The sequence below is a fragment of the Nyctibius grandis genome, chromosome 9 (assembly GCF_013368605.1).
Source record: "Nyctibius grandis isolate bNycGra1 chromosome 9, bNycGra1.pri, whole genome shotgun sequence".
Classification (NCBI taxonomy): Eukaryota; Metazoa; Chordata; class Aves; order Nyctibiiformes; family Nyctibiidae; genus Nyctibius; species Nyctibius grandis.
In genome coordinates, this window is record NC_090666.1 from 40,764,263 (window position 1) to 40,836,351 (window position 72,089).

Genomic DNA, 72,089 nt, shown 5'->3' on the forward strand with positions numbered 1-72,089 from the left:
ACTTCTGAAGACACAGTTGACTGACTCTGACTGTAACCAGTGGTTCAAGCATTTAGATAACAGTGCCTTCAGACTACAATTTGAGAACCACTGTCAATCCCACTTAATACAACCATGACAAACCTGAAGCACAATTTTCTTTTTAAAGAGATTAATCTACCGATACTGGGCTGCAGAACAAGTTCTGGAACTTCTCTCTATGCTGAAATACACTCATCTTACTATACTGATACTACCACTTTCCAGAAAAAGCACTATCAAGTCAAGGGCCAGTTCTCACCATGTAATATTTCACTTACATTACTCCATTTTCCCTGTTCTCCCAGAATATGGCCTCATTCGATGAACATTTTTTTCTTGCTGATGTAAATATTTTCAAACACTGCAATAAAAATTTCATTACAAAAGTGATTGAGATGTTTTGGGTAGTTTTGCTAAAAAGAGACGGTTTGCACATTTTTTTCAAATATACACTTGAAGGGAACTGATGTGAAGTTAGTGCTATAATAAAAATGTAAATAAAATTCATTATAGTTCATAGATTTCCTGATATCATCTTTATTGACTCAATATTATTGAAATAAGTATAAATAAATATAAAATTATTTTGAGAATACATCAGTACACCTTATTTCATCATCATAAAATAATAAGGGAAAATTACTTCAGGAAAAAAGATGACATTTACAATACATGAATTTTCTTACATCTTCCACAAGTGTGATGTTACATAAAATTAAATGTATATAATTAATGTTCCCTGTTTATGAGCAGCATTGCTTTATTCTTACTGCATACAATGTCTCAATGCCGAGATATGACATAGACCCATTGGAGCCAATTTCCCTGCAGCATCACAACATTTTTATGGTTTCTTGTAACCATCTAAATCGTACTACTTGAATGATATTTGTCAATGAATCTTGTAGCTTAATTGCAAGATGTCGTATGTGCTTCATGACCTGTTTTTGAGGTCAAGTAACATTTATATCTCACAGGAGCAAATGTAAGTGTCATCATTGAAATGCAGGATTCAGTGGGTTATATGCTGGAGCTGACAGACGTCACAGATTATTTTGGATTCTCATTACATATTGCAATTTACTCTTTGCATGTAACTCACAGCTGACAAAGTGTGGCTCCAATTTACAGATTTGGGGTTTTTTTTTAAAAATTTCCTCACTATCATGGGATCACAGAGTAACTTGGGAGGTTAAGGGAGGTCTCTGCCCTGACCTCCTGCCCCAGCAGGGTCAGCTCTGGGGTCTGACCTGGTTGCTCAGGGCTTGATCCACTCGTGCCCTGCAAACCTCCAAGGGTGGAAACAGCACATCTCTGGACAAGTTGCTCCCCTGCTTGGCTGCCCTCATGGGGAAAAAGTTCCTCCTTGCATGAAGTGTGGATCTCTACCTTTCCAACTTATGCCTGTTGTCCCTCATCCTCCTGTCCCACATCAAGTGCTGAGTAAAGGGACATAATCACAGCCCTCAGCATCTGGCCACATCCCTATTCCTGCAGCCCAGGATGCTGCTGGCTCCTACATGGCTTGCTGCCCACCAGCATCTGGGCATTTTCCCTAGACCTGCTCACTAACCAGATGGTCTCCAGCAGAACTGTTCACAGGAATTGTTCCTTCCTGGGGCAGGATTTTGCATATCTCCCTGTTGATTTTCCTGTAGTTCCTACTGAACCACTCCCCCAGCCTGTCTGGGTACCTCTGAAAGGAAGCCCTGACCTTGAGTGTATCATCTGGATCCCTAGTCTGATGTCATCTGCGAACGCGTTTAGAGTGCACCCCATTGCCTCCTCCAGGGGTGAGGATTTAGTCCACTTGTTAACTACTGAGCCTCGTCATCCAGCCAGGTTTTGGTTGATTGGTTGTGTTGGTTTGTTTCCAGCTTCAGTTGAGCCCACCTGATTTCCTTCCTAGTCCATATTCTTCAAATATTGCCCCACATGCTGAACTCTGTTAGGATGACAGGTTACCAAATTTTATGACATTTCAGTGAGAAAAGAAAGCTAATTTTTAATATCTCCACAAACAGAATAGGAAACTTCTACTGCCTGGATAAATATAAGAGTCTGACTAGAAGCACTATGAAGTCCTACAGTCTCTTAGTCATTCTGTGATTTATGTCATATGGGAGAGGTGTGTTCTTGCGAGCACAAACTGAGCTCAAGTTTAGAAACTGGGGAGTTGAATTCCCCAGTTTAACATAAATTTGCCATATGCCTGGTCAAGTGAGAAACTAATCTCTGACCAGGGTTCAGGAATATAATACACAGACTTAAGAAGTTGTAGTGCCAGATGAGAAATGCCGTGTCTGTACAGCACAAAGCGCTGATCCAGTAAAACATCGTTCTGCCTCCTGAAAACTGCTCAGTGTGTGGCAATGGGTCAGCACCCCCTTAACAAGCTTTGTGCCAGAGCAGGTACCATCAGCCCTCCTCCAACCAGTATAAAACCAGCAGAAAAAAAAAAAAAAAACACCACACAAAAAAGCACAAAAAAAACCAGCAGAAATTTCTCTGAAATATACAGTTCACCAGGAGTCAACAATGTGTACATGCTGATTGAGAACAAATTGATATTGCTGGGTAACCTGGCCATGGCCACCACCACTATCCATGGTCACACCACTGCTCCACAGCCTCTGCTTCCCCAGTCATAAAAAAAATGAGTCACCAAACAAGCCACCACTGCGAGATTGGCAGTGAAGAATCAGACTACTACTTTTCTGAAGAATTGTTTTAAAGAATCTCTGACTATCAAGAATGACATTTTTCCATTGCTAAAAACTCCGTACAGCTGTAACATCTAACCCAGCCCTGCAATTGGCTCTGGGTAGAATTGAAGAATGACACCAAATCCGGGGATAAACATTTTGGTTTTCTACAGTGGATAAACAGGCATCCTTCTCTGTGCATTCCTCACTGGATCTCCCAGCCTTTGCCAACTTGATTACACAATTCTTAACTAAATATTTGCCAACTGCAGCTGCCGTACTAAGTGGTGCTGCTTGAAAATTCCTTCAGCAAAAAGAAGAAAAACTTTATTACAACACTTTTCTTTTTAGCATCTTTTCATTTTATGGAAAAAATCCATTTAAGAGTATTAGATGGCATGTTGAAATTCATAAGAACTTAAAAAAATAAATATGTCTACCAATAATTTTATATTGATTGCACTTAATTTAACAAATTATTGCACAAACTACATAGACAGCATTTTTCCTGTGAAATTATTATACTTAAATGAACTTTTGACAATGTATTAATTACAAGGACATGACCACATTTATTCCGCTGATCCGGTAATTACATGCATTAAAGAAATATTTATTCAGAAACCATGTAGTGTACTTCAAAACAGGCTTTTATTGCCAAGTTACATTTCCTGTATACAACTGCCTTTTTGCCATTTATGAGCCTTTTGCAAACTTTTACAAAGGGCAGAAAGGGGGATAGGAATGCTTAGTAAACTCTGGGCAGACAACTTTCTCTGTGTGCTTGGAAGGACTGGCAGCCTCTTACTCAGATTAGAGCTTGAGGTGGTTGAAGAGGTTGGGGTAGCTCTGTACAGATTTGTCCTACCTGGGTTTTATGCTCCAGTTAATGAGAAAAGACAAGAAATAGGTTCAATAATTTGCATTCTAGCTGGCATAAAATTAATTTTTGTTCTCTAGACACTGAATCTACACAACGCGGCGCACCTGCTATTTCAATACTAAAATTGCACAACGTTTGCCTTGCTAGGTATGCAGGTAGCCCTGATAATAAAGTCTTCTGCCATCGTAGCATGCCTGACCACTCAATATGCACAGGTGAAATGGAAAAGCATCTCATTTTTTGCCCTCAGAGAGAGATACAGAGTGGTAGCCAAATTGACCACCAGGCTTATTCTGCAGCTTGTGGCACAGCCTTGGAGCTTCACTCAACATTAAAACCTGTGAGTGACTAAAATAAGAAAGCCAAAGGCTGAAAACCATAGGGCTCATCTCCAAAACTGAATCTAATTTTTTCTTTTTAACCAGTGTACACAAGCACTCAAATTTTCAATTACCTTCTTATTTTTTTTCAAGGCCATCTAGTTCTGCTGTGTTTGACAGCCAGTGTAAAAAAGTGAAATATTCTCACTTGCCTCATAATCTTTCCATTAAGCAAAGGAGAGTATCTTCACAAAAGGAGAACGTCTGTCTAAATAATAACAACACATTTCTGTCCTTTTCTCTCAAAGGATGTTTCATAAAGCCAGGAAACATATTTATGGATTCCTCTAGTAATGAGCTGTTCTTGACTATCAGCAACAGCCAAAGGTTAGAGCCACCTGAGAAAACCACTGCATGTTGAAATAACCTAATTCTAATATATAGTTGTTCTTAACTGTTACTATATAGACATGGCTTTGGATTCTTTTTACCATATCATTATTTACATTTTAAGGAAAACTTACAATACAAGTGAGGAAAGAGTAAAATTTGGAATTCTGAAGGAACAGTCTTATTTATCATAACCATGCCAGCCAAAAGAAACAATTTGTTATGAAAGAAGGGACGTCACCCACTACAAGTGGTCTCCCACTAAGAAAATACAAAAGAAAGCACTAAGGGAAAACAGGCACAGTGGTCCAAATATTCTGAATGGAAAAACGTGGGTTTATATTCATTCATGGTTTAAATCTCTAAATTAATACACAGGGACCTTTCCTACCCACGTGAAGAGGTTTACTCATGCAACTCTGTGTGCAGAATGTTATTCTAAGGCAATAAGGACTGTTCCATTGTATTTCTGCCTTAACTATTTTAATGAATATTTTTTTCTTTGACTGACTGAGAAATCCTTTGAATTGTAATGGATCCAACAGTTAGACAGAGTTACTGTACTAAAAGCAAATGAATATTGACATAAATAATCCTCGTTTACTTTCAACTACTACATTTTGATAAACTGACCGCCACCATAGCCTGGTTACTTCACAATCTCTATAAACCAGTTTAGAGGAAAAATACAGGAACTTTTGTTTTAAAATGTAGGCTTATTTAATCATTTATTTTACTCATTACTAGCATATAAATACATATATATATTCCACAAAAATAAAATCACTAAAATAGTGGGTTATTTGCTAGAGCTGACATCGAAAGAACACTCTGATGGAAAATACATCAAGCTGATCTTAACATTACAAGCCCTTTTTCAACCCAGATTTTAATTTTTACAGTTTCCGTGATTTCTGGCAATTGATTTTCATAGTTGGATAAACTCTACTGCTGTCGTTTCATAAATAATCTTAATTTTCTGCATAACATTATAAACAGTGACATAAATGCCAAACTACTACTTTTCTCCATGCCTAATCAACAGTTTCTGAAAAAATATAATTATGCAAAATCCAACTGGAAGAAAGCTAAGGAAACCTCTGACCAAGGACTTGACCAGCTGGTTCACATCTCCTTTGCAATATGTAGTTAACCTGCAATCCTTTCCAGCAAAAGCGCTGCCTAGCCTACATACACTATATTGCTACTGGGGAAGGAACCATCTTCCACTCATTGCTGTTGCCAACCACAACCATTTGTTAGGAAACTTACTTCTGCTAGACGTTTGTCCTGAAGGCTTTCCTTTTAGAAGCATTGGCAATGAAGTAGAGTAAGTAGAAGACAGTAAAAGACAATAGAAGTAGAGACAGTAAAATTATTGTTCAACTTTTGCTTTCTCAGGAACCTGTTTTGTTTGATCAAACCCTTTCTCTTTTGGTCCAACACCTAATGAAGACAATTGTTCAAGCTATGGTACTCCACAGTTCCACTACTACTACTATTCCCTATTTCTTCCTTGATTTTACAGCTACTCCTCAAACACCATTCCCGGTAGCATTCTGGCTTTGAAGCAATATCATCCCAACACTCCACCTAAACTAACCACCTCTTCTGCACACGAGTAGAGTATCTCTGCCCAAGACTGCATGCTGCCACAAAGACATAGCTGAGTACTCACAGGCCAAGACAGTGGAGACACGATACAAGAGGAGTGCAGATGGGAGTTGAAAGAGGCTACCAAGAAGGGTAAAGTTCTCATGGAGATCTCAGTAGGAAGGCTTTCAGGAAGGGGTGTTTCTGAAGGAGTTCAGAGCAACAGAAAAAGCTCAGTGAGCAAAAAATGAATGGATATGAGACATTTACAAAAAATTTGAATGCTTTGAGAAAAAAATAAGTAGCTAAAAGAGAGGAAGTAAAAAGAAATTACCCCCTGTGGCAGGGGGGTTGGAACTAGATGATCTTTAAGGTCCCTTCCAACTGAAACCATTCTGTGTTTCTATGATTCCAAATTACTGCAATGTAGATGAAGCTAAGATTATAGACAGCCCTGGATCGACTCATGGGTTGTAAAGGGAATTGAGGGTGAGAGTACAAGGAAGAAAAGAGTAGTGATGTGCTGGTAGGGATGGAGAGTAAGGTATTTCAGTAGCTGCACTCTGGAAAGACTAAAGAAGGGGAATGAAAAGCTTGAGGGGAAAAGATTACAGCAACCAAGGGAGCTAAAGGCCATGACAGACATGGTGGAGAAAGAGCAGATATAAAGAGGAGCTAAGAGAGAAGACTAAGCTGGAAAATGAATATGTAAGAAAGAGGAAAGGATTAACATTGACAAGAAAGCTGCAATCCTGGCACTGGGGAAAGAAAAGCAGAGCAGTCTGTCATGGTAGTTTCAGGATGGGAAAGGAAAGCATTTGGGGGAAAAAGTTTTGTATTATGCTTATTTGAGTTTACCCTTATTTAAAGTGTGGAAGTTTATTATTCGTGCTGAGACTGCATAGGCTGTTCTGGCACAGGACCATGAGCAGTCCTTGGGGCAGTCACGATCTGGCAATCAGCGCTTTCCCTAAGGAAGGAGCCCCACAGACCTCCCACTGGCTGCCACAATTTTGGGCACCTTGTGGCTTTTCTGCTCTGCGTTATAAGTGAAAAGTGAGCTGGCTGAGACCTGCAAGACTACCTGCACCCAGTACTGCTCCATCTGGTGTTGCCTCCAGCATGGGAACCATCTAGTCTTTTCTGAACGTGAGATAATTATACATTATTTAAGTGAAAAATGGAGCAGATTTTCTTTTCTTTTGGTTACTGTTAACTGTATGAGAAGGTCAGTAAAAAGTAAAGAGAGCATGTTTCCTCAGAGTAATTGCCACAATAGCTGACAGCAACGGTAGACTTTTTTACTATAGCTATTAAGGCAGGCAGGGTAATGATCACTCTTACCCTTCTTAGTCATCCAAAATAACACAGAGAGGCACCAATCCTGAAGTCATGTTATGATACCTGCATAAGTTAGCTTAGAGTCTGGCACACCGAATTAAAGCAGAAATTGTGATTTCGTTAAAGGAAATGTTGACCCCCACTGCGGTGGGGCCACAATTCAGCTCTAAGCAATTTGCCTCGCGTTGTACTGTAAGACAGCCAGTGAAATAAACCCCAGGTATCTTAACTCCCAATCTTCTGATCAAAAAAAGTAGACAGTTTCCCTAGTAAATAAAGCTGGACTGGCATTTTCCACACAGACATTATCTAGTGCTGGTCTCTGGTGTTAGTGATGGCATTTGTCCTGGCACGTCGGGATGTGCTGGGAGAGCTGGAGTCACCACCCTGCAGCAGCGTCACCCACCTCTCAGAGTAAAGAAAATATAATGTATAACTTTGATGAATTCTTCACTGTTTACATTTACTTGGCAACTCTGCTATACCTAATCTGACCAAAATCTTTAATTTCTCTTAAGGTTTTCCCAATAATGCGCACACTGAATACTTAGGCTAAAAAATCCCTCATTAGTGCATTTGAATATGTTAAATAACTCATTCATCCTTGCTCTGACCCCTACTTGTTTTGTGCCCTTGCAAAAGTGACTTTTTGGAAAGGAAGGCACTCATTCATCTACAGGTTATCTGACCTTGATGGAGGTGTTACTGAGTGATGTGTGACAGTATGTGCCAGAGCATACGACCAAAATGTCTCCTTGATCCTTAAATATACTAACTCATGTCTCTTTTTCCTAGGTTTTAAATATTTCTGCAGTAAAGTGGCTGTTATGTACCTGACAATAACAGGTATGGTACCTAAGGATGAGGTTAGCCTTTGCTTTTTCATCACTTTGCAAGAGCAATTAACCACCACTGTCAGACTGGTCAGATTTTGTTTCTCTCTCAAGACCAACCAACAAAGTCGAACAGACGTATGTTTGGTTTAAGGAAAACAACAGGCCATTTGACTGGAAAACAATGTCATTGTGTGATTTTTAGACCCTTTTACTACTATAACAAACATGAATTTTGAATATAGAATAACCACTGCAAGGTGGATCTAAAGTGGATGCTGCTAAAGGTTATGCAAATGGAGGAAATTATAATTCTATCTCAATGTCATTACATGTGTCTACTTAGATGCACATTTTCTGCTATGTTTAAGTTAAACAAAACACTAAATGACTGTGTAGTATGACATCTCATTAATATGTTTCCATTCACATCTGTGCCTTTAGTATAAAAAAATAGGCTGTTCTAGTGATAAGAGATTAAGTCCTTTAATTAGAAACAAATGACAAATCACTGTTAACCCCATGTGATGCTTTCTAAAACTTCCATCAAATATTCCCCTTAAAACATTATTAAGCACAAGTTCAGCAGATCTACTTCCTAGAAAGTGCTATTTAACAAAACCCAGGCAGGATGTTAATATGGAGTCCGAATTACAGGTTGCCAATGCATTTCCTGCACGGGGATTGACAGGGGATCATTTTGTTATGGGGCCACCTCCAGCGTGTTGTGACAACCAGTCATTACACCTCTGAGCACAGCACTCAGCTGTAGGTTTCTACAGGATGCAAATAGCTCCAAATGGGTTCAATTTAGAGATAGCAGATAATGTATCATTCACTTCTTTAAGGTAGAAGCTTTTAATTTTCAAGGAAAAAAGAAAGAGAGTACATTTCAGCCTCTGGAAATAAAAATCTACTTAACAAAGCACACCAGAAAAACTGAGAATAGAAATAACTATTATAAAAATAAAAAGCTTAACTTACTTTTTTCCACTTGTCTCAGAGACATATAGGCTGTGTTAGCCAGCATCTCCATTTATTTAGGATGCCATAGAATTGTTCATTTAAAATCTGTGCTTTACAACTAGTAACAAATACTAGGGAGTAAGATTTCGTATTTGCATAGCAACTCTTTCATCTTTAGTAATCCCAACAGCTTTTGCAAAGTACCCATACATAAAATCAAAATTGAGAGCAATAAGTAATAAGGACAACTAATGCATGGCATAGGCACGGTAACAGTTACAAAAAAATAGTTTAACCCAAAAAAAGAGGGATAAAAAATGTCCAACCTGTTTAAAAATGGCCATGTTAATGAAACACAAAAAAGAATTTGCTAGTTCAAAACACATAGTCCCAGGTATTGCAAGATTACACTCTTTTAAGAGTGCTGAATATGTAGTAAACAAACAGAAAACTTCAGGTATGTAACAAGCAACAGGTTCACAAAGTCTTGATTGTAACTTCTGCCATCTTATTCCTGCCAGTAAGCTCTGAACACATACTTTAAACAGTGCTGTAGTTTCTCAAAGTCCACTTCTTTAGGAAATATTCCACAGCTAAGGCAAGAGCCCTTAAATGTCTGTTATTAACACATCTACTTCTCTTTCTCCCCTACTGTCCTTTCTATGTATGTATACATAGAACCCCTGTTTTGTGGGTTTTTTCTAATGAAATATGGGTACCTACAGAAAGACACTTCAGAAGTGTTTTCCACACCTACCTGTCCATCACAACCTTTAGCAAGCACTACATACAGCTTCAAGAGTTTGTGTGTTTATTCGTTTTTGGTTTGGGTTGAGTTTTTTTTCTGATCATCCACAATACTGTGATTTAACAAAAATGGAAGTTAACATCTGACAAAGCCAGGCAAAAAATGTTTGTGTACTGAAAAATGCTGGCCAAAGATGCAAAGGGAGGTACTTGGTTATCACATGATATATTAGAGAACTGGACATTTGTTATCAAGTGTATTTCTCTTTGTCTTCAAAGTAAAGGAAGGAATATGCAAATCAAAAGCCAAAGCAAGTTAAAGGTACTTTGTAACTGACATTTTAATTATCTTGTTTGGAAATTATTCATTTTATTTATTCTTCCAAATGCAAACAATTCTGAACCACTGTATAAATATTATCTCCATTGGAAGTCTACAGTACCTCTAATAAAAACGTACAATTGCTTGGCTACCAAATCCAATGAAACTTATTCTAAACATACTGTATTCATTATAACAATGTAGTTCTGCATAACACACAAAAGACTCTGGAAAGAGGGGACAGTTTAAAACAGGCCAGTGAAAAGATGTAATTAGAGCTGTGTGGGCTTGGCAAAACCATCTCGACAAACAAGCTTGAGGTTACTTTTGCCAAAGCACTCCAGGCTTACTGAGGTTTCATTACGGCGAGGAGAGCTTAATTCTGGTAAGTATCAGATACAATAGGATGTAATCAAATACAAAATAATAATAAAAGAAGCCAAATGGGAAAGAAGAAACTGAACCCTACTCGACAAGAGAGTTAAAATACAACCAGCATATTAACTGGCTGTGTTACAAGTGATTTCAGTTGGTGCAGGTTTGTTTGGAAAAAGGAAAACCTGCAGATAAATTAGTAGGATTATCACAAGAAATTTATTTTCTGGAAACATTGTCAGGGCCCCTCTCTGTACTTGGACTTTGCCCACAAATATACGGGAGTTTCATATCTTCTGATCACCACACAGATGCGTTTGAGGAACACAGTGTGCACACACAAACACACACTCATGACTTGCTCACATGACAGCCATAAGTTATTTGGGGTTGTTTTATCTTCAAGGGGAAATAAACCTTTCCAAAAAGGAGCACGTAAACAACTCATCCAGTTTTGATTGCTGTTGGACGAGGGAGAGACCAGAGCATGTATCTGAAGTGGTTCAAAAGATTTAGAGCTTCAAAGGGAAGCGTGCAACTCCTGGTGCTCAGGAACAACAGACAAGGACCTTCCTGTCCTCCACCAAGCACACTGCTTTCTGCAGGAAGATTCCCCCCCCTGCAGAAGCAACATCCTCAACACAAAACAACATAATTGGAGGCTGGCTCGTCCTTGTAAAAGCTGGCTTCCAGTAGTTATCCTATAGAATTGTCCCGACCTGGATCCTATACATCTGGTGAAAACACACAGCTGTCCAAAGTGGGATCTTTGTCTCTCATTTGGCCCACGTACCTAAATCAATCCCTTCACAAACAAAAACCAAGGTGCCATAATTGGATCTCCCCCTGCCCCCAGCCCTAGGTACATGGCTGTCCTGTTCTCTTGTCTCACTCCCATTGATGTCCTGAGCCAAACGGTCCCTGTCAGGAAAGCAACCTCTGCAAAACCCCACTGTGCTTCGGTCTTTGCAGCAGACCTTGCCCTGCTCTGTCTGGGATGGAGAAGGACCAGCTATGGCAGTACCCTCTGCCACTTGGAAAAGGAGCATTTTCCAGCATCTGACAGAGCATAAAAGCTGTAATAACTGTTGGTCCCCCTCTGCCTCACCGTTATTACCAGGAGCTCTGAAATACTGCACTCAGGCAATAACCTATGAATACACCAAGAGGTAAACCCTACATCACACATCCATCTCTTGATGTCTGCAGACAAATTCTCCATTAAATGAAACTGAATTTAATTTCTCAGAGAACAGACTTCTTCCACATCAACTATCAGCAAGAAACAACAAAAATTCTCCAACTCAGCCTGCTACAATTAGGCTTGAAACCCTATATTCTAAATGTGAGGCATAAGCTGGAAAGGTGCAGTGTGCTCACACACCTGCCCATTTTGGTGGGTGCTGTGTGCAGCTCATCAGGGTGCCGCGGGAGGCATCACTCCGCTTCAATTTGGATGCCTAAATATAGACCTGGGAACCTAAATTTAGCTTCATGGCCTTAAATTTTGGCTTAGACTTCATTTGGAAGTGAAGCAGCTAAACCAGTTGTTAAACCACAACCTCGGTCAGCTGCAGGGGGGAGAAGGAAAAAAAAACCCCAGAGTCCTGTATGATGCTGTTGCATTACACATTGCACTGCCACAGTCCCGGCATCCCACAGACACTCTGGATGGTAAATCGATGGGGAAAAAAGCCCAGAGATTTCCATCCTCCCAAATGCCGCTGGGGAAAGCAGGGCTGTGGCCAACCTGGCACCACGGGTCGATTTGCCCCAAACCAGTTCCTATATGCATGTTCCTGTGGGGCAGAGAAATTGCTTTCAGTTCCTTCACAGCCCACAAGATATTTTGTCATTAGGGACGTGTCAGAAAGGTGCTGTATAATCACAGTAATCACTGAGGACAGCCATAATAATAATAGTAATAAGAATATTTGGATATTTTAATCTTCAAAGCACTTAAAACATCTGCTAACAGATCTCCCCAGCTGTTGTTTAAAGAAGACAATAATTATAACCTTGCTGACACTCAGGGGTGGCAGAGATTTCTGTGGGAATTAACAATGCCGTTCTCATCACAGCCAGGCCACGTTGCTGCCATTTTACAGATATGAAAACCAAGGTTCAATGGAAATGGGTCATTCTCCCCATCATCCCAAGAAGCTGTGCAGGAAACCACATTTTGGTGCTCTCAGACCTCTTCCAGCATCCTGCCCACTAGGAAACACTGCATTTAGTAGAGAGTCATAATTTTGGGGGGACAGACGAAAATTCAAGTATCTATATTTTGGGATTTTTTTTTTTTTTTTTAAATCTGAATTAGGATTTGCAAAATCCCAGGATTTTATTTCCCACGCACTCTCACCTAGGAGCCAGGTGGGACATCTCAGGGAGGAACAAACCACCACTACTACTCATAACCTTTTTACCTCTAGTTGAGAATTGCCTCTTCCTTCTGGTGGGAAATCTGCAAATGGGACCTGAAACGAGAGCTGTGACCTGCCTTTGAATGCTCTTTCAAGTTTATTACAACAGCTTCATACAGGTCTAGTTTTCCCTTTAAATTTAACTAATATTTAAGGTTTTGCAAGCTCCTTTAGTTGCCTATCCAAAACTCAGCCATTTATTTTCAGGAAAATTCGTGCCAGTGTTCAAGATCTGGACAATCCCAAGGAGCTGCGAAGACATCTCCAAAGCACACTGTGCTAATTTAAGGTTGACAAAATTGCTGTGGGTGCATACAGCAACATAACAAGTTACCTTGTGCACTTACAGGTTGATTCTAGCACTAGTCATTAGGGTTTTGGACCTGAATCTTAAAATCTGCCTCCCTGGGAGCTGAGTCTCAAACAGGTGGATTGCTCACAACCATCATTTTCCCTAGCCCTGACTTGGCTCCACCATCTCCCTTGATAGTTAAACGCCCATTTTGGCAGGCAAAATAACCTGATTTTAAACAAAAATTATTTAAAAAAATTAATAACTAAAATTGTTTAATTAACTCAGGTTCTGGAGAGGTAATTTTTTTTGTAGAAGGTTATAGTCCAAAGCCACAGCCTGATAAGAACCTGAAATCCCAGGGGGAAAACACTATTGAACCCCTAGTTCAACTTCTAATGAAAGGAAACATAGAAATGTAGCTATAATTCAAGATATTGTATGGAAGTCTGTTCAAAGTTTTTTCAAAAATATAAATTACAAGAGATTATTGATTTTTAAAAAGCTTACTTCAACAATCAGCTTTCTATCTCATTCTATTTCACTTTCTCTCATTTATTCATTTCCTTATGTAAAAGAATTTAACCAAAGGAAACTAGCATTTTAATTCAATTTCTCCTATAAAATATATAATTTTATTTTGTCATAATGGCTGCTTTTATTTCCAAAGTCAGATTTTATTTAAATTTCAGTCCATTAGGAACAAAACTTGCCATTTTCTGATAAACAAAATCAGCAGGGAAGCCTCTTCAAACTAGGAATGTATTTTCTATCAACCTTTGTTCTAGCTGGTCTAAATGACAGGTATATTCCACTTTTCCTGCGTTTAGTTTTAAAGATTCTATGGGGAGGAGGGCGAATAAAGAGAGTGACATTTTTAACAACAAAACTAGCAATCAGAAAAGCAGCCCCATGACAGGCACATGGAAGAAACGGAGGAAAAAAATAAAAATAAAAAAAATATAATCCATTGCTTTGGACCACCAAAGAGGACTAATATGAGTCATTAACAGAAAACCGTTAATTTTCCTCCCTGTGACTGTTGTTTGTAGAAGTACTCAAACCTTTGAGATTCAGTCATTTAACTGTTTCTTGGTAGACTACAAAATAGACTCCAAGGATTTCATTAAAAAAAAAAAGGGCAAAAAATCTAAAATAAATGTAAATGTAGAGTTTGTTAAAAACTATAAAGATGATTGCTTAAAGCTACACTTAGTTTAGCCAAAAAAATCAAGGTGAGATGACAGCTTTCGGGTGTGAAAATAACATCCTGCGGCGTCTTGTTTTATTTTAGTCAAACCAGCATCACTGAAGTCAGGATTCAACCCCTTGTGCTGAAATTCAGATCCCTGGCCCAATCCACAGAATCACAGAATCAGTCAGGTTGGAAGAGACCTCTGGGATCATCGAGTCCAACCATTGCCCTGACACCACCATGTCAACTAGACCATGGCACTAAGTGCCATGTCCAGTCTTTTCTTCAACACCTCCAGAGATGGTGACTCCACCAACTGGTTTTCACTCAGAACTACCTTTCCACTCGGTGTTTTGCTTGGAAGGAGGCAGCAATCTCCAGCACGAGGGTAAAGTGAGCAGCCTCAGTAAGTGCGCATAAAGCCCTCCCACAAGCTGGGTAGAGCTTTGGAGTTAACATTAAAAAGTTAATTGGGTCCGTGGGGGTCTCCCGTTCAAGCATGAGGCCATGCAGCCACTTTTAGGGGTTTTTAAAAATTGTTTTCTTAATTTTCAGCTTTGGCACACATCCCACAACACGGCACACAGGTGACCATCTGACCGCCTGAGAAACAGCAAACACTGTAGACCTCTAAGTGTGTCACCATTTCTTGTAATGCCCAGACTGGAAGGGAAGATGGTACCAAGACCTTTGCTGGAGAGCAGAGGCACAACCCCACAGAGGGAATGGCTGTTGAGAGGATGCTCTGCACCAGGGTCCAGCACCCCCTTCCATAGTGACAAGCTATTTCAGAGCAATGACTCAACTGATGCTGGACAGTTGCACAGCAAGGACTGAGAGGGGGCAACTGCACGTGGCTTTTTCATCAGCACTTCCCACTGTCACTTGATGGCTGCAGTTTTAAAAATCTTTAATCCACATGTTGGGGAAGCAAATAAACTCGCCATGCTTTGAGCAAATCTAAGAAATTGGGTGATGCAGGCAGGACCTTCCCTCTGCAAACCTGAGCAGTTCAGGGCAGCAGCATCCAATGATTCGGAAATAGAAAACTGCCGCAGGAGCTAAGGAGAGCAGCAGCGAGTGGGTATTTTGGTGGATCTAGCTCTAAAATGCTTCCTGACCTCCAAGCAGCACTCCTCCAGGGCAATATTAATGATCAAAATTATAGATTGAGGCTGTGGGCTGTAAGCCAGCTTCTTTCAGGTTTTGTGCAACCCATACAGGTCCTCCGCAGGTCGTTACTCCACGTTTTCACTATGGCAAGGAAGAAAGGCATCTGGACATATCTAGACCATACTCAGCACCTGGAGTATAACTCCCCAAAATCCAAGCCCCGCCAGTCAGTGCAGGAGGGAGGCACCCCAGAAGTCTGTGTCCAACTGCGTGGGGTTTTTTTTGGTCACTGCTGGAACATGTTCTGCAATCTCTTTTCTAGCACCCGCCTTTCTGGTTGAAAGAATCCAGATTCTTCTAATCTTTGTTTTGGTTTTAACTAATTCTGACATGAGGTTTCACAGGGTATTCCAAAAGGGGAGAAAAACTAAGGGGTTATTTCAGCCCTAAGAGACTTAAAGGATTATTTCCTTGTAAAATACAAATGACATTTTTCCTGTAACGTTTCTCCTACATAATGCACATGTTAATCCTTAATTTCCTTTGCCAGATGCAGTGTAATCCTTCTCCTGCAGAGACACCACAGCACAACTGCTGTTGAGAAAACAGGAGCAACAGAAGTTCATCCATCAAACATGGTAAAAGGCAACTTCACCGCCCAACTTTTTGGGTTGTCCTTGCAGGCCATCATGCAGCCCTAATAGAGAAAGATGCAACTCTCTTCATTCAGAGTTCACTTCTCTTTAGAAAAGAGATAAATTGCTTTTGGTACCTGATTTCAATCAAAATGCTTCTTTAAAGTGTGAGACAAGTCAGCCAAAGAGCTGATATTGCTTCAGCCACTACAACAAACTCTACATTACTATGAATGTGTCACAATCCACTTGTTTAGCAGTTGCTTTTTGTCGCTTGTTAATGATTTGTCATGCAAAGAGACCACACTACTAATCTTACACAGGTTCACTAAACTAGTTTGTAAACAACATCTTTAAAGTCTTTAAGCAGAAAAGCAAATCCAATGCATTTAGGAAAAAAAATCACACCCCATTAAAAAAAAAAAGGGGGGTCTGGATGGGTTTGTAGAAAGGCCAGAGAAAGGGCTGGTAAACCACACAAACATGCATTTTGTGGTTTTATAAGAGTAGTTTCTAAGCAAGGAGTTAATTCACCCAGCACCAGCCCATTGCTGGAGATTTAGAGAAGAGAAGCATCAGTTTCACAACCACATATGGGAAAAAGAAGCAAGTTCACCTACATATTTCTCAGGAAAATCAAAATATCTTATACGTGCAGTGCAATAGCTTGTATATTTTATATGCATAAATGCATGCTCTGTTTTTCTAGACACTTTACAGAAAAATTGACCCATCTCCTGACTCTCCCTTTGTATATACAGTGGAAAGTTTCCTACTTCATTTTATAGTTCGTTGGGGATTTCCTCCGTGTCTTTGTTTCTTTCCTATTTGATCACTGTAGGGAGAAAGGTGTAAAGACCTCCTCAGCAATCAGCTTATCCACCTCCTTCATTTATCCTCTGCTGAAGTGAGGAGGAAATTTTCTGAGCAGCACAACGCGTGGAGCAATTTGCCTGTTGCTGCTCTGGTCTACCCTTGGGACCGACCCTGCACCGGGAGGGAGCTGCAGCCCCGTCCCCTGCCCCGCAGAGGTGCACCCTTCACAGTCCCAGCAGGTTTTTGCCCTGTTATGGGTGGTTATTGATTGAGTTAATCAAGCAGCAACATAAATTAGGCCACAAGTGCTAAGTCCTGCAGTTCCTGTCCCATCTCTCCAGCTATAGAACCCCCGAGGCTGCAGAAAAGAAACTCCAGAAGAAGTTTGATTTAATCGGGGTCTTTGCAAATGGTTCCTGATGGACTCCCTAAAGCCTCAGTTTCCCCACAGGTTACAGAGACCCAGAGGCAACATTGAGCTTTAGATTTTAAAGTGTGTGATTATTTAAGTCATGCAGAGGAGTTGCAAGAGAGACACGGGAGCAGCACAGCACCAAACCCTGCAGCGAGTAAGCACTCAGCATCTCTTCGCCCCCAGTGTGGGTCTGGCACGTGTGCACACACCCCGTGCACACCCCCATACCAGTTTTGTGCATACAGGCAGTCTACTGAGCTGTCCAAGAGATACTGGTGATATCTGTATTCCCACTCCACCTTTACAAAATATACTCAAGCAATACGTACTGCAAAATACTTGTCTTGAGTAATTAAAGTGTACGCGGTAATGCTAAGACACCGTATTGTCTAAAGCATGAAATTCAACAGTTCTCTTAAGATTAATGTCCTGTTCCTGTAACTTGGTTGTTCTTGGCTTAAGTATTCAACATAATGCTACTCATTACAGAGAGCAGTGACATCTATATCCAAGGGGGAAATATGGTTCAAGTCAGCTTTCGTGTTTAAATATTAGTAGTAAATTCAAATTCAATTTCACATGATCAGTGTATGTGACACTAACTACATCAAGGTAGACTTGGGGATTTCTCAACTCTATATTGAAGAGAATTACATGACTGAAAACTAATTAGGGAAGCACATAAAGTGAATTTATTTAGTATTCTCTTGTATGTAGTTAACTTAAAGTAATGTATCAAATTTCCTACAGAAAAATGTGGCTACATAACACTGAACAAAATGCATCAGAAATCAGATCAAGCAAATTATCTTTTTTTTTTTTCTTTTAAAACTGAAAATGTTTAAGCTGTAATGAAAAAATTATAATAGTAGGGATTTTTCCTCTGGAGGAGTGCTTTGGTACCGTGTCTCACAGAGATAATAAGAAACAACTGCAAATAAGAAAAAACAGAGTCAAATGTCTCTCCTGACCAAATAGCACCTGAATTTTGCTTCCTGAAGCATGGCACCAGTGACAAAATGCTACCTACAAACGCACAATAAATGTTTTATAATGCTTTTGCTGCATGTTATAAAAGATAAATAGATGACAATAGATGTCTTATAAAGTATTTATATCCTGTTGTCGTTATTGTTGCGCTACAGCTTTGAACAAAGCATTAAAGCAAATGCAGGTCTAAGTGCTGGTGATGATACGTATTAACAAAGCCATTTATGATAAATGGACAAACCTTTGAGGGTCACCGACACTTTGACAAGCACTACGTCGGCTTTTTTGCCTGTAATAATTTTCGCTCCATTTTTACCACTCAACCAAAGTAACTGCATTTTAACAACAATAACAAAATATTTTACTAACTGTGAATAAACACAGAATCATATAGAATCACAGGATCAGCCAGGTTGGAAGAGCCCTCTGGGATCATCGAGTCCAACCATTGCCCTGACACCACCATGGCAACTAGACCATGGCACTAAGTGCCATGGCCAGGCTTTTCTTAAACCCCTCCAGAGATGGTGACTCCACCACCTCCCTGGGCAGCCTCTTCCAATGGCTAATGACCCTTGCTGAGAAGAAATGCTTCCTAATGTCCAACCTGAACCTCCCCTTCCAAAGGCGATGGCACTGAAATAAGAGGGTGATGCACCTGCAATGGCAAAGAGATTCATCCCGTTCTCTACCTGCAATACGGCCCTGAAGAGCAGAACAGAGGACCAAAATGTTTTTGCACTGCAAAAGGGTAGTTCATTTAGCTTCAGCCTGGGTTTGTGGTTGCTCTTCCTAAGGCAAAGTACTTTTTGCACCCTATCAGAAATTATATCTACAATACGAACTTCACTGAACTTTGCTTATTGACACATTCCAGTGGCATTTGTGGTTAAAAGCTGCCTGTTATATACAAGGACATGGGAAATAGAATATTGCACTCCTTTTTTTGTGGGAAAACCCCAACATGCAGCCGTTGGCCCCTGGATCAAGACAATGTTGTTCCAAACGTTTGTTCTGCCTATACAATCAGCAAAACCATTCAGGTTCGCACGTCGATCAAGTCAGATGAACCAGACCATGTCAGCACTTGTCTGCAAATCTGCTTTAAAACAAGTAAGCAGAAACCCAAACTTATCTCTGCATGTTGTAACCGTAGCTGGGAGTGTAAGGAGAAATCTCAGCAAAAGCCGATGGAAGCACTGTGCTCGGGGAGTGCCCATTTCCCTCCCCGACTCGGAGGGCAGTTGGGCGATTAGCTCCACTGTAGAAGTTTGCGTTGCAAACACCAGAAGTCAGATAAGGCAAATCGTATCCTGGGGGATAATCTATTTTTTACTTAGGCATGCTCAAAGGAAGACTAAAGTGATGAGCAAACAGATTTTTGAGGATGCAGTTTTAAGCTGTGTTGACTGTGGAGCAGACAGACCATCCTTTTGCATCAGGAGATGAATTTGCCCACGGTTGGGAAGTCAAACTCTGCTCCCTGCCAGCCCGGGAGTGTGCTGCAGGGCCCTCATGTCCCAGAAGCTGGGTTTCCTTACTCCAGTAGCACATTTCTTGAGACAGAAGGCTAAAGTTTGCAAAATAAAATAGAATAACTTCCCAGTTTCTTACATTAACTTTTGGTAAATGCAATGCTGCTAATTGCTCAGGGTTTTCCAAAATGGGACACTATCAGTGTTAGATGCCCACTCTTTTGGTACGGGAGGCAGCAATACAACTATTAGATTCAATAAAAATAGCAAAACCTAAATTTAAACAGAAAAACAATGGCCAAAAATAGATGGTGAATGGAACAGAGAACTTTGAAAAACAAAACCAAACATACGCCTATTTTACATACAATCATTTAGCAAATCTCTCAAAGGTCATCTCAACATCTAATTGCTTGTCTGGTAACATAAATATATGTGTGTGCGCGTTATATAAACACAAAAATGAATGGACTTATTTTCTTTCTAGCACTGGAAATTTACATGAGATTTTTTTTCTCTCCCTCACAAATTAATTTTCCTGGATTAACATGTATAAAATAATATTCAACCATTATTTTTCCTTAAATATGCAAAAATATGGCAATTTTTTTTTTTTAGTTCATAGTCTGTGTCATATATAGGAAAGTGCAAAACAAATTTGCTACTGTAAGCTTCTCTGCTTTCTTTTTTAAACAAAATTGTCAGGTCCTAAAAATTATGGGCCTCCATAGCCTTTAGGACACGGGTCTCAGCCACTAGTGATGGTTTCCTACACAAACTAGCAGGAGAGGGGAAAGCAAGAGATAGATGGCAGGTGTCCTGCACCCTGTTCTTCCAGCTCTGCTGTGAAGGCCCTTTTGCCTTCTGCAAAACTGGTTTACATTAAAAATAATTGTTTCAAAAAGCTTTCAGAGAGATGTTTTGAATGCCACCTGATTCAGCATTGAGTTTGTTGATAGAATCAACAGTTTTAAGGATAAAAGACTGTCCCCAGTTTCAAAACAGTCCATCCCCATCCTACTTAAAGAACAGAGTGGGGTATGATGTTGGATCCTATATATTCAGGGTAAAGGCTAATAAAATAAACAGAATTTTTAATTATTATATTTATTTGTTTGTGGCTTGATTATTTACCTGGCTCAAGCACTGCTCATTTTTAAGTAATTTTTCATCCAGTAATTCTTCCCTTGCCTTAACTCTTGAGATAAGAAACAAAAGGCTGGTTGGCCTGGAAAATATGATCTGTATAAAAATGGTAATAATTGAGATGGTTTAACCTAAAGGGAATAATAAGCAGTGATAAGTTTGTACATAGATGGTTGGTAGCTGCAAAGAAATTGCTTGGTGTGTCCACTTCAAAAAGAATAACTAGTAACAGGCTTGAACTGCTGAGAAGGAGATTTTGATTAGACATTAGGAAAAAGAGCCTATAGAGATTGTGGAAACTCCATCACCAAAGATTTAAATAGCAAGTTAGACAAGTAACTGTCATGAACAATTTAGGTATAGTTGATCCTGCCTCCCAGCTCTATTTCCTTTAATATCTATGCTCTTGCCTCCCTACTTATATTATTAATTTGAACCTTGTTTTTACCATGACTAAAATAAGAATATTTTTGTATTCTTACTTAACCTGTACCTGAAGCAGATTTATTATTCCTGTTTTTCATATTGTTTTGAATACTTCAAAAAGCTTTGCCAGGGGAGGTTCAGGTTCGACATTAGGAAGCATTTCTTCTCAGAAAGGGTCATTAGCCATTGGAAGGGGCTGCCCAGGGAGGTGGTGGAGTCACCATCTCTGGAGGGGTTTGAGAAAAGACTGGCCATGGCACTTAGTGCCATGGTCTAGTTGACATGGTGGTGTCAGGGCAATGGTTGGACTCGATGAGCCCAGAGGTCTCTTCCAACCTGATTGATTCTGTGTGATTCTGTTTTCTGAAACTTTAGGCATCTAAGAATTTACTAAGCATTTTAAAACACATACAGTCTTCAGTAAAGCAAAATATGGGTTTCTCTTTAGGTATATATCTCATTTAGCTAATGACACACATGTTAAAATAAACATTTTTCAATGTGACACACAAAAGACAAATTAAAAACTGGATTAAACCTGAATGGAATGAGTAAATGACACATGCTAAAAGCACTAGAATACAAAATCAAACTGGCATCAGAGATCTCAATGCCTGAAGAGTAGGCTTTCCCTCCTCTGATTTTTCAGATGATGATGGGGGAAAAAAAGAAAAAAAATCTTGCTCAGGAACATACATTCCCCCATCCTAATTTAAATCAAAAGATTATAATGAAGATGCAAAGACATAGATGAAGTAGTTTTGGTCAAAGGACAAACAACTATTAATTTCCATAAAGATTACACACGAATTTATGTACAAGATCTATTGCTTTTCATCAGAGATGGCAAAACTAGTCTTGGAAGTAAGAGACAAGTGAAACTGCAATGCAAACTGAAAACTACACAGAAAATTTTCCCGAGTATTGAAATAGTTTGAATGACCTTCTTGGGGCATTTCCAGAAATAGAAGTGCCCAATACTCAAGTACAGCAAAGAAAGCAAATATTCCTGCTGCAGCAAAATCAAAAATAGTCATGGAGCTTTCAGAACCTCCTATCATCATTTCTTTAACCTCGTCCCTCTTGCCTGTGCGAATTCTCAGTCTGTGTTCCTCCAATCCACCCCAAGTGTTGGCATCAAGCAAAATTAATGGCACTTTAATGATGCAGTCCTAGCCATACAGACCTCCTTCAGCTGGAGCTACTTCAAATCAAGCCCTCCATCCTTCTTTTCTAGGCTTTTCAAAGCCTGTCTCACTTTCAGATTTTTCTGCTTGCCTAACACATTCCATTTTGCAGTCAATGCTGAACATTGTTTCCTTTCTAGTTTTTTCCGCCTATGTAAAAATAATAATAATTTCTAAAAATTGGCTTTTATCTATACAGGCCATTATATTTAGTTTTCCTCTGTTATTTCTATATATCATATAATTTGTCTTCTTCTTCGTACCTACCCCATCCTTCCTCAAACTAGCTTGCTACTGCAAACACTCCAATCTGTTGGAATATAAGCAATACATTTCAGCAGGGTATTTCTCCTATTTTTTTGTAACATGGTCTACAATAGAAGTTACACATCAGAACTGACTATTAAAAAAAAAAATCAGAATCTGATGGATAAATCAGAAATATGCCTTTGTTTTTTTTTGTTTGGTTTTTTGTTTTCTTTGTTTTTTTTTTAAATTCCTCTTTATACTGATACTCCCAATTGCAGCATTTGTTTCAGGAACTGCTTGTTGGAGCCTGCTACCCATGGTATTTAAAATTATATCGATTAAGCTGAAGTTTAGAAAAAGTTAAGCTGATAATTTGATCTCTAATCACCCAATATAAAAATCCCAGTGTTTTGTAATGACATCATACATAATCATAAGGCAAAATGGAATGCCATATATCTGGTTTGCACCATTTCCCTTAGTCTTATTAATCAGAACATATTTCTGTATCTCACTTTTTCTACTCTGTATAGATAATTGAATATATGTAGCCCCTTTTGCAATTCATGATTTATCTCAGCTTCAGGTTTTCATTTTTCTGTCAGCTCATCAATAAATTCAGCATAAAATTGTTTTTCCTTATTTGTTGTGCTACTTTAGATGTGTGACTAGGTCATAATTAATTCTGAGAACCCACAAGAAATTTCATTTATGGTGCAATGATACTTCAATCATATATATTAAAGACAAACATTTATTCACATTCTCCTTCTTTGCTTCAAAATTTTTAAGGATCAAAATGTTTCTCATGAGCAAAAATTACGTCATACGTACGTAGAGAACTTATTACGCCATTGCCTGTCGGTGTTGCTTTACTTCAACATCTAATAATAATGACTTCTTCAGCCAGATCATTTAGACATATTATTTTTCTTGAATATTTCTAGGTAGCAAACCACCTTGATTTCAGTCCAGCCTAGATAGTTTTTAGGATACCTAGGCTGGACATCCAGACATTTTCTTATAGCTCCCATCAGAACCCTGGTTGTGCCCAAACCCGTTACAGCATCTGTAGAGACTCACACATCCTTTCTAATAGATGGGGGCTGATTGTTAGCATGCAAAAATATTCAATATGAGGTTTCTAAATTAAACTGCTGCTCCAGTCTGAAAAATAAGTTTATTTTTCATAAGTCTGTCTCTGTTGAATGCATACCCACCTCGCCCCCCAACCACGAATAAGAATATTCCTCCCAGCATAAACTCTTCGGGGTACAAACTGCGCCTGCATCTATATTTGAAATTACCTAGCACATTGCAGCATTCCCCAAAACAAAATAATAACGTGCAGACTGCAGAATGTGCTTCTCCAGCATAAAGCATCTGGTTTCACAGTTCATTAGAAGTTTCTTTTTCTCTTATGGCTTTGTGGATAACTTTATACGTACTATTTAGAGCCAACAGTAAATTGGCATTTCCAAAGTCACAGTCTGAACACTTCTCAAAAGCTAAGGCAGACACACATCATGTTGGCTTCATCAACTCATGCCCTACTCTCCTTATTCTCCTGATAGTTTCCAACGTTCAGGAAACTGATGTTTTCAGTAAACTTGTGTGGCTGCTTTTCAGTCCACCTTTTTAACCATTTCTACCCTTCATTACAGGCTGTTCTGCTCTTTGTGCTGGGCAATGCTATTTATGCAAATGACCGAGTGTCTTCGTTTAGCCCACACCTGGGACTACACAATAACAGTTGATCTCTCACCCAATGTCCCCTCCCCGAACAAGGAAGGGAATTTGGAAAAGGAGGGAGACTCATGGGTTGAAATTTAAACAGATTTAATAAAATAAAGAAACCAATATCAATGATAATACAGAACACGCAAAAGTATGCTTAGCTACAGAGCGCTGGCAAGTTGCTCCAGGAATAGCTATCGTTGGGAATGAGAAAGGAAGAAGAGCAGAGAGCAAAGAGCCCCACTCCTCCCCAGCAAGTTTTCCCATTTATAATGAACTTGATGTTAATGATACAGAACACACCTATGGGCAGCCTGGGGCAGCTGCCCTGGGTTTAGCTGCTAATGGCCCTGATCACCATGGCTGGCCACAACCTGAAACAAAATCTAACAGAAACTTGCTTCTATAAATTTTATCCCATGAAACCAGGACACCGAGCTACGCATTCCTGGAGTTCCACGAGTTCAGGCCTGCCTTCTTTAGTCAGGGATAAATAACGTAGGGAATCCCTAAACTTGGGGATAGACCTGATTTATCCATTAGCTCTTAGGTGTACTGTATTTCACAGAATCACAGAATCACAGAATCACAGAATCACAGAATCACAGAATGTTAGGGATTGGAAGGGACCTCGAAAGATCATCTAGTCCGATCCCCCTGCTGGAGCAGGATTACCTGGATCATATCACACAGGAACGCGTCCAGGCGGGTTTTGAATGTCCCCAGAGAAGGAGACTCCACAGCCTGTTCCAGTGTTCGGTTACCCTCACCGTAAAGAAGTTTTTCCTCATATTTATGTGGAACCTCCAGTCTTGATGCTTTTAGCAGAAGCTCTCTCATTGTTAATCAAGTTTTACGAATCCCCTCTCAGCAGCTCTCTCTGGCATTCTGCAAACATGGCGACTGCTTTGCAAAACATAAACCACAGGAGCGAACAGGTTTTCAGTAGTGATCGCATAGGTGCTGTGCTATCTCCCAGTTACCCAATCACTTGTATAACAGGGCATTAATTAATTGGGGTGGGGGCTAACTCCAGGCTGAGAGTCACTATCACTGTAAGCCTCACGGCCTCCGGCCCCACAATCTCACATTTGACTCTGGTAGAGCTCGAATTGATCTGAATTCTTCAAACAAATTCAAAACAGCCTTTGCAAACGTGCGGGTTTTAAACAAGGCTTTAACACAAAACAGCTTGAAGCATAAAAACCCACACGGCATGCTGCCAGGGCACCCGGGCTGTTCAGCCAGATGAGGAGATGCCGAGGACCTGGACCAGCTTGGCATTAGCACACAAAGTCCCTGAGCATCCCCAATCCGAAGCTCCAGAGCAGTGGCCACGCTGCTGCCCAGGCCAGAGCCTCTCACCACCCTGCAAAACTGAGGTGGATAAATGCTCGCTCCATAAGAAAGCTTCAGAGCCTGATTTGGTCTTGGTTTTGCAGCACTACCACCTTCTGCACTGGTTTCTTAGTGTTTCCTGGTAGAGCACAAAGTCAGTTTTGAAGCTCTGTCTGGTAACAAGGCTCTTTCTTCCAAAATATTCTAGGTTATTCTGAAAATGACTATTCCCTTTCTTTATCACTCCTCTAATTCTTGTGTGATCTGCAAACTTTAAGGAGAACAGGGTTTTTTTCCAGATCATTACTCATATTGTGGAAATGCATTAGGCCATGAGTAGCTCTTTGCTAGAAACATCCCAATTACATTTTGCAATTAGTTTACTAGTTTTAAATCTGTTTAATATCGGATACACTGATTTTTTTATATCCTAATTTCTTGTATTGAGCTGTCATGTAGTACTAAGTCAAGTATAGGAGTTTAAGTATATTATGACAGCTCAGTAAGCTTTATCGGTCCCTTTAGCTCAGATCTTTGCTCCCATAGCCTGAAATCTTGGAGCTAGCTGGCTGTCACACTTTTCCTTGTATCTGTAATTTTTACCACGACCAGTGCCAAGACTCAACCATATTTGAAAGCAGTTCAACCAGTGTCTTATATACAAATCAAATGAGGGATGTTTAAATAAAATAAGTCAGGATTTATTGAAATTCCAGTGTGGGGTGGGTGGTTGTTTGTTTCCTTTCTTTTTCATTGTTTTTTTGGTTTTTTTTTTTTAAATACACTGTCCTGGCAGAAACTATTCCCTCTTGGGAAAACATTCTTCCTTCAAGAAGATTATTTAAGCTCTTTTTTTTTAAAAACAAAACTGCTTTCAGTTTCAAAGGAGGCCACCTTCGAAAACAGGCGTCATCAAGGTAATGACTGTTTCTGACTTAGTCAAGGAGTAGGAAGGTCTCTTCCAGGCAGATTTTTGGATGTAATTAGGCATCTAAAGATAAGATTTCTCTCTTCTAGGACTCTCTAAAGGGTTTAGGTGCTTGATTTCTTTCAACAAATCTCTAACTAGCAAGGAAAGCCTTTTTGTTGTGATTTTTTGGTTCGTCTATAACCAGATCATAGCAGCTCACAATAAAGGCCAGAGAAGGGATGAGCTGAGAATCTCAGACCAGGCAGCCTTTTGTGACCACATCTTCCTATTTTTTTTCTTTCTTATATTATTAATTACATATTAAACCTGTCCTTACTCATCTGAGTACCAAGGATCACATGATGCTTTACCACCACCAGAGATGCTGTAGCCTGAAAGTCTGACCATCTGACAGCACATGATGGTGAGCATCCCCTACGGGTCAACAAATTTACATGGGAATGAGCAGTTAAAAGTTACATTTTTCTATGTATTTAAATGGCTTTGTTTGAATTAGTGACTTCCAGCTTCCAGTGTTTGAGAGCTGTACGTTAGTTTTGGTGGTGGTGTGTCTGTGAAGCTGCAAAAGCACAGGAACTTTACAGCAGCACTCAGACCATTAATTCTCTTTATGCATATTTTTATATCTAGTAAAATACAAACGAGTGTGTACAAATACAATAAGATTCTTTACCAGTTTCAATTGTTGTTCTATTTTTTCCCTATTTTTCTAAGAGTGTAGTTTGCTTAACTAAGACAAAGAAAAACCCACAGGATTAACTATGAAAGGTAGATATTTTGAGCAAGTTCTGAAGGGACATACTGGCAATCAGGGTATTTTGTTCCTTTAATAAATTATGCCAATTGTCCTAATTTAACTAAGTAATTCTGTTAATTTAACTTTGGGGTTAATCTTGCTTTAAGAACACTTTTTGCTGAACAGTAAGACTGCACTCAGCTGATGCATTTTCTTTCTTTTTTAGACCTGAAAGTAACCTTTTTAAAAAAAAAAACCAAAAGTTTCTAGTATATCATGTGATCAATAGATACAAGTACCTTCATTTTTTAAATTAGTCTAAGGCTATTTTCCTTTTACTGTTGTATAAACAGGGAATTGAAGGGTAAAATAGTTAAAACTTAATGCTATAGTGCTAATGTGGCTTTTAAATCACGTCAGCAGCAATCACTGCATTATAATTAACAATTTATTGAACCAGCAATAAAATGAACATCACATTACTTCTTAAAGCAGCAGAATAAAATGGCTAATAAATAGCATAAGCCAGACAAATTGCAGAGTAATAGAAATTTTCTTAAGATTTATAGTGTGCAGAAAGATGGATGTGCTATTAGTAGGAGCTCCAATACTTGACAAAATTCTTTTGCAAAGACATAGTTACCATGCATGTCAGAGTTCACAAGTCTAAGTGGTTTATCCAAATTTCAACTCGCTGCTATTACAGTGGAAAATACTCATTACAAGGTTTTGTAACTGCAAGCAACGTGTACATTTGCCAACATTCAAACTGCTACTGCCAAAAAGATACTAAAATATTTTATAAACTGTCAAATAACAAGTCTGCTAGCTTAATCTGAGTCTATTTTATACTTCACAGGCAGTAAAAACTCCTGGGCCCGATCCTGAGGTCTTCACTCAGGCAAAACTTTCCTTGGCTTCAACATTTAAAAGTTACCTGGAGCTTCTGCCTATGAGAACGGCTGGATTGGGCCCGATGTTACGAGGAAAATTCATTAGGGACGAAACACAGATTCAGTGAAGCTGGAAGCTCAACTAAATACCTCATCTCTATCAGGGCTGAGGTTACTGACAACGAAACCGTGTTGCGTTTTAAATGTTCCTGCTGTTAAGTTGTGTTGTGATTCATCATGTCAAAGTGTCTCTCATGTTCTTATTTCAACATAACAGATGCAGTTTTACATGACATGTCACAACATGGAGCATCAACTGGAAAGAGTCTAAAAGAGCTCTTTTCTTTTTTTTTTTTTTCCTTTGGAAAAAAACAACAAAAACCCCACTCTGCTTTTCACTGAAATGTGTGGCAAGGGAACTTGCTATGCAAAATTTGTGAGCAGACAGCACACTTAGTCACTGTAAGGAAAGGATTTTCAATTTTCAGTTTTAAATTGGAAAATATCCATCAACTAACTCATGTTCAAATTTTAAATTTATTTTACTTACAAATTTTAACATGATATCTGGAGATAATGTCTGTAGTAATTAGCTGCTAAGACAATAGATGCTGATAAGAACAGGCATGTCTTTAACAATGCGTTACTCTCTGAACCTTGGAAGACAAATTATGATTAACTTACTTGCTAAAGGTATTGTCGATTCCATGATGAGATTACTATTCTTCCATTTTCCAAAATCAAGCAGTTCTCCTAATAATGGTGTATTTCCAACAGAGTACTGTACTGAGGAGCATCCTCAAGCTATTCTGTCAGAGACCATGGGGTGAAGTTGAACACACACCATGAACACACACACCCACATGCACAGGAGGAAATCACTGGCTACGATCACTCTGCAGTCATGGTGCCCATATATATTGGATACACTAAAACAATAATAAAAGAAGCTGGACCAACACAGCTGTCTGATTAAATGGGTAAGCACCAGCCTGGTTGCACTGAAGTCTTTATTTACACTAACTGAGACTCAGGAGTTTGGTCTCCAGAGACCAAGCAGGATTTTACTACACCTCCATTCAACAGAGCCGTGAATAGAAGGAGGTATTTTTGCCTTTATTAATTAACTCTTCTAACAAGGAGCCCCCAAAGAAACAACAGCAATTGCCTCCTTGAGACCTGTGAACTATTCTCTGCCCCCACCCCTGCTGAGTATGTTCAACAGCAGCATTTCTAGTTCATCCCACATCCAGATCTTTGGAGCACCAGGCTTTGGAGGTGGTTGAAGCACATCGTTTGAACAGCAGCAACCACATCTCTAACCTGAAGATCCAGAGAAAGCCAAATGAATCTGAAAATGCCAAAGATGCAGATGCAGCCCCAGGTACCAACAGGACTAATGCTCATTAAAATGATACCAAACATGCTGGGGTTTAGTTCAAAATGCCACAGCACATAATTCAGTATGTCACATTAATATTCGTAATTTCTACAGTGTAGTGGGGTACGGTTTTCACTAAAAAAAATTTAAAAAAAAAAAAAAAGAATGTATTGCCAACCCCAAATGAAAGTTCACATATTGCCGAGTGCTTCATTCACCCTGAAAGTCAGACAAGGAAGGTACAGAGAGCCATAACCCCCTCCAGCAGTACGCAAGAATAAACCAAAGCCACAGGGATGGTTTTTTTCCCTAACATTAGTTCAGCTGTAATTCATTGCTGGCAGCAGCTCTTTTCATTTGCACAAAGCTACAAATTCTTCTATATCAGCTAAAAGAGCTACCAAAGCATTCAATAATCTATTGAACATTTTAAAAATGCTTGATTAAGAAAGTATTTAGGTTGTATGCCCTTCCCTTCTTTATATTTAAAGGATTTATGATCAAGGTACATTTCATGAAACAATGAAACTGGGAATAATAATAGTATAACAAATTTTTAAAATTTCAAAATAAGGTATGTTCTCCTAATATTTTGAGGGTAACTGCTATTAAGAACCACTGAGAAACTTGTGCAAGTCTTTTATTTCACATCCAACCCACCCTCTCTAGTAGAATACGTGTGTTCCTGAATAAGACTCTAAACTTTGGAGGACTGTCCAGCTTGAATTTAAGAAACTGTGGCTGTGTACCACAGAAATAAATAAATACATTTAGTGGGAAAGGAAGCGAGGAGGAACACAAGGAATCTAAAAAAAGTTAAAAATAAAAAATACATCATAAAAAAACCCCTACAAATTCCATAATTCCATCATATGAAGTCAATGTCCATGTTTCACATCGTGCTGAAGATATGGCTTGGTAGAGCAAAGTCACTTTTTGCTACATAGGTCTTAAAAGGAACAAATATCCAAAAAACATGTGGTGTTTTGCTAAAGATAGGCACCTTCAGGTCAGTTGAGTTAGCTGGAAAATCACGCATGTCACAGACTGGTTTGGGTTGGAAGGGACCTTAAAGATCACCTAGTTCCAACCCCCCTGCTACAGGCAGGGACACCTTCCACTAGACAGACCTCTGAAATTCAGGTCCTGCCTACCTTCAGCTGTACCAACATAGCAAAACATCAAGGTATCTTAACATGGGAATGTAGATCAGCATGGAAATTAATTCCTTATATCACCTGAACCACACCAAATTCTGCTCTATACTCAGCTTGGTTCAGGTTTTCGTGAACTCCTCACAACAGCTCAGCCTTCCCTGAGCTTTAAAAAAAATTTGAGAGCTTTTAAACCTGGAGGGATATCATTTGTATACATGTATACACAGGCACACACATTCCATGTCATGGAGACATCTATAGGTAAAGGAAAAGTGGTAGTATTTGAAGCGTAAATACTAACTGACACAGGTAACTGCAAAGTCTCATCTCTGATCTATGTACATTCTCATCACCGCTACAGCTCTGTCACTGGCTATGCTGCTGATACTCAACTAAATCCATAGGTAGTGCCCAGTTTATGCCTTAAAGTTGGGGAGAAAACAAACCCAAAAAAAACAAAACCAAAAACAAAACAAAAAGGTGGGGTGGGATATGTTTTATTAAAAAAATTATTTTTGCTGTATGTATCTTCCATAAATATGTGCAGACACCCACAGTATTACAATCTAAAGAACACTGTCAGGTTCTCATTTTAACAGGTCTAAGTGTCAGGTGAGAAGGAAGGGGACAATACTGACCTGCTGTGGAAAGAATAAGATGCCTCCATTCACCCCTGAAGTTATATCTGGGTTTGTGATGTGCTCCTGACCTTGTACAGGAAGGACCAAAGCAAAGGACACTGGGGAAGTTGTTTTTTTTCTTATTACCTCTGTAGTTATGAAGGGGAACAAAGAACTCCGGGTGCATAAGAGTGACCCAAAAGAGAGAAGGAGACAAATGTTGCTGCAAACAGACAACCACCCGATCAAAATGGCTAGGTCCGTTATATTAGCTAGGTAGGTGTAAGACTTCTGCACGAACTATGGATCATTTTATCACATTCTGTGCATAATCATAACATACAGAGACTGTTCAGATTAAACCATTATTTTAATCAAAGTCTGTTTGGAATCAGTGTATTCATCTGAGTTACAGGGAGTTCCCCAGCGAGGTTTGCTTTCAGGGGTTTTTTTTGTTGTTGTTTGCTTTCCCTCCAAAAAAAACCTGCCAATAGAGGCAGCAGACAGGGATCAAGAGTGAGAAAGCTCAGTATCCATGAATTAGATCCTCTTTATTCATTCTGCACCTTTGAAAGACATTCAAATCACATTTCCAGATTTGGGTGGGAAGCTTGCTATTTTACATTAATCATAATGAATATATGTGTTCACTGGATAGGTCTGAAATTAAGAGGCATCAAGCATCAGAAGACTTGCAGTACAATCAGCAGAAGCCAACAATGTTTTCCCAAACAGAAAAAGCAGCATCCTTTGGGTAAAGGAAAAGACAATAAATAAAAGCCCCAGCAGTGCATCAAAATGCCACTGCAATCCTTCTGAATCTGTGCAGACAGTGGAAAATATATATAAATATCTAGAATTTCTAGCAAAATATATAAATAACTGGATCTGACTTCCTTTCAGGCTGCTACATGGACAATTTCTTTAACATATTTTTGATGGTAAACTAGAAGGTAAGATGAATTAAAGGATGCTCAGGAATACCCCAAGCCTGTTAATCAATGGTACAGATTCCATCTTCAGAAGATGGTATTAGAAATACTTAGGTACTTGTATAAATAAATGTGAATATGGATCACCTTCTCTGTTTGGGTTTTTTGTTTTGTTTCTTATTCCTAGAATATATTTTATGTGGAACAAACTGCAGCCTAACAAGTTGGCAGATGGATACTGGAGGCACAAAAAGGTATAGTCAGGCACTATATTTTAGATCATGGCTAGGAAGCCAGAAGAAATGAAGCAAAACGAGAGTTTTATGTGAGCTTATACTAAAAAATTTTGTTATCCTGTGATATGTTCTATAAAACTAACAAACTGTACAAAGTAATAGCAACACTTCTAGTGTCGCAAGTGGCTTATAACAACATTAACGTTTTTACAGCCATGGTCCTTAGCGGCTGACATTCCCTTCGCAGTATTTATTTTTCGAGCCATTGTAGATGGTCACAGGCTGGTTGTGTAGTAAAACCAAAGGAAATATAGAACTTTTGTGTCTGGCTTTTAAATAGCTCATTGTTGCCACAACTGCATGGACGGGCGTCACAAACCTCAGAGAAACAGCACAGGTTTTCCAAAGACCCCAAACTCCCCTGTGATCAACAGGGCTTTGTTGGTTAGCTCTAGAAAGAAGAGCTGATGCAAAATAATTTCCACAAGAGCAGAACACCTTGTAATTTTGCTTACAGAGAGCATTTCTGCTACCACATTGGCATATCCAGAAAGACCGCTTTGAGTATAGACTCTCAAGCTCAACTCCTATACAGAGGATCATTTCTCCAAAGCATAGAATAAGAAATACCAAAGATATCATGAAACTCTTATGAAGTATGCAAATCATAAAGACATACCAAAGGAGTACACTGGGGAGATGAAGGTAGAAACCTCAACTGAAGGCTTTGTAATACCCACTGTGGCAGCACCACCAGCATAACACTTAAAAAAAGCAGCGTTCAACATTTCTTATTTTGGGTTCCAAAGAGCTACAATTTCTTGCCCCGTAAAGTCAAAGGCTCTACCAAAGCTGCAATTTCTAGTGAAACAGAGACTAGCATCTCCAAATTCAGCATGGAAGTGCTTAAGTTGCTACAACTTCGCTTTCTGTTTGAAAGACCACACTGTGCCACGGCAAGTACCTGCTAAAGTGGCATACAGAGGACATTTTATGACAAAAAAAGATATTGGGTAAGTGCCTTATAAAGTGTAAGTCTCCTGTTGATCTTAATCCAGATGAAAATAAATAACTGGTGGGACGGGGGGAGAGGAACCAGAAAAAATGTTTATTAAAAAAACAAGTTTGAGTCAAGAAAGCAAATTTTTTTTCAAGATATGAGTTCACCGAGGCTTTGAAAGAGGGAGGAGATTTTTAAGATGATCAAGTGATAGATTGTCTTAGTAAGAAGTTTCATTAAATCTTATTAAATCTGCTCAAATCATTTTAAAAACTTAACCAGGACTTTCACATTAGGCAAGTCAGCTATTTCTGATGTTAGCAAATTTTCCTTATGCTGCCATCTTGTGCCCCAGAATCTCAGCTTCCTGTAACAGAATTAAAAAAAGAAAAAAAAAAAGAAAAAAAAAGAAAACCCCTACCATATATATATATATCTGGCCCTCACAGCTCTAAAAATACCCTTCAAAATACAAGCAGGGCATACAGCATAGAAAAAAGTTTGCCAGTGCCTACAGATAGGTTAAAATAACAGTTCAGATACTCACGAATCAAGTCAATGTTACAGGAAGGGGGAGGTTAATCTAAAATAGCGTCACACTTTTGTTGTCACCTTGCAATATTTTAATTTTTAAATGCTTTTATTGCTAATAAAATTCAGTCTGAGAGAACCACAGAAAAAAAACAGTGCACTGTGAGGAGTCAGCAGGAGAGGTGTCCCCATCTGACGCCCCGTCTCAAGTCAACAGATTTCAGTTCACAAGTGAAGTTCAGCAAAGCTCTGCTGTTATTTAACTGCTTTTTTTTTTCCATTTCAGCCAACTAGATTCAAAAGTTGTTTCAGTTATGTTTTTCCCTTTCCAACTCCTAATCTATTAATTACACCAGCATTCCTATTGTATCATAAAATGCTTTACCCACCATCACATTTTAATAAGTCACATCAGCTCTTTCACTACTGCCTTATCTATTTTTCCAAAAGGAAACTATTCAGCTCCAACACTGAAAATAAAATTGCATCACTTAATTCACCTAATACACTTAAAAAGTGGTTATACTAATAGTTAATAGAGCTATTTGGTTACTTTGAACACATTTCATGGGTAATAATTTATCTAACCAAGGCCCCCAAGGCTTTGCACAAGGACTAGTGCTCCGTTATGTTGGGTGCCATAGAAATACAACACAAAATACAGTCCCTATTTCAAAGTACAAGAGAGGGATATTCACAGAGGGATGCGAGCCAGTAAACTGTACTGAGCCATCAGTAGTACACATGCGACTGACTTAACCTTCATTAAATTTCCCTAGTCATTTCAGAAAGGTAGGAAAAGGAGACTGTTTTAAGGAAGGATTTGAAGGAAAATACTGAGATAACATTGTGAAAGTTAAGGGATGCTCCTCCCAAGCATGATAGGACACACACAGTGCTAGTTAATTTATTATGTACAGAAACATCAGGCTTTGTGTTCCCATGCTTTAGATCAATAAAAAACAAGCTGTCCTGTTTGGAGGACAGTAACAACAATGTGACCAGAGTGCTACAACAGAGTCTATATTGGTTGTAGTAGTGCAAGTAAAAGGAAAGTTGGCTCCACAGCATTATTGCCTCTTCCTCCTTCTACATGTCTCCTATGATATTATGCTCTTCTTTCCCCGTCCTGACAGAAATGATATAAAATCTATATTTCTTTTTTTTTTTTCAGCTAAACTACAGGAATTTAATCTTGACCTCTACACTCCATCAGTGTGCTAAAAATTCAAGACATCTTCCTTTTTCCTGCTTAAGTTCCCCCTTGAAAGAACAGGCACATGCACGCTCCTTTATGCTGGCCACCTTGCATAACTTTTTCACTCCGAAAAACTAAAAAAACCTCCTAAATCTCCCATGCTCAGAACCTAGATCAGATGATTTTTGAAAGCCACAAGGACAAATAACCTGAGAAGAGCCTCCATGCACCTGATGCCACCATGTACTGAATCGCAAGAGCTCCAGCAGCAGCCCCCAAGAAGCACTGCTAAGTCATCAGCTGCTGGTTACACCTTGAACAGTCAGTTGCTATGATTTTTGCTCATTGTCACACCCTCTAGCAGGCCACCAACTCAGGCTAGCTTTAACGTACTGCTTTCCCGTCTCTAGGTTGCCAGAAAGGTGGCCTGTGAGTTTTGGAGTTGTTCATAACAGTTGTGCAGAGTATGATGCACATACTTAGCCCTTGCTATGTAAAGGGTGTACAAGCTTCCACAACCCTTCCCTGGGCTCCTGATTAGTGACAGGGGAAAAAAAGATGATTTTCCTAGTGATGCACATACTTGCATATCATGTTTAATGTATATCAGGAGATACTATTTAAAAAAAAATAAAGCAAGAAATGTTACCAGATATCCCCATTTCCAAATTAAATTTGGAAAGAATTGCACAAAGTGGACACAGATCTACAAAGTTTTCCCAGACGCAATGATACTACAAAGAAACTGGAAAGAATAACATTCTTCCCCCTACTTCTATTGCCTATAATCTCCAACCTTCATAGTACAGACTTTTGGTACAGAATAAAGCTCAATCAAAAGAGTTAAGAAATAAACTCTCCTGTGGACGGTACAGATGCCTCAAGCACTACCCTTCCTGAAACAGATTTTACTCCACTGTAAATCCACAACTTTTGCACTTGCTTGAAAAGCCAGAAAGCTGACAGAAATAGCTTGATATTTACTAACATGAACCAGTTTATTAGGAATATAAAGAATTGGTATTGGTTCTGGGCCCCAGTTATTGTACAGTAATATCAGACTGCTAAATCTAATCCATAGTTCACACCCGAGAAGCGTAAGGCAAGATGTCTTGTTCTAGCCAAGCATGAATAAAGTCACTGGGGAAACATACCCAAACCAACAGAACTTCAAATCATTTTCCCGATTGCCTATATGCACATATGACACAAAAGGAAAAAAAAAATTGCCTTGGACAGGCGATATTATTACTTATATTAATTTAAACTATTGAACAACACATCTAGTGTCAAAAGCATGAAATGTGGTGTTTACTTCTCACAGGATTTCACGGGAGGTTATACTGGAAAAGCGACTTGCAAAGCACGGTGAGTTTCCATTTAGACAACTTCAGAGAACTACATCAAGAAAGTATTATGCACAGTGAAATGGACTACGACACACAAATAAAACCTTGGCAGAATTATTCACAGTATATAAGAAGAACTGAGATTTCATAAGTGACAAAAAGAATGGCAAACACCCATTCAGCACTGCAGGTGCAGAACATCCTTACATTTCAGGAAAAAAGAGGTAGAAAAAAAAAACAAACAAAAACTCATTTATGACTCCAATTATACTTACCTCTGTGGGTACATAGAAGAGGACATACCATCAGTCCAGCCCAGACAGCATACTGATCCCATGCCTTAACACAGACCAAGCACTGTGCCTCCCTGGCAGGACGAGGTTAGCTCAGCAGGTGAAACCCACACTGCTTCCAGGTGGTGGTGGTGCCTTCTCAGTCCCTGAATAAAGGGTGACAAGGAAAAAAAATCTATTTTAATTAACTGTCTGCATTACTTTCTGTTTACTGGGTATACTACATTGAGAGTTGACTTTTTTTTTAAAGAAAGGAAGCATGAGTGCTTGGAGATGGAAAATTCCTGCAGTGGTTTCATGGAGGTGTTTTAACATCCTTACAGCCAATACAAAGTGCAGCAATCTGGGCACCACCAAGTAAACCATTCCTTTGTGCTCATTCACAGTGTTCCCATGCCAGGGACAGCTTTATGGAGCAAAGGAAGGACTAGATGTATGTTCCTCAAACGCAGAGATGGGTAATTCCCTTCCTATGTCCTTCACGCCACCACAGGGAAATAGAGGTTTTTTTTTTTCCTTTCAGATGTATAGAAAACTGGGAGCGAGAAGTCATTCAGCAATGACCCAGAGAGCACAGGGGGCTTCCAGGTGAACTGCAAAGCCCTCCAAAGGCCACCTGCAAGTGAAACAACTTTTCATGTGGAACTAGAAGGTTTATATCACGCTAAAAAGTCACAATTTCTTCAGATGGACAGAGCTGTGGAACACAAGCAGCATGGCAATTTGGGGATAATTATGGGACCTTCTGAACAACCACCAAACCTAAACACCTGGCAGGGTGGCGGGTAGGGGTATGCACATCAGGGATCGGGTCCAGCATGAGGCTGGCCTGTGAGCTATGGAGATAAACGTCCTGAGCCAGCTGCCACTAAATAAAGATGGGACTCCACTGACTTCAGTGGACATTGGACTGGGAAATATGGCACTTTGTGTCTAGACACAGCTCTGGCACAGTCCAGAAAGGCTTCAGGGTCTGCACTACAGGCACCTCCTCCAGCTCCTCTTACAGAGCTGCAGCATCCGACAAGGCCATCCATCCTGAAATGCATTTGGGAACAAACTTATACTTTGGGAGGGTATCTGTGAGCAGTTTAATTCTGTTAAGACCAAAATAATGATAAACAAGGATAATAGTCACAAAAAATTCCCCCTCCCAAAAGAGTCCTAGAAATCCTAATTTACTGACTGGTAGCTAGTCTCACTAAACAGAAATACAGTAATTTAATAATCTTAGCATAGCAGTTTTCAGTAAGGAAAATTAACTAATTCATTATCACTTATAATTTGCTGAGGCATAGCTGCCATATTTGTAAAATCAGCAGGTTCAGAAAAAAGCAAGTTTTTAATGAATGTTCTATTTTTTCCTTCCTAGATACATAAATGATACAATTACTTAGCTCCCTCTAGTGCCAATTTCTAAAATAAATTTCCCACTAATGACTGTATTCACCAATGTAATCATAGGAGCAAATTAAAAATTCACTTGGCAATAATTAACCAGTGAAATCTCAAAGGATTTAGTAAATTGCCACGAACTAGAGCAGAATTCAACTAGTGTCACAATTACAAAGAAAGGTCAAATGTAGGCTTTTTGCAATAACAAAAATATGACATCAACGTTCAGACATTGTGTAGTTTGAACAATCGAGGCACACATGCCAATAAAGAACAGCAGTCAGGGTGCAGCGATAGCAAATGCAGCAGCTCTATCATTCCTCTGACATTTCCAATGCCATTATTAAAGTTGCATTCATTTTTTTTCATTTGCAGTCTTCATTTCTAAGGCTCAATAATTTGGCTTTCGAAAGATAGTCCAGGCTGAAATAGGATACAAACCTAAAAATATATTTTTTTTAAATATTACATAATAAAAAAACTATCATTTTTTGTTCTGGGTTTTAAAAATGGGCACAAACCAGTATCATATACAGTTGCCCTGTTCTTAGATTCTTCCCTTGGCATCTCCTTTTGGCTGGAGAAGATGCTAACCTAGATCAAACTTTAGAATAACCCCATATAAGTACTGTAAAATAATTAAAAATAGACACCAGTAGTAATAACACACAGACATGCAGTACATGAGGAGGAGTGCCTATGCTCATCGAGATGTTGGAGGAAAGAGGCACCACAGGGGCAGGAATCATTCTTAGCTTGTATTACTGGTATGGCTCCTACAAGTTACACTATAAAAAAACATAAACACAGCTGTATGAAACAGTTTATTTGTAAACATATTTCATTTTTTCTTATAATTGTGACATGGTTGTTCTACGCCCCATTTCTAGATGTCTTTCCTTTGCCATCTTCATGGAACACACTTCAAGACAAAATAAATATTCTCTGTGCAGAACATATATTGTAGTTACTGTTTATTTAGAGTTTTAATATAGTAGGAATTCAGCCTATGAGAAAACATGTGTGGATACTACAGTAAAAGTTCTCATTTAATATATATATTGAGATAAACTGAGGACTGAGGTGGGTTGAGCTTCCACCAGCATGCGTTTGCCATGCCCCATTGCTCAGAGTCACCAGATAAAACACCAGTCTGGGTCAGGCAGCTGACTTATGGTACAGAATCATCTAAAAAGCAACTGATTTCCAAGAAAATTAATCTTTCTGTCTTGAGTTACAAAGAATATACATCCAACAGCTCTTTACAAGGGCTGCTAGACACCATGTGCAGTGAGTGGCACTGCAAAAAAAAAAAAAAAAAAAAAAACCAAAACATTTTAATCCCTCCTTGGATTTGCTTATTGAACACCTGCTCCACATACCACAGCAATGACAGTAACCAACTGATAGAGCTCCAATAGCCCACCGTCTCCATTTAGCCCACACCCAGGGCTAAACAATTACCAGTTCTTCTCTCACCCAATCTCCCCTCCCCAACCTAGGAAGGGAACTGGGAAAAGGAAGGAGATTCATGGGCTGAAATTTAAACAGATTTAATAAAATAAGAACCCCATATCTATACTAATACAAAAGACATGAAATTATACTTAGCTCATAGAGTGGTGGCAAGTCCCTCCAGAGAGAGCAACCTTTGAGAACAGAAGACAAGGAGGAAGAAAAAATCATAGGAAAAAAAAACAAAAACAAAAACATCCCCAGCAGCTTTCCCATTTATAGTGACCCTGACGTTAATGTTATAGAACACACCTGTGGGCCAGCCTGGGGCAGCTGCCCTGGGTTTAACTACTAATGGCCTTGATCATCATCCCACAGCTGGCCACACACCGAAAGAAAATGGAACAGAAAAGTGATTCTGTAAATGTTATCCCTGCAAAACCAGGACACCCACATAAATGATCCAGAGAGATGGGTTTCCTTGGGAGGCTCGGAAGTGTATCAGAGGCACAAAAGTGGGCTTCTGGACATCCCTACCACCCCTGCCAGCAGCCACAGGAAGGTCAGTCTCAGCAACACTGAAATCCCATCAAAATGGGCATCTCTGGGGAAAACTCTCTCATTAAAACCTTTCCCATCCAGTGCCTCTTACCACACTGTCCTGTACCTTTTTCCAAGCTGTTCCAGCTTCATTTCGCTCCTGTTTGGGGTAGAGTAGCCCATGTGAAAGTAGTTGTGACTACTTATGAAAGGACAACTAGCTTTCTGCAAACACCAGCCTTAGCGTGTTCTGTTGAAACTGAACTAAATCTATACATTTTTTCAAAAAAAACTAAACTCTTGTTAAAGATGTGAAGGGAAGGGTAGTCCACCACCTCCCAGTGATCTGATCCAGTCTTCGGTCACCCTTTCCACAGGAAAGCCAAGTCTTAATCCCAGGCTGAGGTGGCCTAACTTCAACTTCCAAATATTACTGTCTGCCAAGTTAAAAAAAAGAAACGAACAAAACCTCCAAAGAGCAGCCATTATCTTTCCATTCCAAAGCAGCTCAGAAGGCACTCAGGTCACCTCCAAACCATCAACGACATGAAGGCTGACCTCCTTAAGCCTCACATTGTAAGGCTCATTTTCAAACAAAACTGTTTGTATTTGTAGCCATCCTGTGACTTCTTGTCAACAAGGTCATGTTCCTCCTTGAAGTGCAGACACTGGAAATGAGACAGCAGCCCTGAAGCCCTCTCACAGAGCTCACTATCTCTGGGTGATAGTCCCCTTTGTAATTCAGGGATTGCATTAAGCTTCTCGTGAGGGCTCATGTGAACCAGCCGGCTGGACAGGTCCCCAGGAGGCCTGAAGGTCCCTGTGTCACCGAGCCAGGGCAATGCCCCATCCTGTCATCTTTGCTCTCAGACATATTTCCTTGCTGTTCTTGGCTTTACTGGAAAATGTTTGAAACACCATGTCTAAGATACCTTATTACAAAATAACCGTAGCAGCTCAGAGAGTTCCTCACCTGCTTCCTTTAAGATTCTTGAATGGAAGTCACCAGGTTATATGGAAATATTCAGTTTAAACAGATGTCTCATAGACAGGAAACTTTCACATTTCATCCATGCCTGTATGGTTTTTTTCCTTCTCCAGTTCCTTTTAATGAAATGGGTAATAGCAATTGATTTCAATATTCCAGTCATACAACCTATCCCACAAAATCTCAGTAGTTCTATCAATACCGTACAACAGCATCTCCACTTCCTCCGTTATTGCCTCTTCATTGAGAGGAGACCTACATAGGACAACACCTAAATTAGCTGTAGGACATAAGTTATGGTCTACACTGAGTTCTTCCAGCTTGACCATAAGCATCTCATATCGTTTCTGTTCCCTTTGGCTGCCCAGGGAGGTGGTGGAGTCACCATCTCTGGAGGTGTTTAAGAAAAGCCTGGACATGGCACTTAGTGCCATGGTCTAGTTGACAGGGTGGTGTCAGGGCAATGGTTGGACTCGATGATCCCAGAAGGCTCTTCCATCCTGACTGATTCTGTGATTCTGTGAAAAAAAAAGACTTAAATACATATTACAGCAGTTGAAGAATATATCTTTATTACCTGTAGAGCAAAAGAAGAATCTAAAACACTCATATAGAGATAGACGTTACAAGCTACAGGCAACCAGCATTGTGATATGGTCCCTCAACACTAAAATCCATTGCTTGCTTTGTGCAAAGGGCCAACAAAAAACCCCTCGTTAATCCTATCATATGCAAAATTATGTAAAATGACGTAAGGAGCACATACAGGCCAAAATATTTTAAAAGCAGTGTGATCATCTGGAAATTTTTAAGCCATGTTAAATTAGGAAAAAGTAACGTGTATAATGCATGGCAAAAGATGAAAATTCAACTCAGGATAAAATTTGAGATAAATTCAATTTTCTTAAAAACCCAGAGATCTCCTTCTCTTCAGAGACAGATTTCACACAAACTCGTCCCAATTGAACTATAACTTATACAAAAAAATAAATTTTCCATTTCAGGGCCAAACCTTAGGCTTCTATTTCTATTTTTGTTATCAAAATTATCTAGTTGGGATTTTTCTTCAGAAATGCCACGAACCCCGCCTGCTGCTGGTATCCACTAACAGTATCTCAGAAATCAAGTTATTTTCAAACATATCTAGCTATTATGACTAGTCACAATTTTCTGTTACAATTTTTTTCTATGCAAAACTGTACTTCACTGAAGATTGCTCAGACAGTATCGCTTTCCTGTACATTTTTTTCTCATTCAAATAAATCCTTTAAAACAAAAATTTCAAAAAATTGCATTTTTATCTACTTTTGCCTTACAGTTTTTCAATTTAGCTATATAGTATTTTAATTAGAATTGAAATTTTCTGCTCAGAAATATTAAAACCAAACAATTTTCACTGAGATTTTCTACTCTTTTCAGGTTTTTTGGCACATTCTTCTGAATACAACCACATTTGTCATTAAAAAATGACATCATTAAAATGGAACTTTCACCAATTAAAATGGAACTGTTTAATTACAGGTACCCAGTTTTGAAGGCTGCATGCTTTATGCAGACTCTGCATATTTTCTTGCATATGGGCGCAACAGGACTAAATAGTTGGTTTAATGAGAGTAACAAAAATATTTTGCTCATAGTTTTCCTTAAAATAATTCTAAACTCATACTATGTCCATTACTTTCGCCTTCCTTCTCTTTCTTGAAACTTTTTATTCATCTTCTTTTCTCTTTTCCTTTTTTATATTTTCTTTCTTTCTTTCTTTACCTCTAGCCAACACTGTTATTCATTACTCAAAATTGTTGGATATTTTCTTTTATTATTTCAATTTTATTGTATATTTTCATTTTCTAGTGTCTTTAAGGTTTTTTTATCCACACCTTCCCATTCACTTCACAAACTATTTTTTTTTTCCTTTCATATTTTTTCCTTTTGTCGTGTATGCTGATGCTCAGGTTAAGTTTAATTTGTCTCCTACCATCCACCTGGGGAAGAAAGCAGGGATGAAGTGAAGGCAGCATTTATGTTAGGAGGAAAGGCAGTACTCATAATTCAGGTAACAGCAGAAGTTTCAGTTGCATGGTAGTGGTTTGAGATTTTTTTTTCCAGAGTGGTTATCACAGGCACTATAAGAATATGTGAAAAAAACCCCCACATATAATCTCTGTGACTCATTAAACCTCTCCAGTGGCTTTTGGACTAGATGATCATTATAGGTCTCTTCCAACTGAAAAAATATTCTGTGCTATTCTATTTTGAAGAGACAATTCCTCTAATCTTCCCTTTTCCAAATTCTTCAAAGCAACAGCAGTTGAGTGATCAGGTCCATTTCCCTATAAGCTTATATTTACCTCCTCATTTTTTCCTAAGCAAACCATGTTGGCTTTAAATGACAAACTTATTTCCCACACACATAATCCGAGTGTTTATCTTTCATTTATATTTTCTTTGTAACCTAAAATGCAGAACACCTTGTAGGTGCTACTGACTCTATTCACATATTTCAGTGGCTCCTTTCTCTGGACCATGTTTCCATTAAAGAAAAAAAAAAAAACAACCCCAAAAACTGTGGCATTTGGTAATAAAATACTGATAAAGCCTACACGCCAATATCACAGTAGTGTTCTCCATGAGCTACGCTGATGAACTGTTGAACATAATTCTATTAAAAAGAAAGGTGCATTATAGATAAATTGTACAGCAGTAATTTCTAAAACGCATGATACTTTTTCCAATGCTGCCACAGCACCTGCTGCTAAGTATAAAGATGATTAGCCACAAACTAACCCACTACAGAATTATTATCAGTATATATTTGCACGATGAAGAACTAATGGGAATTATGCAGATTGCATTTCTTTTCCTGCTGAAGGCAACCAACCTTCACCATCAACAGCAAAATGAAAACAGAGCTCAGCTGTGGAAGAACAACACAGGTTTTATTTTATTTCCAAATATGTATTGTTGATTATTTCAAGACTTCAAGACACATGTTTCTTTTTCACATAATTATATGACAAGCAGTCCGGTATCATTTTTAAAGGCGTACAAAATTTCCCGTGCATTTTAATGGCTTTAAATACGTCATAACTCTACTGCTGTATATAGAAACCAGTAAACACACATCAAAGCGGCTTTTAAGAATTATAACGTAATCAGTAGGTAGTGCAAATCAGTAGCGATTGGCTTCCTTAATCTGATTAGAAGTGCTGCTTTAAATGCTCTGCCTCCAGTCAGAGGGTGAGCGCCGGTTCCCGGCCCCACGCCTCTTGCTGACGCCCGGTCCCTGGGGCGTGCTGGGACCCTCCGCCTGCCACCGCCCCCGCAGACCGAAATTCAAGGCCAGGCAGGGTCTCACACTGGAGTCACCAGCACAAAGGGGCTCCTCAGGCTGCCCAGCCTCAGGGACTGCTGTCGTTCAAATAAATAAGGAGCTGTTGATTTAATAGACCTCTGCCTGTACTTTGTTCAACTCGAATATATCACCTTAAAAATTAACAGTTAGGAGCACTATAAAATTAGTAGTTGGTCATCTATGGGCAGAAACAAAAACAGGACAACCTAGAAGAGCGTCTGAATTTGTTGAAGGCAGCTTCTTCAGGCACGGGGAAGTGGCTGCAGGATTTAATTTGCTGTGCTTTGATTTCTTGTTTCTTTAAACTTTTGCCAAAGGTGATGGGAATGCCAGATGCACATTTTTTGGTATACTTTAAAAATCCAAATAAATACAAATAACGTATGCTTGGGTTTGGTGTTCCATTCCCCCCCCTCCCTGTGGAAAAAGCATTCAGTAGAAATATAGGTATTTGTAGTCTGCCATAAGAGTAACCACAATGAGGATTGAGCAAATCTTTCTTAAAGAATCACTTACACAGGGGTTGCAAGATGAAGAAACATTTTTATGCACATGAAGAGATGTGTAATCAGTGGTTTTCTTTTGTACTGTAATTGACGCTTCACAAAATACATTTACTTGAGTACCGGTATTTAATGATTCAGACTGGAAAAACAAATAGGAATGAGAAAAACAAACAGAGTGAAATTCTCAGATGATCAGCTTCATTGCATAGGTCCTCCATGGTTCACTTGAATCAACTAAACACTCAAAATAACTTCTCTCATTCTAAAACACTTCGTGCCAGTAGTCTGAAGTTTTACTTTCATTGTATGGGAAAAAAGAGATTATTTAAAAATAGCCTTAATGAAAACTGACCAGGATACCTTTAAATGGATTTTTGTAAAGCTGAATATTTTAAAACAGCAGAGAATAATTTACTATATCATAGTCAGTGCGTCGGTTCGTTATATCTGCATGTACCATTTAAGTTCTTTAAATACATGAGATATTCTTCAGCATAGCCTGAAGTATTCAAGGATTTAGATCACTAGAAATTTCTTTGCACATGCTGAAAATATGGACTGCTTACTGGAAAGGAAGTCAAATGTGTATTTGATTAATTGATGTAGTCACATATTAAAAACTTTTGCTTCTTATCCCATTAAAAGTAACGCTAATGAGCAATGGCTGTGACCTTCAAGTGGAAAGCCACATGTGCTTCCACCCCTCAATATTTACCACCCAAATTTAATCTTTATAATGGACACCTTAAAAGGAATCTGATAGAAAATACTAAGAGCTGCTCCAAAACTAAAACACTTAAGGAAGATTTTGATTAATGCCTCATGATTAATCAATTGATTAATATAGTTTTCAATACAGATGTTAGGACACTGTCTACTTTAATCAACCATCCTGAAAATGGTGAAGACAAATGATCTATTTTTTTGTCGATTGAAAAAAGAAAGCCTATTTTAGCAGTTATGTAAATTATAAGACAAGCCTTCTTTATGATGCCCAGATTTTCCCTTTTATAAAAACCTTACACATTGGCACTGTTAATTAGGTAAGTGTCATCCTTTTGGGCAGGAACTTGGTATAAACCTAAAAGAAGTCACACATTCAGCCAAATGAGCGCACTTTTTAAAAGAAATTGTTTTAGAATTGCACTATAATCCATATTTAAAGTCCCTCTCCTCAATATTTTTTTATTCTGAGACTGTTTCTAATTTGTGATTATGCTTCCTACCATACTAAAACTGAAATCTTTATTCCAGTCAAAAATAATCACCCTGTAATTACTGTGACAAACTGCCCAAGCTGTATCATTGTGGCCATTTCGACTAATGATATTGTATTAGAATGCCTAGCAATAGACTTCAAATGGAAAATATAATTATGTGCATTAGTTTGTCTAAGCATTTATAAGATCACATATCCATCAGTTATCAGGTCTCATAAAAAAAGCCATATATCACTGTCACTGCTAGTTTTGTTATTGGAAATGCGGGCCGTTATGAACTCAGCTTAAGATGTGTGTCTTAAATTTCACTCATTCTGTTGTCCAGTAAATCCGTGTAAGCTGAACTCCTATAAAATGGGCAGCTGATGGCACGGGAACAAATTATTTCACAGTCTCACCAAACATAAACTAAGGTACTACTTAAAGCTGAAAGCCTTAATCTTGAAGATACAGAGGCTCGTGTTTAACTTTACACACTGGACTACTCACTGTGCATAAAGTTAAGTGGTTCCATACATCTTTGCTGAACTGAATCTATATGTTCACAGAATCAACAGAATCACAGAATCAATCACGTTGGAAGAGATCTCTGGGATCATCGAGTCCAACCATTGCCCTGACACCACCACGTCAACTAGACCAGGGCACTAAGTGCCATGGCCAGTCTTTTCTTAAACACCTCCAGAGATGGTGACTCCACCACCTCCCTGGGCAGCCCCTTCCAATGGCTAATGACCCTTTCTGAAAAGAAATTCTTCCTAATGTCCAACCTGACGCTCCCCTGGCGAAGCTTGAGGCTGTGTTCTCTTGCCCTATCACTAGTTGCCTGGGAGAAGAGGCTGACCTGTTCTCCTGTTTTGCAAAACTACGACAACATCTGAGCAACCTCTTGTCACCCCACGCAAACTGAGCATCTGACCCAGCTTCATCTTGTCCAAACTGCAGTTCTGCAATAGCAAGTGCCTTAATTTCTCATGCTCTCTCTCTATATGCTTCGCTTTTCTTTGGAAAACCTAAACCGACTATTTTGCATTTCAAAAGTAAACACCACTTTGATTTATGATCCCCAATATCCAAAAGCTCTACTGGAAGAGCTACCAAAACCTCAAAATGAAATTATTAAAGTCAAAACAGAAGGAGGAAGGTGTGCTTATCTATTGAGTTATTGGCACTTTGTCTTTTAAACAAGGCCAGAGGAGAAGTGATCCTTTTGCTACTAAGAGTTATCACAGCGATAGCAATGGCACCTGAAAATGCCTGGATACAGTGTATGTCAAGGCAAGACACATCTACCAACATCTGATGTCATATTATTGCACAAGGATAAGTTATTACATCAGCTACTATTACATAACAATGATGAGTTACTCTCAGAAACTATAACATTTTTCTTCCACTTTTTGGGTCATCTGAGATGCATATCTGTGGTCTCAACACCACACTTAAATAATATCACTTGCTGGATTTTGGTGCCAGTATAAATTTCAGCCATCCAAATAAGATTGTATATTTGAACTGACAAAGAATAAATTATTTGCATCTGGCATAACTGATGGTTGTGTCAAAGCCCTGGCATATAATTCTTAATCTTATAGATGCCTGTTTACTTGTACATAACATAGCTGTGCTGAGGTTCTTCCCAGAACAATTATCAAGTCACTGCTATGGGCTAGCCTGGAACTTCCCAGGGAAGCCGCGTATGAACGCAGCCATCCCAGAGCAATCTGAAAGGGATATTTTGAATTAGAGATCACTGCTCTGCTTTTTCCCCTGTGCTCCCAGTAAATGGGAATGGGAGAGTGCTGGGCGGGCACAGAGCCACCGGTATGTCTTTTGCTTCCACGTGCTTCCCAGCACACGTACCCCCAAATGTCATGTAATCAGAAGAGAAACGTTACTCACGCTCCTCCGTGGCTGAAAAGGTTCTGTGATAATCTAGCCTGTGTAATACAATATATATTTTTAAATGAAAATTGCCTTTCAATGGGCAAGAGGGTTTTTTTTATGGTTGGTTTTAATTAATATTGATTTTACATGTTTAGTGAGAAAATCCATGAATTCAGACCTGGGAAATGTTTAAGATATGTTATTTTTCTAGGAGAATTTTCATTGATTTTTATTAATCCTACAGTTTGTGAGGACTGGGTTTTATCTGCTGTTGTGTTTTATATTAGGATGCCAAAATAATCTATGGTATTTGATATTCACATATGTAACAGAAGACATGAACTACAAATCCTCAAAGGAAACTTCCTTGGATCTACCTGTTTTACCCCAATAAAGGGCCGGGGTCCTATTTTGAAAGATCAATAGGCTATGAAATTTCTGCCTCCTTATTAGCAGAATTAATTTTAAAGTGGCAATATACATCCTAGAAAATCTGTTTCATATTAAGAAGTCCAGATGTTTTCGGTCTCTCTGTCTGACATTGCCACCATCAGAATAAATTGTATTTCCAGACTAATGTAATAGATAAGAGATATGAATAAATCTCATACAGTTCAGTTGATAAAATTAACATGCTGATGATATTTTAATGTTTCCATATAATCAAGGGGGCATGGATCATGCCTCCACCAGTGCCAATGTAATTCTGTTCTTTAATCTTTTCTCAAGAAAAAAAAAATAGAGCATTAGAGAGGATTATACAGTAAACAGTATGTGCTCCAGTCTTAAAGCAAGTTGTTTGTGATATGGTTGAATGGCTTTGCCCAAAGGTATTGCAGCAAAGCAACAAATATACTGGAGACTTGGGGTCAGGACCAGTATTCCTGCAGTGCAAGTGTGTCACTTACACATTGTAGCTTCTGGTGGAGAAGATCCACTGATCTGGAGAATAATATTAACATATCAGAACCACTCATCATCCCTATGACCTTATGCAGAGGACACAAAATCATACTTGTCTTATGCACAGGAAATCTAACTGATTTTAAACCTAAGGCAGTCAGAATTTGGCCCAAAATGCATATGAGGGTTTGCTGGAGCAGGGCATGGGTATAAGGCAACTTGAAATAAAATGTCATCTGATGACCAAAGACAAACTAAAGACAAAGGCATCAAAGGCAAAGGAGATGGGAAAAAAAAGGAAAGAAAAAAAAAGTCTAAGTATTGAACCTAGGAAGTGTTCCTGTTTGGCAGAAATTATTCGTGTGTGCTGGAATTCATCAGGCAGAAGTCTCAAGTGTAGCTGAAGGGGATTAAAGACCCAATTCCCACTACATTTTGATGCTGCTTGGGTATCTCACTGACTTACATGGCTTTAGACTCCTAGCTTTAGTCTTTAATGTGAGAAACATCAGAATGAGTCCACTTCAAATATTTGCAAGGGAAACATTAATCAGCTCCAGGACTAAATGGTACACTTTGAGATTGATAATGCTTAATATACATCACTCTCTCTCTCCATGTGATTTTTAAAAGTACAGAAGAAACCATTGTTTTTCAAGCTAAAAATGGATGCAATTAAGGGTGAATATCATTATTTTTTTTTATGGAAAAGAAGCAGGTGATCATGTACTACAGTGAAGATCAACATCATGAATGTAATGTTCAGAAGGGAACAACCTTAATTCTGCATGTTGAATCATCACCCTGCCTTCTAAAGGCATTTTTATGCCAAGTCCTAATATATGTTTGAATTTTCACATGAAAAGAACATTGCCATCCTGTTTACAGTCATTTTTATGAAGAATCTTAACATTCCTTTAAAACTGACAATTAGCTGGTGACATTTTGAGGCCTAGAAATTCACACGCAAATAATCCGCAGAGATGTAATGAAGGTGAAGTTAATGAAGATCAGCTGCCAACTATGTGCACAACCCCTATGTTGGGCGATGCTGATAGGAAAAAGAAGCAGGCTCAAATAGCCAGAGGTTCCTCTATAAACTAATCTTAAAGTCTTATCCAGAATCAACATGTTCCCTGGAGAACCTGCAGAACATTAATATGCAACATGCAAAAAGCACACACGCACTGAGACTACGAACACAGCAAAGGAAACTGTGTTAGGAGAGAAGGAACCATCAGAAGTGTATCTCAGCCAATGAAAGCAAAACTCTCTCCATGGTAATTTCATCACCATCTCTCCCTTTTCCCAACGTGCCTGTATAATTCTCTGTGGAAATGTCTCCTTACCATGGCGGTTTATCCGTGGTTGGGTGTCCAGTGTCAGTGGATGGTAGCTCTGGGCCCCTGAGATGCTCTTAGCAGTCCATCAACAGCTGGAACTGTGTTTCTGGTTCCCACCTTGGTCATGAGGATTTTATCTTTATCTGGAGGTAAGGAGCAGCTAACACAGCTCACCTGCTTTCTGCTTAGGAAAACAGCTCTGCAGCAGCTTCCCTCATATCTCCCAGCATTTCTCATGCAAAATCCTCAGTGTGTGGCATTCTACCATAACACATAGAAGAGGTGAACCCTAGGCAGAAATGTTTCTCTGCCTAAACATTACTGCAGGATAGAAGCTCTATTTCACCTAACTCCACTTCAAGCAATCAATTTTGAAATGGGATTGATTTATAAAGGGGGCAATCACACTGACCTGGAGGAATCATGGACAGAATTTCATGCAGGTCAGTTCTTTCTGTTGCCATGAGCTCCGTTTCTGCCAGGAGACCACCATAGGATGTTCCTCCTAGAAGACGTGGGACACTGGCCTTTCCTGTGTAAGGGATACCAAGTGTCACAGACTTTATTTAATGAAAAAATTATCATTCTATTCCCTATTACAGCAAATAATCTTTGAAGAGGAGGCAATATTGTCTTTAACTAAATACACACACACCCCCATACACACATATATAAGAAACAAAAAGTATCTCGCAGCGGGAATGAAACTACCTGGAGGTCTGTCACTATTACTGGGAAAACAACTGGCACCTTAGTTTGAAACCTACCACAGAAAAAGCAGTGATGAGCATGTAATAAACAAAACAATCTTGTGTATATACATAACTAATTTTTTGTAGCAGAGTGCACTAATAAGAATCATTAGTAGATTCCTCTAGGTGGGGAGCTTAAACACTTTGCTATATGAAAATGAATCAGCTCTGAGTGAAACACCTTTTCCTGGAAAGACCAACACCATATGCTAGAGACAAAGGAATAAGGGATATATAAACTTTTACAGAACACATCCTGCTACCTTTTTAATTCACCAGCATATGAAGAACAACAATCACAATATATTAATATAATATCTCTACTGTGAGTACCTGTACACAACTTCCTTTGGCATAGCTAAAAGTTGTGATATTATATGAGGAAGTTATTGTAATTAGGAGCATTACTAAAAGCTATTTTAGCAAAACAACAAAAGAGAGACCGTTCCAACTGAAAAATATGGAAACTTTTTATTCCAAAGAAATCCCTGTAGCTCCACAAGTGCTCTGGGAGTTTAGCAAAAACCAGGTCAGGAGCAAGGGAAAGGCAGATCTGTCAGGGAAATGGTAATGCTGAAGACACGCAGCTCAGTTCTGGCCAATACGAGACCCAGAGACAATCCACACAGCAATTGTTTCAAACCATCTCAAAATATTTCCACGTCTGGAAAAAGAGAATGCTGAAAGTGTTCTACAAATTCTTAAAAATTATTTCCATTTTTCTAGTGGTGACCAGTGCACTTGCACTTTCATCCTCCCAGCTAGCATCCCCTGACCTTGAAGAGATGGAGAAGAATCATGTCATTTCCATCCGAGCACAGGTCTCCTGTGCATGGCACGCTGGGACCATGTACACAGTGCTACCAAGCACACGCGTAAGGTGCTGCAGAAACAGAAAGCTCAACCTTTTGCCTCATAAGTCATCTCCTTCGAAGTGATCTAAGAACACTACACACTTTGAGCAGCACAGCACATTTTAGACACTACAGAACCACTCTGAGCTGTCAGCGTATTTCCAACAGATTGATGACTCTGAAGACCTCCAGTGTAGAGGGTAATGTTAAGGATCTGCAGTTACTCAGCTAAAGTTGAGATGAGGGATGCTGCCTTTCCAGTCTTGGTTATTGAATTTGAAAACCTTCATAGGTTTTGCTGTCAGAGCTGTTGCTTAAAACAGACTACTATAGGAATGAGTTAAAAAGGAATGACTGGAAAAAGTTTAAAGGAAAACATAGATATATCTTTATCTTTTTCAGGTTAATGCAGTGACAAAAAAAAGAGAGTTTCACTGTAAAGTAAAAAAATAATCATTGTGTTGGATTCTTGTCCTTAGATTAGCTTTTTTTACAGCCAAAAACTCCTTAATGTAGAAGTGAGCTCAGGGTCAACAAATTTTATTATACAAAAGTTTACCATAAGCAGAGGCTCACCATGACCTGTAAATGCAACTTACATATTATATTTCACTGATTTTATTCTATTTCACAGTGAATTGCCTTCAACAGCAGACAAAAATACTAAAGAAAGAAGGTACACTGTAGATGAATGCCAAGTCAAGGAAACATTAGAAACCAGAGAAATAAAAATTATTTACAGAATCACAGAATCAATCAGGTTGGAAGAGCCCTCTGGGATCATCGAGTCCAACCATTGCCCTGACACCACCATGGCAACTAGACCACGGCACTAAGTGCCATGTCCAGTCTTTTTTTAAACACATCCAGAGATGGTGACTCCACCACCTCCCTGGGTAGCCCATTCCAATGTCTGATGACCCTTTCTGAGAAGAAATGCTTCCTAATGTGCAACCTGAACCTCCCCTGGCCAAGCTTGAGGCTGTGTCCTCTTGTCCTATCACTAGTTGCCTGGGAGAAGAGGCCAACTCCCACTTCACTACAACCTCCCTTCAGGTAGTTGTAGACTGCAATAAGGTCACCTCTGAGCCTCCTCTTCTCCAGGCTAAACAACCCCAGCTCCCTCAGCCGTTCCTCATAGGTCATACCCTCCAAATTTAAATATTTTCTAACTTGTTACTTTTGAAAGGTAAAAAAAATATAGTTCTATCACTGTAATTCTTTCTCGTTTTCTGCATAAAACCATTTATGTTACAGAAATAAGATATTAGACTAACCATCTGCCTTCCCAATCCCTCGCATTCCTTCACTTACCCACCTACAACTCCATGAACTAATCACCCTGTAAATTCAGTCTCCATTGTTCAAGGTATCTTTGTGTAATTGGCATTCTGTGCAATGTCTGCTAGAATTCAATGAGTATAAAATGGCAAAAATGTGAATTGGAACATAGGAGAAATACTGGAATAGCCCATAAATGTAATGCTTATGTGGTGAAGCTGGCTGAACGTCTGGAAGTTTCGGAGAAATGTAGTTCTAAGAAATAATACGGTACTGAATATGTATATCTCTCTAGAGAGTGGTTTCATTGCATTAGAAAACTACATATTTGTTAAACATAAATAACAAGTACATTTTTTATTAAGTATCAGGAAAGAAGCCAAAATAGTCTAGTATAGTTGGAATGAAAGCTTCACACCAAAAGGAATAGTTTGAAAACTGCTTCTTCTATTGAACTTTCATCTGTGACCTAAAATTGAGGGTCATCGTATCATTCTGACATTACCGACGGTGAAGTCCACGGGAAAAGCAGGACTTGGTGAATCTTCTTGAGAATTAAGCGTGTAAATTTCTCCTCCAAAAGCATGTGCCTTTGCAAAAGAAGGCTGACTTTCTTTTCTTCTAACCATATCTTGGAGATATTTCATTTCTTCACCCTTAATCAAGCTTCCAGTAGCTTTTATGAAATCACCAGCAGGATTTTGGAGAGTTCCAGAAGGGCATTGATTATCTGTAAAACTGGCTCATAAATCCAGGAAGTTATATATTGCTCTGATGTCCCTCTTGCCTCCACCTCAGTGCTGCCTGAAGGACAGCCCATCCCTGCCTACAGCTGATGGTCAGGCACAGTCCTAGCAGACGGCTGATGTGCAGTGCCCACCACTTACCCAAGACTCTATGCAGAGCTTTTACTTCTTCAGTGAAACACTGGTGTAAAACTTACATAAAAAACAAAAGGCAAAGCTGCTCACAAGGGTTTTTTCACTGATCTTCATACCACAATGCAATATTTAATGAATCAATCAATGTAAAGTCTCTAGGCAGGAGGGTTCTAAACTTCCTGTCGTAAGTAGGCATTTAATTTTGATTTACTGAGGTAGTTATTGCTTATTAATCGGATAACATTATGAAAGCTGAGTACGTGTATGTCAGTTATACGCTAATTAGTTAGTATAGTAAGAGATACTAAACAGCACTAGAAGCTGCTTACACTTCCCTTGAATAAATTTAATTGCAAAGAAAGTTCAGGAGCACATTCTCCTACATGGGTAACCATTCATAGGAAAAACAAATTGTCCTGGTAAGGTCCTTAGACAAAAAGTTATTCCTGGAATTCACATAAATAGTGTTTAAAGTATTCACTGGAGCTGGATGTTATTCCCAAGGACTAATTTCAATGATTTTCCTGGTGATACCCTAATGCAACCAGGCAGGGACCCTGTGAAAGGGCAGTCATCCTGCCCGGTCAGTGTTAGTCCTCATCTGACATCTCCTCATCAGCTAGCCCTTGTTCAGTGAGAAAGTCAGCACCTCCCACTGCACACACGTCCTGGAGAATGTAAAAACAAGTAATAGTCTGTGTCATATGGTGACAAATACAGTTCAAAGTGCCATTATCACTTGTTCTCATGGTGATAATTAATCCCATCATCATTATCATAATGAGAAATCATGTTCAGAAAATGCTGATTGAAAAACTCCAATATAAAAAATACAAGTCATTCACTGCCCTATCAACCTGATTCTCACATTTGCTGTTGATTAGCACACAGTCTTCCAAATAATTTTTATACCCCAATCCAAACTTTTCTAGTGTTCTTATGTTTCACTTCATGATTTTTTAAAATGTTCCACTCTAGCATGAAGTGCTGGAATTGCACTTTTGTTCATTAATTTATGACAGATCTTTAATCAGAATCTTTTCCTGATTTTTTTTTCCCCTCTCCCAGTGATGTGGTGAGAAAGAAAGACAGAGAAAGAAATTGAGAGAGAGATAAATGAGAGGAGAGGAGAGGAGAGGGGAAAGGGAAGGGGAAGGGGAAGGGGAAGGGGAAGGGGAAGGGGAAGGGGAAGGGGAAGGGGAAGGGGAAGGGGAAGGGAGGGAAGGGAGGGAAGAAAGAAAAGAAAGGAAAGAAAAGAGAAAAGAAGAGAAAAGAAGAGAAGAGAAAAGAATACGAGAGAAAAAGGAGAAGATAAAAAAGAGAAAAGGGAAAGGGAAAGGGAAAGGGAAAGGGAAAAAAAGGAAAAGAAAAAAATGAGCTCCAGTCTATGAAGTGCCATAACTATAAAAAAGGCACGGTTTCAGGAGGTGAATTGGTGTAATGCCACAGACTGGCCCCTTGTTCCCAGCCCTGCCCCTTCCCACCAGGCAGAAGTTCAGAGCCTGCCTGCGGCTGCCGAGCACCCCTTGAACACGAGCGACCTGGTACCCCTGATCCCTAAAAACATCCCCTGAAGCCTCCCCGTGCCAGGCTGGAGTCAGACGCGGCTCAGGGACACGCTGGGGTGGGACATGGGCTGGGAGGCTTTGAGATGGAGCTGCCAAGCACATGTCAGTGCTCAGAGGCCTCCGTAGCCTCCACGCGTCCTCCAGGCTCAGCCATGCAGAGGGCCCTGCAAAAGCAATTAAAAATACTCCAGCTCTTTACTGCACTTCTGAAATGCAACACACTCTTGTTTCAACATTTCATACATCTTTCTGTATTAACAGTCTGAATCTAAAAAATAATCCGAGCCTATCACACATAGACTACTCTTCAGCAAGGCTGATAAGGCAAATCTAAACTACATTAGATAAGTATTACATTTTTATAGGCCTCAAATTTCTCTCCAGCTTTAAGCTCACTATTAGACTGTGTAAACACACAATGAGGTGTCTGAAATCTCAGGGTGTTATATGCCACTGGGAATATGACCCTATTTATATTTGGCCATATGTACACACCGAAATCTATCTAATACTAGACAGTGCTACTCTTTAAAGTAAGAATTTCAAGAATGTTTCTGAAACTTGTGCTGCACATACCATATATCTCTATTTTATAGCAATATATGTATATGGAATGACCTGATACTGGCTGAAATTGAAGGGTTGCACTGTAAACAAAGGTAGGTCACTTGATCAGAGTGGCTGCTTCTAGCGTTTTATCTGTTCTGAATATATGAATTAACTCGCAGCATGGCTGTATACATATGCACAATCATTATGTGACAAATTAAAAAGGGGCACGTAATAAGCTTAAGTCATCATAAATCACATAATAAACATCTGAATGAGAAAATTTAATAAACGATATGTTTCCACAACAACTTCATCCCCTTCCATTAAATCCATATCCCCCTAGGACTTGTTCTAATATTCTCAATTCCTAAGTACACATCATCTATTAAAAGGAAAAAAAAACACAACTCACCCTGCCAGGATATGTTTCTTCCTCTCACTTTTTGGTCTGGCATTTTCTTTTCTGTGGCCAGAATTCAGCCTTCAGCCCGTGGCTGTTTTGGATGGAAAATGGTTTCCTGCTTCATGAAAACTTTCTTCGTTTTAAAAATGTTTCTAATCTGCATCAGCAAGAAACCAAGTGAATGGGTGAATAGGATAGTCACAGGGAAAGACCTCCTTGTAGATTGTTACTTTGCCTTCTTGAGGGCAACAGCTTGGATTTATGACTCCTGCATCCTATATGAACACGTTACACACTGAATTTTGGCCAGTGAAACAGGCTGAGAGTTTCCTTCGGTGTGAGCAGAAACTCCAGCCAAAACCCAACAAGCTTCTCCTATAATAACTGACGCATCTATTGCAAAAAGAAGTTTCTTTTTCTGCAAATAGTTTTGTTGCAGCAAGCACTGTCTTTGCTAGAAAGAGCCTCTTCCTAGCTTACAGTTTTCTAGTACATGTTTCCCAGTAAATTTTCCTTTAGAATGAAAATGAACGTTTCTCTAATACAGAGAACACATTGGGATTTAGACCATCATCTTCACAGCACTCCAATGTGACTTTGGACAAATCGCTTTTAATCCCACGTTGCCTACGTGTCAGAACTGATCTTATTTAACAGTTTTGATAATCAATTTGACAGAGAATGCTAGTATACCAATTAAATTTTTTTCATGACATGAATTTGGAAGGCATTGCCAACCCAAAGCAATATCGGACTACAGGTAAATTAAATGATCTGGGGACTGCAATGACAGAAGTAGGATAACATTTCGTCATATAAAACTGCAAGTTCAGGAATTTAGGGGTGAATAATCAGTATTTTTGCTGACAGCTTGAACATATTGCTTGGAAACGGAAGAGCAAGGCAAAGGTTTCACAATATGTTGACTATAAGACACCGATACAACGCACCCATGAACACAAACAGCAGGTACATATTAGGGTAGGGAAGGAATAATATTCTCGTTAGAAATAGGAAAATATTCATACTGTTATACAAGCCCATGCTAGCACCATGTTGGGATTACCCAGTACTTCAGATTGTTCACACACGGGAGGAAAATTCATCAAAATATGGAAAAGGGATACTCAGGCGCAAGTCCAACCTCTCTTAAGTGATGAGAATGAAACAGTCATTTATTTCGCCCAGTAAAATGAATGAAGGCTGGGATTGAAACTATTTTAAATCACTAGGCAATGTTGGCACAAATATGAACAGGCATTCAATGTCTACAGATAAATTCGAACTATTAGAAGAATATGTCTAAATGACATCTTCAGACAGGAGAGAGGTTCTCCCGTAGTAGTAGTGGAGGCAAACAAATGACTTGGCTTTAAATTAGAGTGGTCACTTTACGAACCCAATTCCATCGTATGCTTGCCTGGAAAAGCTGGGGACTGAATTTGATAGCCCAGGCTGTCACTTTAAATATGCTGAGTATTTCTAGTCTATTCGATGACATTGGAGCCGAGAGCCTGACATCCTTAGAGCCACTTGAAAATCCCAGGCAGAAAAAAAAGCTGTGACCGCGGGAGTTGAGTGTGTCGGTTTTATTAGTACTTATTTGAATGGTATCTGTCACCCAGGAGACATGTCTACATTCCATATGTATCCTCATAAAGAGCTATTACAGCACTTCACTTCTCTAGAAATATAGATACATCATAGATATTACACACATGTACCCATATACATTGCAGATATGCACGTGCTCACCATACAAGAATGGACTTCAAAATGATGTGCAAATGTATATTTGAGATTCATAATGTTATTATCACATTAAACAATAAACGTGTGTAAAAGATCACGTTTCTCTATTTCCACTAATTCCAAATATAAGTTACAGCATCCCTCCATTTCGCTATCCAGCCAAACAGCATACAGAAACCAGGATGTTAAACTAATTTTTCTTATACTAAAACCTTCCATCTTTTGCAACTCACTCATCTGATTTCCATGATCATAAAGAACCATATAATATTAAATTATAACAACAGCAATCAAAGGCATGGGGAGCAAGAGGATTCTCGATTGCAGCCCATGCATCACTCAATATCACCACAGAAGAAGAGATTGAAAAGCACATCAATTCACATAACTTCCTCCCAGTGCCCATTGTCTTTTTCAGTTCCTAATGATGCTGAAGTGTCTCCATGATTAAAATTTAAAGGTTTCCCAGTAACCAAGTAATTTGCCCAAAACTCCTTATCTAGCACTCACCATGAAGACTCTGATTTTAATATACCATTAATCAAGCTCCAGCCAAGTTTACTACTGATACTTTCAATTACAGAGGAACTAACTTTATTCTTCCCAGCGTGTCAGTGAGAGACCACTTCCTTGATTAGCCACAGACCCTAAAAACAGATGGATAACAAGGCTGGGTTTGATGCACTTTACTGAAGGAACTATTTGTTGTGAATTACGAATCAGTAAACAGAATTGGATCTCTCTGCTGCAGGAGAAACTTCAGCCAAATTTTGAGCCGTACCTACGCTATTATAATAAACAACATTAACTGATTCCAAGTTTTACAGTGCAATAATAATATGTGATTTGATTAAATATAAATTAATGCAATGGGGAATCTACCAGGCAAGTTCTAAATACCAGCATGTTTCACAACACAAACATTTACACAAATGTGCATGATGCGTGCTTAATTTAAGCACATGAATAGATCCACAGTCTTCAATAGGACATCTCAGGCTCTAAGTGATGCACGTGCATAAGTGATTGCAGGATCAGTTATCAGAAAATGATCCCCAGTACAATTTATAAGAATTCCAACAGATTGCAAATAGCTATGATTTGTCACACAACATCTGGTCTCTTCCCTCCGCAATGAAATGGACAAATGGAAATAACAATACAGACTGTGAAATCGCAGCTTCTAAAAAAAACGATTAGAGGGAACGGGGCCCGTACCTTACCCTGCCACAGTGATGGAATTTGCACAGGACTGTCCGCCTCAGCTAAGAGTCAACACTTGTTTGAGCTTGAGTGCGATTTCCACAAAACAAGGATTTCATTCCGAAGTTATTCCCCTGGCTACAGCCAACACTTCAGGAAAGCCTCTGGCAAAACAGGATTGCGAGTCCTGTTAGTGCCCCAGCGAGCCCCAAGAGCTTGGCCTGTTCTGCGGGACCGACCTGCTGTGTGGCAGCAGCGACAGCGCACCATCATCACGTCGAGATGGGCGAGGAGGAGAAGTGGCTAGGCAAAATGGTTAGGTTTTACTGAAATATATCAGTGAGATCATTCCAACGCGCTTGGTGCTGAATGCAACCAGCCATTAGGTAACGATTTTTTTTTCTTCAACTGGAGAACATTACAGCACTTCCAGTTACATTGCAAAATTGCAAGAAGTGTCTCAACAGTGAAATCTAAGGGACAGGTCATAATTAACTTGGCTGTGATGCCATGGTTATACCGTAAGAGCCACCTGAGAGCTACATGTAGGAATATCCATCACAAAGCTCAGATTTATGCAATACAATTTAAAACAAAAGGATATACAAGAAGGGAGCCTTCCAGTACCTGAAGGGGCTACAGGAAAGCTGGAGAGAGGCTTTTTACAAGGGCAAGTAGTGACAGGATGAGGGGGAATGGTTTTAAACTGAAAGAGGGGAGATTTAGATGAGATATTAGGAAGAAATTATTTGCTGTGAGGGTGGTGAGACACTGGCCCAGGTTGCCCAGAGAAGCTGTGGCTGCCCCCTCCCTGGCAGTGTTCAAGGCCAGGTTGGATGGGGCTTGGAGCAACCTGGTCTGGTGGAAGGTGTCCCTGCCTGTGGCAGGGGGTTGGGACTAGATGATCTTTAAGGTCCCTTCCAACCCAAATCATTCTATGATACTATGAATTTTAAGGAAAAATTAAGAGAGCTACAATAACAGCAAATGAGATGGATTTTCATTCACAGCATTATCCAAAGTCTCTGGATGGCACCGTTTGCTTGTGAGCTTGATTACCTGGCTTATTTGACCCAAAATAAGTTTGATATTTAAGAAAAGAGCAATGATACAATTCCTTGAAACATCTGAGTTTACTGTCATTCAAACCCAGCCTTCACATATGAGCTGGCACTCTCAGCATTAGTTAAATAAAAGTTTTAGCTCATACACATGTTGTGTGCTATCTGAAGGCAAACCCCAGCATCTCTTTAGGTCAAGGCTGCAGTGTATATGTGGAAGCCTGTTTTACTAAGACAAGAGACATTTGGGTAAGATAACAGACTTCTTTTAGAATGATATCTAAAGAAATTAAAGATTTGGGTGTTTTTTTCAGACAATGAGCAAATCTGAGCCTTTGGAGTGCCCGACCTCATCACGGATCTCCTCTCAAAAGAAACCCATCACAGCTTTGCAAGCATCAATGCCAAGACAACATTTAGGCAAGAAACCTAACTTTTTTTGGTATTCATCCAAAACAAAGTTCCCAAATTTCTACTGCTCGCTCTTCTTTTAGTTTGGTTTTTTTTTTCTCCAACAATAATCACCAGTGTAAAGTGGAATAGATAAGGCACAAAAAAAAAAAAAACCAAACCATGATGATTTTTCCTGAAGTTGTACTTTATCCCAAACATAGTAATACCTTTTTGTACAATTTACAATGTTAACCAATTCTTTTCTGTCAACTGGCAATTTTTTGGCAGATCCCTTTTGCATGATTCATGAAGGACCAGTAAAAGGCTAATTGTTCAAATTAATTTGCGTAAATGACTAAGCAAGAGATAACAAAATTACATCTGCACTTGTTTGGCAAAGATTCAATAGCAGCGGCCCTGTACTGCCAGCTGCTTCCAGACAACACTCTTGCAGAAATTAAAAGCTACAAATATTAATTAATACACTTTTTTGGTACGTTAATTTGCACTGAAAGGTTCCGGAGTACAAAACTGCTGAGAAGATGAACCATGATAATTAGAATTAATGGGATGGATGCATGTTTTTTGCAGCTGAAGTTTTAAAAACCCATGAATGGAACCGGGAACTTGGAACTGACATTCTCATAAATCTCGATGATAATGCCGCTATTAGTATTAGAAGGATTAAGTACTGTGGCTCCAGCGTTATCCATCACATGACACGTTGTATCCCATCTGTCACTGCAGCAGCTCAGACATGATAGCTGTCCTTGAGGAAGCCGTACGAAAAGCTTTGGGAATTCAAGGAATTGTGGTGCTGAGTGTCGGGCTACAAAATGAATAGCTCAAACCTCTGACTCTCAAAGAGAAATAATGGCCGGTGCTCTGTACTTGTCAGCTTAGCGCTGTAACAAATACTCCGACTATGGTATCTGTATTTAAGTTAAGTTAAGCAGTCTGAATTATAGATAAATCAGGCAGCAAAAAAAGAACAGTCAAACGTCACAGATTTTTATCTTTAACTCATTTCTGTCTTTGTGGGTTGGATGTGTCTGGAACTGTTTTTACTGATGTTCACCCCATTAATTTTGCATATTTTAGGGCAGCGAGCACCACTGGAGCACTACTCAGTGCGTTGAAATAACAATGAATTTTTACATGAAATCACTAATGACACCGTTTACCTACTTCACAAGGTGATCTGCACATTATCACGATGCAAATCCCCTCCTACATGCAATTGCTGTCGTGAGAAAATGGAATTTTAGATGCATTCTGTCTTGAAACTTTGCCTGCCAAATTAACTTTAAATTTTGTGTTAGAGTTTTCCAGACTTTTGAAAAAATATTGCATTTTTACATTATAAAAATACTTTACAGGGACACAGATGCAGCAAGACTATGCTACCTATTTTACTAATTAATTTTTCAATGCAAAGAAAAATCATAGAAAAGGAACCTTGCAGCTTTCAAACGTAGGAAATTCTTAAATAGCACTTTCACTGCTGTTTTTAACGATACCTGTGTACACATGCAATGTAATTCATCCATTCAGCTAAAGACTTTACAGAATAACAATTTTTTTTTTTTCTAATGAAGTTTGTAAAATAACGCCAGCAAAGGCAGATGATCAGCAATGCAATTTTATCCCCAATTTCTAGTGTACCATTCTCACAGGCTACCTGTGTTATTATTCATTTGCTCTGAACTATTGGATCATTGTCATCTTCTACAATGAGATAACTCTGCTTCTATTTGGCTTTTAGTCATCTGCATGAGCTTAAAAAAAAACCAAACCAAACAACTTGTTGTGTCCTATCTCTGATGACATCATTGAACAAAATAAAAAATTCTTCTTGACCCTGAACCTTGGCATCTGGGTTGTTAATATTGTGCAGTCAGACTGCTCACAATCTCACAGCACACAAAGTCAACGCAAATCTTTTCATTTCTGGGCTCCAGATCAAACCGAGAGCACAGCAGCGAGGGTTGGTGCTGAGTGCTCCTTTCTTGCTCCCCAAACTCAGATTTTCGGTGCCCCATCCAGCAGAAAAGCCTGCAAATCACAAGGTATATGTGTCTTTTAGAGTTTAGCTGTATAATAATAATAATAGATTATAATTTATTAATTATTGTGAATTATAGAGCATGTGAATACTTTTTCCTCACCGATGGTGTTAGATTTACATTCCAAGTGTTCACCTGGGTGTGTAGGAACCACCGAGCCTCAGAAATTAGTTTCTTTTCCCTTTTTGCACTCTGAAGACACAAGTGTTTACCCCTACACAGAGATGTGAGGCAAAACTGCTCTGTTGGCTTACAGCTGCCACATGGAGTAAACCGTTCATAGAGGTTTTGAGTTGAGTAATATCAGTGATTAAAAAGGAAACTGAATAAGCTCGTGAACCGCAACAAAATAGGTAACACAGGAGAAGAATAGAGGAGCATGGCTAAAGCAGCACAACACAAAAACAGTTCCTAATCACCTAAATATAGAAGAAAATGCTGGGGGAAAAAATAAAATCAAGAACATTTTGCATTTCTGTAGCAGCTTCCATCCAGGAAATCCAAAGCACTTCATTGATGTTCCTGTGGGTTATGATCTCTAACATCCCAGCAGGTTAACCATTACCACCACAGTTTTGCAGACTGGAAAATAGAGTAAAAAGAGGAAAAACAACTTGTCCAGAGCAGAAAAAAACCCAGCTGCAAAGGGAGGCAGCACGTTGGCTGGGCTCCGGTGCTGCCCGGGATGCTGGTCTCAGCGCTGGTCCAGAACGCTCCCAGTGGCACCCACCGGGCAGGAAGGACACGGGCACAGGTCGTCTTCTTCACATCGCAGCATGTGCAATTGGAGAAGCTGCCAAAGATCACCCTGAGCAATAAGTAGTTCGGTGCCCAGGGAATTTGAAATATAATTATCACCTCTGTGCCATCTCATTAAAGCTAAGAGTAATTGTGGTGGCTATTTGATACCAGTTCTTCTGGGTTTTGCTCTCTTTCTCTCTGACTTTAACCAGCGTACTGGACCTGATGAAACTTTACAAAATAGGCCTGTGTTTTTAGCAAAAGTTTGGGCTTTTTTGATGGTGCTGTCTTTTCTCACTTGCAGCTACGTCATAAAATAAATTCCTGGCTGTTTCTGATTATAAAGTTCATACTGAGAGCAACTTGAAGATGAGGTGCTTAATTATTAATTAAATGAACTTCCTTTAGGCTGTAATAATAGACCAGCATCACTGAAAAGAGTACTTAGATTTGCATTTATGGGCCTTTACTGAAACCATTTTCTTCCCTTGAGACCGTCCTTTCCTTTTCCATCTCATCAGTCTTACGTCCCAGTACAGGGCATCAAACTTGTCACTATCAGTCTTAGTCTGCTCGATGCAGAAACTGGAAGTTTGTTAAAAAGTCATAGAATGGTACTAATCTGTACATTTGCTACAGCAAAAAGAAGAGCAATGTAGATTTTAAATACAAGACTGTCTGCGACTCAGATAGTCTCCATCTTCTTCCAACAACAACCTTTACATTGAGCTTCTTAGGAGGACTTAGGGAATATTAGCCATTTCCAGAGATCTAATGGCAGACAGTAGGCAGCTGTCACCCAGAACTGGGGAATTTGTGCTACAGGGCAAGTAGGAAACAAATTATGGTGGTCAGTGAAAACAGGATACCTAACTACGCTCACTCACATCCAGTGCCCGCAAATGCTACTGAGATTCTGTATGGGTGGATGAACCAGTTTTGTGGAAAAGGTTCTTGGCTGATGGGTCTCTTCTTCTCAGGAGATTTCTCTGGACTTCCAGAACACAGGCACTAAGAATAAGACATTCTTTAAAAATGCAAAAGCAGATGTAAAAAAATAACCATATTGTGAACACTGTGGGTCTATAATGTTTATTTTACGTAATTTAATATCAAGAAAAACGCTCTATCACACAAACTGAAAAATACAGATCACCCCTGGCTATCTGTGAAAAAGAGGTTTACCCAGTGTTAGGTGTTGCTTCCCCAACATTGCCCCTTACCAGAGAGCAACTGAGTAACTCGTGAGTAACTCCTTTACTTTGGATCTTGGTACTTCCAGCTCGTAACTCTTGCAGACTGGCAAGAAAAAAACATCTATTTCTGAGACCTCCAACCTGGCCTTGTGTGGGATACTCTGCAACACCTTTATATATGGGCTGGTTGCCTGTGGGAACACATGTGACTTGGACTGGTCAGAGTCCTCTAAGTTCACATTTACCACTAGAGAGAAGTCAAAACTGAAAAGAAGTTGTGTTTCAGACAGAGAGATAAATTCTTGATAACAAACAGAAGATTTATCAGACTCAAATAAATTAAAAAAACCACAAACAAACAAAAAAAGGGATTAAATAAACCACCCCAAAATTAGAATATCCTTGGCACCAATCTCTTTTCCTAGCAGTCTCTTGATGACTCTCAGAAGCAGCTCCTGGTGGCAAAGGGATGGTGCTAACTCAAGACTGAATTCAGACATGGAGAATAGGCAGCATCTTTGAAGAGCCAATTTATACTCCTCCAATGGAAGGCCTTAGTTGCGTTTTCACCTCAACTGAACAGGTTGGCTTCTGTAGAAGCGCTAAAGGAGCACGTGCAAGCTTGTTTGAGGACAATTTCCCTGTGGACATAGCAGGGAACCCTCCCAGGGCTGGTTTTCTTTACTCACATTCTTTAATTTTTCCTCTTAAAAAGTCAAATAAATTACAATATAATAACTGCAAACACATACCATAGCCATGTTTCCCCTCCTTCGTGTTACACAGCGGTGCCTGTTTTCTGCTGGTTTACCAGGATTTGATGGAGAACCCCGTGACTCTTTACTATGCCCTGTTTGTTATTGCCATCCCTGAGCCTCAGACTATAAACAGGATCAGGTGGTACCGGCAGTATACAGCACTGTTACACAAAGCATTTGCAAATCCTCCTACAAAGTCTGGTTTTGGCATCCAAGTGAAGGCTTAGGGATGGAATTTTTGAAATGATAAGAGATAGTTAGCCTTTCATCACTTTTTATTGCAAACATCTCTGTATCTAACATGTTGCTCCTAATTTCCTCACCAATTATCCAAAGACCAACCCTACAACATCACCTACCAATAAATGAGCGGTCAGGGTTAACGGTCTTAACCAGCACTACGCCCATCAGTACTTGCATCCCTTCTATAACCATCATTTGCATGGGCCTCTCTTTTTGTGTTATTTTCTTTTCCACATTTCCCTCTATACGTCCCTGCCGTGCTTTGCATATTTTGGTTGCTACCGTAATAAAAACAGGAGCAAAAATGTAGCAGACCAGCAGCTGTAGAAAACGAAGTCACAGAATCCCAGAATCAATCAGGTTGGAAGAACCCTCTGGGATCATCGGGTCCAACCATTGCCCTGACACCACCATGGCAACTAGACCATGGCACTAAGTGCCATGTCCAGGCTTTTCTTAAACACCTCCAGAGATGGTGACTCCACCACCTCCCTGGGCAGCCCCTTCCAATGGCTAATGACCCTTTCTGAGAAGAAATTCTTCCTAAGTCCTCTGTTTCCACACAGAACAGAGGTAACGTGTATATCAGAAGGGCTGCCTTGACCCGAGCAGCTTACACTGTATCAGCCCTGTTCTGCAGGACCATGCCAGAGGGTGGCGAGGAAGAAATGATTTATATTTGTGCATCAGACATCCTAATTCCCTCATGCACATTTTCAATAGAAAGAGACACCAAGAGCTTTAGAAATGGGTGGTTAATTATACATCTCATCAAATGCTCAACACTTACGCTCACGATGAGCACAAAGCACTTGTCTACTCCGCCACCTATCCCCTTCCTGGGTTGTCCTTTTGAATGGTCTCTTATGTAAAGAGAGTTGGCCACTTAAATATTTGAAGTCTGCCAGTTTAAAAGATTTAAAGTATTTTAAAAATGCAGAATACATTTTTTTATGCTCTTATCATTCAAGAAAACCTTCACTGATACTTTTTTTAATTAAAAAAATCCCTTTGGGCTACGAATGCCAAATTTTAGCCCAGAGGGAATTTTTATTGCAGATATAAACCCCTGGAAATCAGAGTATGTATACATATACTACAGAGCCTGATAAACCCTTGACTGTGACACTGCTACTGAAGGCTGCTATAATATCTGATGACAAAACTGACAGATTACTTCTGATGAGAATGTGGAACCCTTTTTGTTTTTAACTTGACCCTGAAGACATGTCATAACATTTGTAATATCTGCAATAAAGTGTCAACTATACTGCTGTAAGACTGCTGGAGCTTGGAGTTAAGCATTCAGTTTAGTGCTCCTACAGCTTTCAATTTAAAATAAAAAAGACTCTTAATTTCCTTTTGGACAGTCCAAACCTAGTATAACTACACTAATTTGTCTTGGCAAATATGAAGCAGTAGTGGGGAACATGACTACTGGAAAAGAAATCCAGAGCAATAGACAAAACAGAATAAAATAAACCTATCAATCATCTCTACATAAATTCGAGATTTACAGTTCAGTAGAAATAATCTTAAGAAGGGACTGCAATAAAGCGAGTGTCAACGACCACCTCAGTAGCAGGGCTAACTTGATTTCAGTTGGCAGCAAACTAAGATTTTACTCTAACCTCCAAGCTACGCAAGGTTCATGAAGTATTTTAAGACCATTTCAAGAAGGATAAAAATGTCAATAATGTTTCCCATTCCCTGTAGTCAGATGCACTGCTTTGGAGACCAGTCATTCAATTAGGGAAATGGATCCTTCTGGGCTGGTTTGACCAACCCCGTGTCTCCCACGCATCGTTTTGTCCCGCTGTTGAACCACATTTGTCATGATGACCATAAAAAGCCTAATCTTGCCATTGATATAATGTCTACTCTTTGACGCGGAGATGGTATTTCTGAAGATGCTCCGTGCAGACTGGAACAGAGAAGCCCCACTTCTCTGATAATCTTGTCCCCAAATTAATAGGCTGATATAAAAGTAAGCACCAGGCACAAGTCCGTGAAAGACAATATTTTGCTGCCACTAACAAGGGCTGATTTCTTTGTCTAAGTGTACAATATAGTAAAACTAAGCTTTATTTCCCAAGAGATGAAATACTTCATTTATTTGTGTAACTTCCTCAGACTTTATATTCTTGTGTGTTTCAGGACTTCAGTAGTTGCCTTCTTGTAATATTTCAGCTTTTAAGCTGTTTTCTTGCCTCACTGAACTCACATAAGATACATCTGAAAGCTTTAGTACAAATTTACTTCGAATAAAGTCTTCAATTCATTTTCATGGCACCAAAAAGACAGCTTTAATAACTGCAATGACAAATAAACTGGAAATCATTCCAGGCCTTTTCACTTAACTGACAAGTAGAACGCTCTCATAATGAGCCGCAGGTTTTACGTTTTCTCTTTGACCATAATAGCTTCATTTAAGAGCGTCAGACCCTGACACTTCATCATTTATCTACATTATTTCTCATCTTCTTTCAAATAAATTATGGAATACTAGACTGAGCACATAAAAACAAAGTGACTTGTTATCTGTAAACAGCAAGATAAATTGTCCAGAAGTTCCTCATTTAGTTCCTTTTAAATTTAAGGGCAAGTTATTGGTTGTACCTTTTTTTTTCTATCCCAATTTTTTGCATTTTTTTACAGCCATCTTATTCTGTTGCCAGTGGCCTTTGTGCAGCCATCCAAAGCCTGATGATAGTGCAGAAGGCATAAAATAATTCCATTATCCCAAGGTTGGACAGGGTAGTACAGAAAAGAAAAAATATTGAAAAAAATCAAATAAACAACTTCCATGGATATTTCTCTCCATCTGTAAAATTCCTCGTCCATAAAACATCTTGTCGTACTAGCAAATGTGACACATCCAAAGTAATGAACAGTGGGTCTGTAACTGTCCTCACCCTTAGAAAGATAGCTCTGATATTCACCATCAGCAAAGCCCCCCTTCCCTGCTGAAACACATTAATTCTTGTCTTAGAGCGGTGTTGAACACTTGGAGTTCACATTTATTTTATTTTAAAACCGTATTGTCTGAAACACAATTAGCAACACCGCATTTACATTTTAATTATTAGTGACAGATGAAATTAAGAGAGGTTCAGTTTAATAATATCGCGTGTTTCCACCGCACCTCCCCCTGTGAAAAATCACTGAGTGCATCTACCCAACGTCCTGGGGTGCGGAGACCCCTCGGCCCCCCGAGCCAAGTCCTGAAGCAAAATCTGTAAAGCCACATCCATGGCAAACAGCTGCCAGCACATTTAATCCTGCCAAGAGAGGGATTTTTGGGGAGACTGGTTAGACTATTCGTCTTTTAGAGACGGGGAAATAGAGACTTGGCATGTCTCGAGGAGGATTTCAATGGCGAAATCCAATGTTCTCAGTTTCAACCCTAGATCTTAAGCCCTACATCTCAAGACAAAGTAAAAACCAGAAAAGCAAAAAGTAGGTATGAAGCCTTTTCAGATTAGTCCTTCTTTTTACTTTGAAGGATTTCTTTAAAAAAACCAACACAACTATGACGAGACTTGGTCAACGGATTCCCTGTGTATTTCTGATCCCAAGAGACGCTCTGTCTCTCACCACCATCCTTGTGAAAATGAAGAGATAAAAAGAGCCTCAAAACCTCAAATCACTGGGAAGGACATCTCACCCAGGTGACCCCTTGGCTTGAACTTTGAGTTTTGGTGGCAATTTTCCACAGAGTCTTCCTTGACCAGAGTGCTGCACCATTGCCCAGGTTGAGGCATGGGGACATTTCCTGGTGTAGAGCAAACAGCCCCAGGCTTTGCACGGTGCTCAGCTTCGGTAGCAAACTGGACAGTGGAATCACGAGTTATATTAAAAGGCTGGTGAGCAATTCATGTATGAGTCACTGTGAGTCCACAGTGCAGAACAGCACCTACAGATCACTGCCACTCTCCCCTTGGACCCATGGAACTCCACCATTCCTCATGCCCAACCTCACAGACATAACCAGCTTTGCAGAAGAAAATGGTGTGGTCGGAGAAGGACTTCTCATAGGATTCCTCAGCACGTTTAAGGCCAGACCTTGACTCATTTGATTTTCCAGGTAATTTTTCTTTCAAGCTCTTCCCTCCCCTCTCTTCTCCAAGCTCCTGGTGCTGGCACTGTGGGCACACAGCCATCTTGCAATTCAATCATGTTATCTGTGCAGTACAGGCAACAATCAAATAAAGACAAAAATAAGAGTTTAAGCTGAGGTTCCCATCAGCTGCAATTCCATATACATAACATTTTAATTATATCTCATCTCCAGTGTAATAGTTAGAGATGCCATTTGATACAGCTTTTTTTTTTTATTTGAAAAATTAAATCTAACTAAATTAGCAAAAATAAAGTAGTAAAAGTTAATTGGGAATTATCTATTCCAAAATAACTCTTACTGGTAAATGCTTTGTGTGGTTATAAAAGGCTGATAAATATAATTGTATTTATGTAATGAGCATCATGTTTAATTTACTGTACTTGGTTGTTATACACCATTTTATGCAGGCCTCATAAGTGAGCTTCATATTATTGCTTGTATCGCTTTTAAAAAGAAATCACAATCAGATGCAGCACACAGGAAATGTCCAACAGATATTGAATAAGGTGGCGATTAACAATTTGTCCAGAGAAATATTCAGGATGATCTGCATCTGCATGACCTAAAAATAAGAGCATTTAGTAACACTCCGTACACTGATGGTTCATGCCTAAGTGGCTTGACACAACGCGTCGCGGTCTGGCATATGTAGCATGTGGTTTAGGAACTGGGATGTTAATCTCCGAGCTCGCTGTCAGATGGGCAATTACAGCCGAGTGCATAACAATGGAGCAATGCTTGCTCTGCGCCCCAGAAAAGGGTGAAATTTCATTTTTTGCACTTAATCTTCAGTTAATAAAATTTTGGTCAGATGTTTTCACATTCCAGAAAGCACAAGTCAACCCGGCCACTGACTTTGTGGGTTTCTCAGTTTGCTCTGGTTTAGGAATGGACTTGAGACTATGCCACTTTTCTGTTACTGTTATTAAAAATTATACGCAAAAAAAGCTTTGGCATAATGCCCCTGGTAAAGATTATTAAAACCAAGTGGCACCATGTCCAACACAGGAGATCTGTACATACTCCATGCATGTTCATACCATTTACAATGCAGAAAATGCCCAAAAGGAAGGTAAGATTTCTCTCTTATAAAGTTTTTCTTTTTCAGGGTTATTTTGGAGTATACACTTTTTACAAGGGCATGGAGTGATAGGACGAGGGTAATGGTTTTAAACTGAAAGAGGGGAGGTTTAGATGAGATATTAGGAAGAAATTCTTTGCTGTGAGGGTGGTGAGACACTGGCCCAGGTTGCCCAGAGAAGCTGTGGCTGCCCCCTCCCCGGCAGTGTTCAAGGCCAGGTTGCATGGGGCTTGGAGAAACCTGGTCTGGTGGAAGGTGTCCCTGCCCATGGCAGGGGGGTTGGAACTGGATGAGCTTTAAGGTCCCTTCCAACCCAAACCATTCTATGATTCTATGATGTCTGCTCCGCAATAAAAGCTAAGAGAAAGGAGGAGCAGGGGGCGCGTTCGTTATTACGAC